Source organism: Callithrix jacchus, chromosome 13, assembly GCF_049354715.1.
Source record: "Callithrix jacchus isolate 240 chromosome 13, calJac240_pri, whole genome shotgun sequence".
Taxonomy (NCBI): domain Eukaryota; kingdom Metazoa; phylum Chordata; class Mammalia; order Primates; family Cebidae; genus Callithrix; species Callithrix jacchus.
In genome coordinates this window covers 106,359,424-106,431,512 of record NC_133514.1, presented here as the reverse complement: position 1 = coordinate 106,431,512, position 72,089 = coordinate 106,359,424, and the positions used below count along the sequence as shown (strand labels likewise).

General features: G+C 41.5%; 1 protein-coding gene, 1 long non-coding RNA gene and 1 pseudogene across 2 annotated transcripts; 2 read left to right on the top strand and 1 right to left on the bottom strand.

Moving 5' to 3' along the window:
* Nucleotides 1-6,900: 6,900 nt before the first annotated feature.
* On the bottom strand, nt 6,901-11,026 carry LOC144578886 (uncharacterized). Its single transcript, XR_013525347.1, has 2 exons — nt 10,882-11,026; nt 6,901-8,539 (listed from the first exon to the last, which is right to left on the bottom strand). It is a non-coding gene; the product is annotated as an uncharacterized LOC144578886 (long non-coding RNA).
* A 29,849-nt stretch (nt 11,027-40,875) lies between these two features.
* VPS4B (vacuolar protein sorting 4 homolog B) lies at nt 40,876-71,321 on the top strand. Its single transcript, XM_035271298.3, has 11 exons — nt 40,876-41,130; nt 51,107-51,218; nt 52,486-52,642; nt 55,359-55,426; nt 59,246-59,365; nt 62,076-62,232; nt 62,573-62,721; nt 63,449-63,530; nt 65,455-65,674; nt 67,421-67,561; nt 69,567-71,321. The coding sequence occupies exons 1-11, from the start codon at nt 41,104-41,106 to the stop codon at nt 69,666-69,668; spliced, it is 1,335 nt and encodes a 444-aa protein (XP_035127189.1). The 5' UTR covers nt 40,876-41,103; the 3' UTR covers nt 69,669-71,321.
* Nucleotides 46,852-47,763, top strand: LOC144579079 (26S proteasome regulatory subunit 8 pseudogene; annotated as a pseudogene).
* Nucleotides 71,322-72,089: the final 768 nt, after the last annotated feature.

Genomic DNA, 72,089 nt, shown 5'->3' with positions numbered 1-72,089 from the left:
GACTTGACTTCACTTATATGGCAATGCAGTTGAATTAAGAACATGAAATCAAATGTTTTTAACCTTAGATCAAATATTCAAATAAGCAGAGCCCAAGAACTGGCCTGGAAAGAATCATGGGGTCCCACTGAGACAAGAAACTGGGTAGCCTACTGGTCAGGGTCTGAAGAACTGCCTGGTCCATTGAGCACATTCAGGGGTCAGTCATTTCCATTCAAAGCCCAGCTCAAGAGGTCAACCTTTCTCCTCCATCCTCCCACCCCCATGCTTGCTTCTCTTACCTCATGGAAGTGGCAAGAGGAGGCTCTGGACCCAGCAGAAGAGTAATCAAAGCAGTGTACTTTTAGAAGAGCTGATATGGTTTGGCTGTGTCCCCACCCAAATCTCATCTTGAATTGTAGTTCCCATAATCCCCACTTATTGTGTACAGGGACCTGGTGGGAGGTAATTAAATCATAGGGGTGGTTACCTATATGCTGCTCTCATGATAGTGAGTGAGTTCTCATGAAATCTGATAATTTTAAAAGGGACTTTTCCCTGCTTCACTTATACTTCTCCTTGCTGCTGCTATGTGAAGAAGGACATGTTTGCTTCACCTTCTGCCATGATTGTAAGTTTCCTGAGGCCTCGCCAGCCCTGCGGAACTGTGATTCAATTAAACCTCTTTCCTTTATAAATTACCTAGTCTCAGGTATGCCTTCATTAGCTTGTGAGAACAGACTAATACAAGAACCAAGAGTATTCATTGCTTATAGAATATTTCTGGTTTTCTCTCTTATATTTCCAAATGTGCTTCAACTAACATATAGAGATTTTGTGATTTTTTTAAAGAAATGCCCACAGCACATGTGACAAGAAGAGAAACCAATACTTTTACCCTTCAAAAGATAGTCTAGATTAAAAACGTGTATTATAATTACTAAGTATGATTTAATATTAATTTTATTTTAACCAAAAACACCTACAGGTGTTAAAAAATGGGAGGTTGGGGGACAATCATGTAAAGCTGGAGATGAACCTGCAAGAATCCTTTGTGCATATGAAAATCAGTTTTCTCAGACTCTTCTGAGACAAATACAAATTACACATTGAGTTGAACACATTAAGGAATGATATTTTTTTTTTTGAGACAGAGTCTCACTCTGTCACTCAGTTTGGAGTGCAGTGGCACAATCTGGGCTCACTGCAACCTCTGCCTCCTGGATTCAAGCAATTCTCCTACCTCAGCCTCCCAAGTAGCTGGGATTACAGGCACGAATCACCATGCCCAGCTAATTTTTGTATTTTTAGTAGAGATGGAGTTTCATCATGTTCACCAAGCTGGTCACAAACTCCTGACCTCCAGTGATCCACCCCGCTCAGCCTCCCAAAGTACTGGGATTACAGATGTGAGCCACTGCACCCAGCCATAATCCTCAGATTTTACAATGTTATAGTTAGAATGATTAAATGATTGCCAGTTATGAAAGGTCTGTGGGTGTGATAAATCAACAGTATTGTAAGCCTAAATAAAGGAGTGGCAGCCACTGTGACTACTTATGGATTCTCAGTATCTCCTCTGATCTAGAGCATGTGTGTTAACATCTAAAATACGTTTTATTTTTGTGTAAGCCGTGATTTTTCACCCAAGACCTGTGGTGCCTTTGGGTAATCTTACCTATAGCCAAAATGTGTAGCAATTCATAATACTAATAAATGTTCAAGTGTGAAAGAAAATTCTGGAATGATGAAAAGTATTTTGAAAATATATTATCAGAATCGTCTGTCACACACAGAACAGCACTTGAGTTAACCAGTGTAATACAAATACAAACATACTAAATTACTGTTGAAGGGACGGCTTAAGGATATGGTAGTTAATACAAAACGTGGAGTAAACGAGATGGATGTATAGCCATAAAAATCTATCAAAAAAGTGTGCACTGTCTCATCTTTCCTATTTAAAATGCAGGGAGCTAATTTATTTCACAGCCAAAACCTAAGAATTGGTAGAATTTTATGATAAACTGCTTTCATATCCATATCCTGATCATCTTTAAACATTTTTTATAAAGAAGAAATATTTTTTCACAACTGTAGGAGCAAGAAAAAATATTCTTGCCTCACACAGTGTCTAATATGTCAAACATTTTTATCTTTAGTACCAATAACTAAATTATAAATACTGTTTTAGGGTAAATTCTGAAGACTTTTCCAGGCAGTTCTATCTTTTCAAATGTGTCATCAGATTTTCTTACATGTTTAATGCTCACCATTATAAGCTTGCCAGTTATTTATAGGTTCAGCTTTATTTAATGCTAATTCACAAAAGTACTGCTCTGTCAAATACAAACAAGGCAGTCATTCAAAACCTCTAGGACTTGAATAGGGTGCAGTGGCTCAGGCCTATGATACCAGCACTTTCAGAAGCCAAGGCAGGAGGATCACTTGAGCTCAGGAGTTTGAGACTAGACTGGGCAACATAGCAAGACTCCATTTCCATTAAAAATTTAAAAAATTAACTGGTCATCATCCCTTTGTCAGATGGGTAAACTGCAAAAAATTTTTCCCATTCTGTTGGTTGCCGATTCACTCTAATGACTGTTTCTTTTGCTGTGCAGAAGCTGTGGAGTTTGATTAGGTCCCATTTGTCCATTTTGGCTTTTGTTGCCAATGCTTTTGGTGTTTTGGTCATGAAGTCCTTGCCTATGCCTATGTCCTGAATGGTGTAGGGACATGGATGAACCTGGAAACCATCATTCTCAGCAAATGGACACAAGAACAGAAAATCAAACACTGCATGTTCTCACTCATAGGCAGGTGTTGAACAATGAGAACACATGGACACAAGGAGTGGAGCACTACACACTGGGGTCTGTTGGGGGAAATAGGGGAAGGACAGCGGGGGATGGGGAGTTGGGGAGAGATAGCATGGGGAGAAATGCCAGATATAGGTGAAGGGGAGGAAGGCAGCAAATCACACTGCCATGTGTGTACCTATGCAACAATCTTGCATGTTCTTCACATGTACCCCAAAACCTAAAATGCAATAAAAAAAATGGTCATGGTAGTACATGCCTTTAGTCCCAGTGACTCAGGAAGCTGAGGTAGGATAATTGCTTGAGCCCAGGAGTTGATGGCTTCCGTGAGCTAGGATCATGCCACTGCACTCTTGCCTGGGAAACAAAGTTAGATTCTGTCTCTAAAAAATACAAAAAATAAAATAGGCTGGACACGGTGGCTCACACCTGTAATCCCAGCACTTTGGGAGGCCCAGGTGGGCAGATCACAAGGTCAGGAGATCAAGAGCAGCCTGACCAACATGGTGAAACCCCATCTCTACTAAAACTACAAAAATTAGCTTGGCGTGGTGGCACACGCCTATAATTCCAGCTACTCGGGAAGTTGAGGCGGGAGAATCACTTGAACCCAAGAGTCAGAGGCTATAGTGAGATGAGATCACACCACTGCACTCCAGCCTGGTGACAGAGCAAGACTGTCTCATAAATAAATAAATAAATATCAGACATGAATTAGCACTAGCATTTAAGAGCCCTCTTTTAACGTGACTTGACACTTCAATTGGTCTTTAAATGTAGACCACACAGACCCATCACTGTCAAACAGCAATATGATATATTTATACCTTTCCAATGTCATATGAAGTAATCCCCTAACAGGAGGTCTTCTCATGGGAAACAGTTATCTAGATCTTTGTTATTCAAAGTGAGGTCCTTAGAGAAACAGGATCCACATCACCTGAGAGCCCACCCCAGGCCTACTGAACAGGAACCTGCATTTTAACAAGACCCCCCCAGTTATCCATTACACAGTCAAGTTTGAGAAACACTGATCTAAGCTTGTCATCTAGATCATGTATGAACAAAAAGCAAAATAAAGGAATTCTTTACATAGAGTTACCATATGACCCAGCCATTTTGCCCATCTATGCCCCCCAAAATGAAGAATATGTCCACAAAAACTTGTACATGAATGCCCATAGCAGCATTATCCATGATAGCTAAAAGATCGGAACAGGCCAAATATACATCAACTGATCAACAAGTGAATAAAATGCAGTACATTCGGCCGGGCGCGGTGGCTCAAGCCTGTAATCCCAGCACTTTGGGAGGCCGAGGCAGGTGGATCACGAGGTCAAGAGATCGAGACCATCCTGGTCAACATGGTGAAACTCCGTCTCTACTAAAAATACAAAAAAAAATTAGCTGGGCATGGTGGTGCATGCCTGTAATCCCAGCTACTCAGGAGGCTGAGGCAGGGGAATTTCCTGAACCCAGGAGGCAGAGGTTACGGTGAGCCGAGATTGCGCCATTGCACTCCAGCCTGGGTAACAAGAGCGAAACTCCGTCTCAAAAAATAAATAAATAAATAAAGGAAGTACTTTCATACAATGGGATATTACTCAGCCACAAAAACAAACGAAGTACCGGCACATACCGCAGCATGGATGAAACCTGAAAACATGACGCTAAATGAAACAAGCCAGACACAAGGCCAAATGGTGAATGATTCCAGTTATACAAGATGCCCAGAATACGCAAATCACAGAAAGTAGATTGGTGATTGCCAAGGACTGGAGGGTGGCAGTGGGGCTGGAGTGAAATGAGCAGTAACTGTTAATGGGTATGGGGTTTCTTTTAGGAGTAATAAGAAATGTCTGAAATTAGGGAGTGTGGTGATGATCGCACCCACTGTGAATAAACTTTAAAAGAAAAACATTAATTATATACTTTAATGGGATGAACTTTATGGTATATAGATTATATCCTAATAAAGCTGATATTGTTTAAATATATGCTTTAGGGAAAGTCTGGGTGATACATAAACACCAGTACTGCGCCAGCTGCAGGTTGGAGGAAAACCGAGCTTTGCCAGACAGTCCTTGATAGAATGAATCGTGAGCGGTTTTAAAGGCTCTGGAAAAGGTAAGAATGAGACAAGGTGATGCTGGAGACTATTAATGGAAGATGGAGTTGGGGGAGCCAGCAGCCACTACAGACCCTGTAAAGGAGGAAAGAAGAAATTACACTGAGCACAGATGCATCAGGGAGTGGCTGGTTTTGCAATTATACATCACACAAACGTACGGCTTCTCAGTAGCATTCTAGCTATCATTCTGGGACACTATTGAAAAATCTAAAATCTAGAATATTAGTCTCTTTTTCAAACTCAAAGTCTACCTTCAAAGTCGAAGTTTTTGCATCGTGAGCTACTGAGAAAACTGTCCCCTATTACACCCTCTGTGAACGCAGGAAGTAGATAAGATTCCTCTATTTGAAAGAGCCCTTCCTTCATCCACGGGTGAATGGAGCCGTGGGTGGGGCCGTTAATGGTGGTGTCCAAACAGCCCCAGGCCCTGGGTGCTCTGTGAGCAAGCCTGAGTCAAGGCCACAGCCTCTCCCTAAGTCATTTGGCAGCTGGTCACGTGGAAGGGGAGAAAAATTTCATTTCTTTTTCGACCCTTCATAAGTTTGTTGCTGGGACAGATTCCTGTTAACAAAACACAAATGAACAGGAGAAAACCAAGCATTTGTATTCATGCATGCCATGCCCATCACACAGGAGAAAGCAGCTGCCCCAAAGCAGTGGTCCAGGGGCTTTGCTTAACCTGTATCTTACCACAGAGCAATAAATCTTAGAGCAGTGATAAGATATAAAATCTCCAGTCTCTCAAGGTGGGAAAACTGTGAGAAGAGAGTAAAGTTTGCTCCCAGATTCCCCTAGCCCTGCTGGCGCCAGTTTCTGAGCTGATAAGAGCCAGAGCCATCTCCAGTGAAGTCAAAATTTGCTTCTGTCTTTAGATGGGAAAAGAGGGGAAACAGGGAGAAAGACTTTTTGTCCTTGTGAATCACCACCGTCTTCCCATCAGGCAAGGATAAGGAGTCTCGATATCCACCATCTGCATTTTAACCTTCAGCTCAACAATCTTTAATATTTTATAGAGAAATATTTTGGTTTTCTTCAATGTCACAAAGTAAAGGAGAGATGACCGGCCATTGTCAATATAGATTGTATGAGATGTGAAACACTGCCAAGGAGGAGCCAAGGAGAAACTCGGGATTAAATATTTTCTTTCAATTTTGGCACATGAATTGATGTTCCACTGAGATTCCAAACAATGACTGAGAATCAACTTGGAGAAACAAGAGGCCAATCATTCTAGCGAGCACCTGTCTAGAAGGAAGTGAATGGTTTTCCTGGAAGGAGGCTCCATCCCTCCAGTGGAAGTCACTGGTATGTGTGGGGAAGAATACAAGACAGTAGGTAGCTAGTCAGACATGAGCCGCCCAGGAGAGGGTCCTACATACACACACACACACACACACACACACACACACACACACGCACACCCCAGGAATGTCAGGAGGACATCACATGATGGTCAGGTGGCTGTTGAACTACCTCTCTAAAATAACAATTGTTGGCAGCCAATTATCTACGTATTGGGAGACTGCCTGGGAAAGGCAGTCACCCAACAGAAAAATAAATAAATAAATAACCAAACTGGTGATCAGCAGCTTCCCAAGAAGATCTCAGAAGTTGGGCCAGTGGGCTCAAGCATGCACTCGAAGAGGCAAAATGGCGGAGTTTAATAGGTACATGACCTTCCTCTCAAACTCTACACTAGTAAGGGAAGAACGCTAGACTGGTGAGGGAAAAACGGCTCAAGTGGCATGTGCAGAACTCCAGTAAACACGCCGCATGTGTGGCCTGTCAACAGCACTGACAGGCACTGCACATGTGGACAGCCCATGCCACAGGAAGAATCACAGCAGAAGGGAGGCAAGACCCCCGAAGTATGCCAACATATAACACTGAAGGAAATAATGTATACTGTCCGACCTACCCTCTGCGGGAAGACTGGGCTCATTGGGAAAGAAACCGGACCGCAGGCTAGAGGAAATTCCTTAAGTTCAGGCTTTATTGAGAGGAAAGAGCCTCCGGGCAGGCCAGCCGGGACGAAAAGGAAAAATGGCTGCGCTGCTCAGAGGGGCAGGGTTGTTTTATAGGGGGCTGAAGGGCTGGGGGGTGGGGAAGCCAAAAGCCGAGGTGGTGGGCAACTGTTGGTCAGTTTGAACTGCTGGGTGGGAAGCTGGGCGGCGGGAAGCTGGGCGGCGGGAGGGCTATGGCCGGTATCGGTATGTAAAGTGAGAGATAAGGGAGCCTCTTTGTGGGGGAGGGAAAGAGAGAGAGAGAGAGAGCGTTTGCGGTAGGGGCAGAGTTTTCCAAACATTCCCGACTCCTTAAAGAAAAGAAAAAGAGGGGGTCAGGGGCGTCGGTTGTCTCTCTGGCTACTTCCTGCTGACAAGGGTCGACGGGGGGTTCTGAAGAGGTTTCTTTTCCTAAGGAGCCTGGAGGTTTGGGGAGAGGTCTGTTTCTTGCACTCGTTCAGGGTGGGGTTGGAGCAGCATCTGGTGGATGGTGACTCCAGTCAGTTCTTGAAAGAGCCGCTGTAGGAACTGGAGAAAGCAAGGAGCAATAAGTAAGATTAGGCAAACAGCTACTAGGGGCCCAAGCAATGGGGACAAGAGGGTATACATAGAGGAAGACCACCACGCTGTGGCTTCAGCCAAGAACTTCTGACTCTGCAGGTTAGTTTTGAGTTTCTGGAGGCTCTCGATTCGGGTTTCTACTAGGCCGGATTCACTGATGTAGTAACAGCACTCTTCTTGTAGGAAGATACAGGTCCCTCCTCGTTCAGCAGTGAGCAGGTCTAGGGCTCTTCAGTTCTGTAAGGCAACTTGGGCAACTGAGGTGATCTGTCGTTGGAGTGATGCTAAAGACTCAGTAGAGTCATTAATAGCCGCTTGGAGTTGTGAGGTCAGTCGGGCTATGGCCAGGTGAGAGTGGACTAGTGCCCCTCCTCCTAATCCTGCTGCAAGTGCTGAACCAGCAAGGGAGACTCCAACGGCAATGGGTAGGAAGGCACCTCGTTGGGTGCGGCGATGGGGAGCTTGCAGCATCTGGAATTCGGCTGGGGAATATATAGTGAGTCGAGGGACTAGGGTTACCGGGAGGACTTTCTGTGTATTTTCAGATGGCTGGGTGGGTTGGGGAAGAGAAGCGTTGGCGTGTTCTCGGAGAAGGCTGCGAAGGAGAGTAAAGTAGGGGAGGTAGCTGTCTAGAGGAGTAGTCTCTGGTGGTGGGGGAGTTGAAAGTAGGAAGGGGCAACCATACAGCAGCTCAAATGGGCTAAGCTGTGATGGGTCCCGGGGGCCTGCTCTTACCCTGGTGAGGGTGATAGGAAGTAAGGTTACCCAGGATTGGCAGAGCTCAAGCATGAGCTTAGTCAGATGCTCCTTTATTAGGCCATTGGCCCGTTCCACCTTACCAGAGGACTGAGGATGGTAGGCAGCATGTAGCTTCTACTGAATTCCTAGAGAGGTAGAAACGGCATTAGTGACTTTGGAGATAAAGGCTGGGCCGTTGTCTGACTGTATGGTAGCCGGGAGTCCAAAGCGTGGGATGATGTCTTGAATGAGATGAGTGGCTACTGTCCCGGCAGACTCAGAGGCTGTGGGGTAAGCTTCAATCCAGCCTGAAAAAGTGTCAACAATGGTTAGCAGATACCGGTACTGTTTGTGCTTTGGCATATGGGTGAAATCAATTTGCCAGTCTTGGCCAGGTAGGAACCCGCGTAGCTGATGAAGCTGGCGCCGGGGATGACAGGAACCCTGGGAATTAGTTTTCATGCAGACAGTACATGAGGACTGGACTTCCTGTATGGTACTGAGGAGGCGGTGGGGGTGAAAAAGTGGGTGGAGGAACTGGTATAAGGCTTTAGGCCCAATGTGGAGTGAATTATGGATGTCTTGGATTATCTGGTACCTTTGCTTTTCAGGGAGGATGAGGAGGTTATGCTTGAAGGCCCAGTCATCCTTGAACTGTACCCCGGGGGTAGACTGGAGGGTCTGGAGTTCTGAGGCAGAGTATTGAGGGCTAGGAGAAAAAGGCTGTGTGGGCTGGCGGTGGGGAAGGTTATGACGGCCTTCAGCTTTGAAAGGATGTCTCACCCCAGAAGGGGAACTGGGCAGGTGGGGATTACTAAAAAGGAGTGGGTGAAGGGAGTGGAGTTATATGAGCACATGAGTGGTGGGGTTTGGTAGGGGATACTTGGGGTCCCATCGATTCCCATGACTAAGACCTGGGAAGGGGTGAGATGGCCAGAATAAGAAGGAAGTGCGGAGTAGGTAGCCCCCATGTCTTGTGACCCTAGGCTCGGCGAGGGTAACCGGAGTCGGAAAGCCAGGGCCCCGCTAGTCATCTAGCAGCCCTAGTAGACTAGGGAACGGAGCTCCCTCGGAGGTCGGCTCCTGGCAAGCAGGCTCCTCCCTACTGAGGGTGACCGCCGGCTGCGTAACGCCAGTGTGTCTGTTTTGAGGAACCGGCACCCTGGGGAAGCTGGGGCAGTCTGACTTCCAGTGTCCCGGGAGCCGACAGATAGGGCAAGGCTTAGTTGGTGGCCATGGTTGTGGACAGGCTCGGGACCAGTGTCCTTCCTTTCCACATTTGAAACATGCCCCTGGAGGGGCATGGGTTTCGGCCTTGGGCTTCTGGTTCCCTGCCGGCCTTAGAGCCGCCACTAGGGCTTGGGTCTGGAGGGCAGCCTTCTGCTTCATGCGAGTTTGGCGGGCAGCCTCAGCCGCATCTTCCCTGGCATTGAATACTTTAAAGGCCATTTTTACCAGGTTTTGGATGGGAGTCTCTGGCCCCTCTTCTGCTTTCTTTAGTTTCTTTCTTATGTCAGGTGCTGATTGGGAGATAAAGTGGGAGGCTAATACAGTGGCCCCGTTTTGGGAGCTGGATCTAGTCGAGTGTACCGGACTAGGGCTTCTTATGCTTGAGTGAGGTATTGGAATTCTTTAATATAGGTGGACGGGTTGGCTGAGAAGGATCCTAAACGTTGCTCAATTTGGGACAGGTCTTGGAGTGAGAAAGGAACATGGACCCTGATTAAACCTTCTGCGCCTGCTACTTCTCGGAGTGGGGCCAGGATAGCTGGCTGGTGGGAGCGGGTGTGGGCCGCCACTGGAGAGGCAAGAGGAAGTGCAGCCTCTGAGGGAGGGGGCTCGGAGGGAGTAGAGGGAGAGCGAGGCATGGCCTCTGAGGTAGGAGGTGCAGAGGGAGTGGGGGAAGGGCGTGCCGTTGATGGCGAGTGGTTGCTGAGATTGGCAGGAGAGGACAGATGTTCAGGCAGATCCTCCGGTGAGGAGTAGGGAGGGGGAGAGGTAGTGGAGGAAGATTTACAGGGGGTTCGAGATAAGAGGATTTGGTAGGTGGAGCAGGAAGAACATAGGTTGGGGTGGGTACGGAGGTCCCAAAAAGCCTGGACGTAAGGAATTTCATTGTCCTTGCCCGCGCGGCGACAAAAATCGTCGAGATCTCGGAGGGTGTTGAAATCAAAAGTGCCAGTCGGGGGCCAATGTGACTGGTTACTGAGTTTGTATTGGGGCCAAGCCACGTGGGACAGGAAAATAAGCTTTTTCTTTCTGAGGGTTTGGGAATATCCCAATTTGGTAAAATTTCGCAGCAAGCACCCGAGGGGGGTGCTCAGAGGTATTTTGGACTCCGAATTTCCCATGGCAGGCGCAGCTACAGACTCTCCGGCGCGGATGGGCAGATGCAACGAAAAGGCGTCCCCGTTCGTTGCAAATTCCCCGGAGTACAATTAAGTACGGAAAGGGAAGCGGTCAGAGGGGCGTCCCCCGTCTGGCGGCTGTCCCTCGGAAGGCTCCTGGAGCGGGAATGGAAGACTACCTTGGCTCGGCCGAGACTAGGCAAGGAGTCCGTGCGGAACGCCGGAGAGGGAGCAACTGCACCATGCCGTAGGAAGAGGAGACGGGAAGCGGGGGAAGGCAAAGCAAGAAAAACTTGGCTTACCTTAATCGGAACGTGGAGGTGGCAGGGCCAGTGTTGGGTAGGTCGGGGAGGGGGGCCGTGGCCGGGCCAACAGCCCCAGCTCCCGTCCCGGGTTTCGGCACCATTTGTCCGACCTACCCTCTGCGGGAAGACTGGGCTCATTGGGAAAGAAACCGGACCGCAGGCTAGAGGAAATTCCTTAAGTTCAGGCTTTATTGAGAGGAAAGAGCCTCCGGGCAGGCCAGCCGGGACGAAAAGGAAAAATGGCCGCGCTGCTCAGAGGGGCAGGGTTGTTTTATAGGGGGCTGAAGGGCTGGGGGGTGGGGAAGCCAAAAGCCGAGGTGGTGGGCAACTGTTGGTCAGTTTGAACTGCTGGGTGGGAAGCTGGGCGGCGGGAAGCTGGGCGGCGGGAGGGCTAGGACCGGTATGTAAAGTGAGAGATAAGGGAGCCTCTTTGTGGGGGAGGGAAAGAGAGAGAGAGAGAGAGCGTTTGCGGTAGGGGCAGAGTTTTCCAAACATATACAGTGGCCCATTTCCAAGACAAAGTGCCTTGAATCGGCTTAGGTCAGCAAACTACAAAAGGAACAGGATATACTAGGCCCCTGCTTGGATAGCTGATGCCTGCTTGTCTGCCTCCCCAACCCTCGCTTCTCTGCCCTTTAGTTACCCTCACTTGAACCAAAGAAGTTTAGTCTAAGATAAAAGTTGACTAGTCTGCAAAATAGCTTGTTTTGTCTATTCTTACCAGCCTGCCCAGCTACTTAGGCCTTAAGTCAAATACTTGAAGAGCCTCAGAGCAGACTAGGATTCCAATGCATTCTGGGTTGCCTCCCAAAGTGCTGGGATTACAGGTGAGAGCTACCTCACCCAGCCGCTACTCTATTTTCCTTTAATATATATGGAAGTACAAATTGAGAACATTGTGAAGCTAAACATTGTTATGATATTTTTACAGATGGGAAAACTGGGATTCAGAGGAGTCCGGTAAACTTCTCCAGGGTAGGCGGTCCCATCACTGGGAAGTGGTCCTCTTTACCTTGTTTGTGCCATGGCTGTTCCTCAAGTGATTCCTTACTGAGTCATGAAAACCATTTCCCACTCCCCTCCTCTTCCCACTACCTCATTAAAGGAATTATTTCTGGCCAGGTGTGGCAGCTCAGACCTGTAATCCCAGCTCTTTGAGAGGCTGAGGTGGGCGGATCATTGGAGGCCAGGAGTTCAAGACCAACTTGGCCAACATGGTGAAACCCCGTCTCTACTAAAAATACAAAAATTGGCCGGGCATGCTTGCAGACACCTGTAATCCCAGCTACTCAGGTGGCTGAGGCATGAGGATTACTTGAACCCAGGAGGCAGAGGTTGCAGTGAGCCAAGATCGCACCACCGCACTTTAGCCTGGGCAACAGAGTGAGAGTCTGTCACAGAGATAGAAAGAGAGAGATATCCTGGCATGTCATTGATCTACTGAACTATTGAAACTCATAGTTGGAATACCATGAAAGAGTGCCTGAGAGAGTTTGGCATGTGACCTCCTGGACTTTGAAAGAAGCGGGTGGGCAGAGTTACAGGCTGCATCTGTCCCAGAGAATTCCTAAGGACAGGCACCAGCTGGAGCAGCCCACTATGGCAGGAAAATAGGCAAATGTCATTCCCACAGGTGGGCAAGGTAGGATGAATGAGTTTCTTATGGCCCACAGGAGGTCACCAGGCCTGAGCTGGGGTGAGGATACGCCAGTGGTAAGAGGTGAACTTCCAAGGTTATGTCGAGGTTAGCAGGACAATGTAGCATTTTAATCAAGATGTCATGCATTGCAGAGATTGCTCTTGGAAGCCTCCGAGGAACCCACTCATGGTTCCCCTGGAAAGCCAACGTTTGGACATCTGACATGGCAGAGGGCGTGGGGGCCAGTTAGCAAGAATGGGAACCAACTAAACAGGTTCCCCTCGCCCTTTTCTCTGGACCTTCTTCCCAAAACGGCTCTAAATGGGAAAGAGGAAAAAAGCAAGAAAATAAAAGAGGAGAGGGCCAGGCACAGTGCCTCGTACCTGTAATCACAGCACTTCGAGAGGGCAGCGTGGGTGGATCACTTGAGGTGAGGAGTTAGAGACCACCTGGCCAACAAGTGAAATGTCATCTGTACTTAAAATACAAAAGGTAGTCAGGCGTGGTGACGCCTATGATCCCAGCTTCTTGGGAGGCTAAGGCAGGAGAATCACTTGAACCCAGAAGGCAGAGGTTGCAGTGAGCCAGGATAGAGCCCCTGTACTCCAGCCTGGGTGACAGAGCAAGACTCTATCTCAAAAAAAAGAAAAGAAAATATTATTTCTGGGCATGTGTTTGGGGGTGTTCCTGGAAGAGATTAGGATTTAAATTGATAGAGTGAAGACAGAATGTAGAAGATCATCCTCATCAGCATGGGTAGGAACCATCCAATCGGTTGAGAGCCAAAATAGAAAAAGGGAGAGGAGGGGTGAGTTTATTCTCTCTCTTCTTGAGCAGAGATCTGTCTTCTCATGCCCTCAGACATCAGAGCTCCTGGCTCTTGGGCCTTCAGGAACCCCAGGACTTATACTAGCAGACAACCCATGTCCTTAGGCTTTTGGATTTGTATTGGACTATAGACTTCCCTGATGCTCTGCTCTTCAGATTTAGACTGAATCACACCACCAGCTTTCCTGATTCCTCAGCTTTTAGAAAGCGGATTATGGGACTTCTCGGCCACCAGTAGGATATTTGTATATCCTATTGGTTGTGTTTCTCTGGAGAATACTGAATAATACAAGTCTCTACTCCGGTAAAGGGGAATGCCCTTCTCCCTGAATAAACCATTTATTTTCCTTTTTTTGTGCCTTTTCCACCACTGCACTCAGAACATTTCACTTCCCTTCCATCATAGATGCTTATTCATTTTTAAAGTCTAACTTAAGTGAGAGGTATTTTTTCCACAACTACTGGGCCAGCAGCCTCCTTCCTTCCCCCGCACCCCACCGGAAACAACGTGTATTGCTCTCTGCGCATCCTCAGCTGGTTAGTACAGGATACTCTTCTATTGCCTCAGATTCCTGAGGATAGTATAAGCCTAGGACAGTATAAGTGGACCTTGTTCTCAGGCTATTGACAGTCTCTATATTATCTTTAGGAAATGCTGTCTAATAAGTTACCTTCTGACATTCACAAGTGTACTTTTAACTGAATATTGTATAAGGTATCTCCCAAAATACTGCGAGTGGACCTAAGAACTTGCTGAAAGCCACAGAGCCGAAAGCCCAGAAAGACCAAAAGATGGTGTGTGGAGCTCACAGATCATTCACCAGTTTGGGCCACCATAAAAATTTGAGTTGGAAGCATTCTTCAGGGCCATTGGAGAGTGTGGGAAGGCAGCCAGACATCTCGCCTTCCTGACATAAAAGCACTTTTTTTAAAAGTCAACTGAAAGAAAAATGTGTTACAAGAAATATAATTACCATTAAATACTGAATAATTATATACAAGTATGTAAATACTCGTATACATATGTAAATACTTGTGTATAATTATATACAACTTGTATATGTACATACTTGTATATATGTATTTATAAGTATTTACATACTTATATATGAGTATGTAAGTAAGTTATTTATATACTTACGTCCACAACTAAGTATGTTACATACTTACAGATGCAATGAGGTGCTCTGCAAAAATCTGACTCAGGAAGTGGGTAAGAAAGAAAACGTATATATATATATATATGTATATATATGTGTGTATATATATATTTACATACTTATATATGTATATATATGTTTACATATTTAGATATGTATATATGTATTTACATATTTATATATACATGTACATATATACATACTCATATATGTATATATATAAATATATATGTGTAAATATACATACATACATATATGTATATGAGTATGTATATATGTGAGTATGTATATGCATATATAAATACATATGTGTAAATATATACATATATATGTATATCTGAGTATGTATATATGTGAGTATGTATGTATATGTATATATATAAATATATATGTGTAAATATATATACATACATAATGTATATGAGTATGTATATATGTGAGTATGTATATGTATATATAAATACATATGTGTAAATATATACATACATATATGTATATATGAGTATGTATATATGTATGTATATGTATATATAAATACATAGTGTAACTATATACATACATATATGTATATATGAGTATGTATATATGTGAGTATGTATGTATATGTATATATATAAATATATATGTGTAAATATATATACATACATATATGTATATATGAGTATGTAAATGTATATATATAAATATCTATATATAAGTATGTATATGTACATATTCATATACATATATTGTATATATGTTTGAGTACATAAATATATACATATATATGTGTATATATACTTTTGTATATTCATATTTGAGTATGTAAATAAATATACATATATGTATATGTAAGTATGTAAATGCTTGTATAATTATATACAAGTATATATTACTTGCTTCAGTAATGGCCAATATTCACATAGGTATAATAATGAAAATATCAAATGTGGGTTTATCCAGGAATTCTGATATAACTAGATTGGGAAGATGCAAGGAGGGAAAGGAAACGAGGACATGAGACATCCAGAAAAATTTTTATTTAGCCCAAAAGCGAAGTTATTAGGTCTTAGGGGTTAAACTGTGTCCCCCTGAAAGCTATGTTGAAGTCCTAACCTCCAGTCACTGTAAATATGACCTTATTTGCAGATGTAAGCAAGAAGAGATCATTAGGGTGGGACCTGCACAGAGGGAGGGGCGGGGAGGACATCCAGAGCAACCAGGTGGCAACAGAAGCAGACGGGAGGCTGCTTCTGGCTAGGAAGCGGTTCCTTTAGGGTGCATGCTCACATGGTGAGTTTTTAAATTATGCATTATATATATATATGTAAATATAACATGCATATGGTAATATATGTACATATTATTTTGATAAAAATAAAAATTATATTTCAAAAGTAAATACTGTGATATGGTTTGACTGTAACCCCACCCAAAACTCACCTAGAATTGTAACTCACATAATTCCCACATGTTGTGGGAGGGACCAGTGGGAGATAATTGAATCATGGCGACAGTTTCCCCCACACTGTTCTTGTGTTAGTGAATCAGTCTCATGAGATCTGATATTTTATAAGGAGAAATCCCTTTTGCTTGGCTCTCATTCTCTCTTGCCTGCCGGCATGTAAGATGTACCTTTCGCCTTCCACCATGATTGTGAGGCCTCCCCAGCCACATAGAACAGTGAGTCCACTAAACCTCTTTTTGTTTATAAGTTAACCAGTTTTGGGTATGTCTTTATCAGTGGCGTGAAAACGGACTAATATATACTGTAATAAAATAAGTGGCTATGTTGTGGCTGGCAGCACTCCAGCATCTGTAAACAAATGACAAAGTCAACTGCCTGAAAGTTATGTGAATGGGGTTCTTGGCTTGGAATCCAGCTACAGCTTTGGAATGTTTTCAGACAGAGCATACATTTCAGACCATTTAGATGGATGCAATGAGGTGCTCTGCAACAGTCTGACTCAGGAAGTGGCTCTGGTGAGAAAGAAAACATTGTTGTAAAGATATATGAGAGAATTTGAATAAAGCTCTTTCATAAATATGAGTTTGGAAAAATGCAATATTTCTAAATTAATATAGTCTTACATAACATGTGATCTTAAATATGTGTTATCCATAATTAAATTAATTAAATATAAATAGGAGGCAAAAAGAAATGGTCTAGATCACTCACTGCCTTCAAGCAGACAAAATCATATTCTCCTTATTCTACAGCTGAGGAAACAGTTCCAAAGAGATGAAACAGCTGCGTCAAACTGTTCAGCTACACAGCGAGGAAGAAAGCCTGGAATCTGACCCTCCTGCCTCCTAATACTTCCAGTTTACCATTTGCATAGCACTTCCGTGTGAGGACAGTAAAGCAGCTATCAGCCCTTTTAAGCTGCAGGATTCAGGCAGGAAGGAAACAAACTTCAGTCTTCATGTTAAACCAATAAAATAATAGAAAACTCAAAGAGATTATTACCACTCATGATAATAAAACCTTTATGTACGTGGAGGCTTTATCATGAGAAGTCCATGCTATTAATCCACAATTCTACCCAGATGGATGTACTGAAGCCAAGAGACACGACCCCACTTAGCCAGTGCAGGCTGCAGGCGGTGGAAGCAAGGCGGTACATGCTCATGTCCCTCGGCTGCTTCCACCTGCACACGCTGCTGTGTCTAGTACTGGTCCTGAGAAGACTATCTATCCAGTACTATCTCCCTGTTACCTACCACAGACACATTCAGTCTCACAACAGACAGAAGTGAAATATCTCTGCCTACGAAACCTTGTGTCTCAGTCTGAAATGAATTAGAATCAAATCCCTGATTTCAGAACTAGAAATGTGATCAATGAGATGTTTTTATCATACCCATTGTCTCAATTGTTTTAATGCCATGTATGATTCCTGGCCTACTTTTTATCATAGAGGAAAGACGGACTTCATTAATTCTTTGATTTTGATCTATAATATCAAAATAAGTACTGATTTCAAATCATCAGAATCCAATACAACCACTGAAGAGATCAGAACAAGAAAAGGACATTCAGAAATCAACACAAGATTTGTGACCTCTGCAAGCTATGCTTACATTTGTGCTCCCAACCCTGGCGATGCCTCAGAAAAGGCACTATCAGACATTTCTTGAATGTGGACTCTGGTACCTGCAAAATTGTGGTGCCACTCACATTCTTTACTTCCAGGCAACTCTGCTACTCCCTCTGTGGGCAACTGAGACTCTAGGAGTAGATCAGGCTACTGCCACCTTGCCATGTCTCTATGTCTCTACTGGCATCAAATGGCATTGCAAAATGGAAGGAGAATGACACAGTATCAGCTTTGTGACTAAAGCCACAATATTCCTGCCAAAGATGCATAACCTGGACTCAATCATGAGGAAACAGAAGAGAACCCCATAAAGAGAAGCTCCCCCAAATAACTGCCTTATAATCTTCAAAAGTGTCGAGGTCATGAAAGTTAAGGAAAGACTGGAGCTTCTGCATATTGAAGGAGCCCAGACACTTGAAATCTAAATTTATCATGTGCCAGATTCATTGAGGAAAGAATAAAATCTCAGGGAAGGGTTACTCTTAGAAACACAGTGTTTTGTTGAAATGCTTACATAATATATTACACATAGGGTCCATATTGCACATTATCTTGTGGATTTTTTCCCCAAACTTGTCAGGTTTTCTCACTACTGAAACTAGAACTTGAAAATAACTTGATTATTTCAGTAGGAAAACGTTTTTGTTGCATTATCAAAAATTTGGTGGAGCTTCACACATAGAACAGCTAAAGGAAAAAGAATGACAACACCATTTGCTGGTGGGATGTGGAAAGAGTTGCTCTCTCATACTGAAATGATTTGGCTCTGGGTCCCCACTGAAATCTCATGTCAAATTATAGTTCCCAGTGAAGGAGAAGGCTGGTGGGAGGTGATTAAATCATATTGAATCATGGAAGCAGACTTTTTGAAACAGTCTCATGCCATTGCCCAGGGTGGAATGCAGTGGCACAATCTTGGCTCGCTACAACCTCTGCCTCCCTGGTTCAAGCAATTCTCCCGCCTCAGCCTCCCGAGTAGCTGGGACTACAGGTACCCGCCACCACGCCTGGCTAATTTTTCTATTTTTAGGAGAGACGGGGTTTCACCATGTTGGCCAGGCTGGTCTTGAACTCCTGACCTCAAGTGATCCACCCACCTCAGCCTCCCAAAATGTTGGGATTACAGGCGTGAGCCACCGTGCCCAGCCTCCTTCTAGCTGTTCTTGTGAGAGAGTTCTCATGAGGTCTGGTTGTTTGAAAGTGTGTCGCATCTCCCCATTCACTCTCTCTCCTATTGTGTCACATGGAGATTGTGCCTGCTTCCCCTTTGCCTTCTTCCATGATTATAAGTTTCCTGAGGCCTCCCCAGCCATGCCTCCTGCACAGCCTGTGGTGCTGTGAGTCAATTAAACCTCTTTTCTTTATAAATTACCCACTCTCAGGTATGTTTTTATAGCAGGGTGAGAACAGACTAATATGCATACATTGCTGATGGGAAGGTCAAATGGTACAGCCACTCTAGAAAATAGTTTGGGCCGGGCGCGGTGGCTCAAGCCTGTAATCCCAGCACTTTGGGAGGCCGAGGCGGGTGGATCACGAGGTCAACAGATCGAGACCATCCTGGTCAACAAGGTGAAACCCCGTCTCTACTAAAAATACAAAAAATTAGCTGGGCACGGTGGTGCGTGCCTGTAATCCCAGCTACTCGGGAGGCTGAGGCAGAAGAATTGCCTGAACCCAGGAGGCGGAGGTTGCGGTGAGCGAGATCGCGCCATCGCACTCCAGCCTGGGTAACAAGAGCGAAACTCCGTCTCAAAAAAAAAAAAAAAAAGAAAATAGTTTGGCAGTTTCTTCAAAAACTAAAAGGGCACATGTCGTAGGGGCTTAGGAACAGAAGCCATGTTCCATACAGCCGTGAGATGGTGGATCCCACCCAGTTAACCCCCAGACCCAGGGCTTATATACCACAGGGCATTTCCCTAAGGGAAGGGTTTATGGTAAGTATGTTTATGATGACATGAAGGTTGTTTTGCCCTAAGGGCAGGATTTACAGTAACTATGTGAGATTAGAAATCATAGAGGTATTCCTAGAACTGGGTTAGTCAGAAGTCAGCTTGGGAGATTAGTGTCCAAGACGCAGTTGCTTTAGCATCTGTTACACTGGCTCTCAAATACAAGTTTCTGAGAGCACACTGGCAAACGCATTGAGCACCTCGCACGGGGTCATGCACTGTGCTAGGTGCAAAGATTATTGAACGTGGACTCTACACCAAAAGCTAATGCAACATTCAGAGAACCGATTCCTGTGCCAAGCATCTCCAGTAGAAAGTAGAATGGGAGAAGTGCCAGGAGTGTGAGAAAGGAACATCTTTACTGGGTGCCTGTTACAGGACAGAGCTCTGCTGAGTCCCTGGGATATGAATATGACAAGCAGCTCACAATCTAATCCAGGAACTGGGCACACACACAAACAACGGGATGTACTTTCCATCTATTTAAAGCAACTTTGTTTAACAGTATGTCAAACAGTATATACCATTCCCATCAGCAGTGACTTAATAATAAATAAACACAGAGAGACGCCTAAAGGAGTACCCACGAAGCTACAGAGGCGACGTACAACATGACCAGGAATTTCACACTGGTGCCTTAGTGTTATGTTAGCTTTAAGTTTCCTTGCAAATTCAAGGAAATAATACTAATGAATAATAGGTCAGCAGATCCTTTTGCTTGCAAGTACAAGCTTGCAAGCGAAAGGGGGCAATAATACGTCCATTTAACCAAGTAAAGCAAGCAAAGACCAGGGATTTAGCCCTGGCAGGACTTTATCTCACTTCCTTTCATCGCTGCTTCTCTCCGCATGTTGGCCTCAATCTACTGCTACAGGTGGGCTTTTCCCAGGCAACAAGAGACCCACAGCTTCATCAGCACCTACCCCATGGCCAGAGAGCTCAAAGCTCTGTCCTGCCAACTCCAGGCAGAGAGAGATGGCAAGGCAGCATTCTGATTGGACAGACTCTGGTCACATGTCTATCTCCAGACCAATTAGCATTGTCCAAGTCTGTTATCAATGAAGTAAATCCCACAGGTTCTTGAATTCAAATTGTTCCATTGCAAAGAGTGTCACCTCTTAGATGCCCTTTCAGAAACCCTGGAGCAGTTATTATTGCAATGATTAAGCAACAATTACTTTAGTAATAACAAGCCAAAGATCTTCCTTGATTTTAACGTCACGAATTTAAAATTTATTCTTATGTATACGTAGCACTGATTTGTATTTGCTTAAAAGTTCAAAATCACGTTTTAATATTTATGATATATTAATATACAATGTAGGACTAAGAAAAGTTATACCTTTTATGGCCAGGTGTGGTGGCTCACTCCTGTAATCCCAGTACTTTGGGAGGCCGAGGTGGGTGGATCACTTGAGGTCAGGAGTTCGAGGCAAGCCTGGCCAATGTGGTGAAACCCTATCTCTACTAAAAATACAAAACTTATCTGGGCGTGGTGATGCATGCTTTTAATTCCAGCTACTCGGGAGGCTGAGGCAGGAGAATCGCTTGAACCCGGGAGAGGAAGGTTGCAGTGAGCTGAGATCACGGCACTGCACTCCAGCCTGGGACACAGAGGGACACTCCATCTCAAAAAAAAAAAAGAAAAAGAAAAATTACCTTTTCATCTAGTTGACTAATAACCATAGGTATTTGTGTTTATTATATATTTTTTCAAATATTAAAATATATTTCTTTTGTGATACTTCATAATTTGGGATTTTCCTTTATCTAAACTCATTTTTCCCAATAATTCTAAGCCAGTGAGGTTTGGCTCCTCTCTCCCGGCCTTCCTTTCTCTCTCACCTCAGTCAAACTCACCTCCTCTTATGCTCCCATAAAACGTCTAGGAGAACTGGTTAATTTCCTCATAAGACAAGATATTTGGCTTTAGGATACAAATGTGACCGGGCAGCCTTTCTGCCCAGGGACTGGGCCCAGCTCCCAGCGGGGTTTGTTCCAACAGAGAATCACCCTAACAGGCCCCGACAAGAGGATGACGGGTTCCAGCTTCTAGGAATGAGGGCTTCTCTGCAGCATGGTGCCCCGTGCCCGGTCTTCTGTGAATGTTAGCTCAAGAGAATGAATTCACACTTTGAGGAAGAATGGGGAAGAATTCTGGGGTGTGGTTTTTGGTTATTCTGTGGGGGGTTTTGGCCATTAGGGAAAAAAAGTTCCCATTTCAGGCACTTACTCACTCCAGGAATGGGGTTGCTGAACTGTGCCTGTGAAGAATGAAGGCTAGTACTCAAATCCATCACCACGACAGGCACCCTACCTTAGGGACGAGTTTTATGTGGTAAGAAGTGATAAAATATATATGTACGCATTTCCAGAGACATATTTACATCTCATGGCACCAGAAGCAGAACAAGCTGTTTCCCTAAAGCCTCTTTTTCTCACTCCCTGTCAGCCTCAGTGCTGGCTCCGCAAGTGTTTCTCGCCAATGAGTGACATAATTGCTGTCTCATTCAGACAGCACACTTTGCGGAGACACTCCATTTGACCCACTCAGACATAGTGTGTGTGTGTGTGTGTGTGTGTGTGTGTGTGTGTGTATGTGTGTGTGTGTGTGTTGCCATATTCCTATAAGCTACCACATGCTTTTAATTTATTGCGTTTTCAAATGTCTAGGCATTTACTCAAGGTTCAAAAGTAAGTACTCAAGAAATAACAATCTATATTTCTAACCACACTTGTTAAATTGAATAATCAGGAAAGAAAGGAATGAAAAATAAGCTTTTTAGAACTGTGATTTTTAGGATTACACTTGTAATCCTAGCACTTTGGGAGGCCGAGGCAGGCAGATCACTTGAAGTCTGGAGTTCGAAACTAGCCTGGCCAACGTGGTGCAACCTCGTCTGTACTGAAAATACAAAAATTAGCTGGGTGTGGTGGAGCGCACCTATAATCCCAGCTACTCAGGAGGCTGAGGCAGGAGAATCACTTGAATCAAGGAGGCAGAGGTTGCCGTGAGCCAAGATTGCATCACTGCACTCCAGCCTGGACAATAGAGTGATACTACATCTCAAAGAACAAAAAAAAAAGAACTATGGATCAAATGTGTCATAGGACATAAGGTGAAGTTCTGCACACTTGGATTCCCCAACCTGTACCATGACACATGTTGACTCAATGTTCATTTTAGGTAACTACCATCACTGCCCTCCAGGTGCAAACCTCTGACCCTGACTTGACTATTTCTTCCCTGCTTGTTTCTCTGTCTTGATTAGCTGTAGCCCTCCCTGAGACACACAACGCCTCTGTCCACCCCCCTACCACTATGGGCCATTTTAGAATCCCTGTTCTCCTGTGAACAGAGTGGGTTGTCTGTGTTTCGGGGTGTGCATTATTGGGTGTGGTTACCACCTCCAGGAAGCCACACCCAATAACCCAATAATGCCTCTTTCCCTTACACTCTCAGGCTCTCCCATGAGCCCAGGCATGGCCAGAATTAGCAAGCAAAGGTGTTGAAAGGAGTAAAGCAGAACATATTTTAAAGAAGGCATAATAGAGAAGACCCAGTTTCCCTAGCCCCACCCACTCCAATGAAACAAAACACCCTCTGATTTGGATGAGAGTGGAGGAAGCCTTGGAAAGGAAGAGGGTAAGAGTCTGTGTGGGAGCCACAAAATTTGCCTGTCACTTGGCAAGTTGAGGTGGAGGTGGAAGGAGAAATGGAAACACGCAATAAAGCTCCCTTTTCACTTTCAAAATCCAAGAACAGGCAGGGCCTGAGCCTCAGAGGCTGGAGGAGGTCCAGGGAGACAGCAAGCTCTACCAAAAAGTACCCCCTGGGGTTACAGGTGGTGACAACCCTGGAGGGTAATGGCAGTACAAGAGTATGTCTAGGCCGGGCACTGTGGTTCATGTCTGTAATCCCAGCACTTTGAAAGGCCAAGGCAGGTGGATCACCTGAGGCCAAGAGTCAAGACCAGCCTGGCCAACATGGTGAAACCCCATCTCTACTAAAAATACAAAAATAAGACAGGCTTAGTAGCATGTGCCTGTAATCCCAGCTACTCAGGAAGCTGAGGCAGGAGAATCACTTGAACCCAGGAGGCAGAGGTTGCAGTGAGTCGCTGCATTCCACCCTGGGTAACAGAGTGAGACTCTATCTCAACAAAAAAAAAAAAAAAAAGAAAAGAAAAGAAAGAAAGAAAAGAAAAAGAGTGTGTCTAGGCTTGGGAGGGCATCTGGAGGTACCATGGCCACCCCCTGCCAGGGGTCTTAAGTGCCAGGGATGCAAAGCTCACATCCTAATTTCTACCCCAGGGAGAGGAATAGTGCCTGAAGTGATCATCCTGAGTGTGGCTGAGTTTGTTCCAAGCGTGACAAAGCTTTAAATCAGTAATGCCCAAATTACTGAATGGAGCTGGATGTACTTAAAAGCAGCCAGACTATTTTTTCCCTGAACTAAATTCAGTTATCAAAAAAGTTGTGTTTTTGTATGTCTGATTCTTTGAAAATGTGTAACATTACATGCGTGATTTAACCTGCATTTTCACACGTTTCTTTATGTGCTTGGCCCATCTGCATACGTTCTAATACTTGGAATTTCACTTTTGCCCATTGGCACCACATCCCTTACAATCCTCTCTGATGAAAGGTGAGTTTCGGCCAGTCCTCCCTCAAGGGAAGCATTCCCTAGCCACGCCTCCTCCGCCTTTAAACACTCCCACAGAAGCTTCTCATCACAGCATTTATCGTACATGATTACCTATTCCATTATTTGCAATCATCTCACCCAGTGAACTACAGGATCCATGTCTTTTTTTATTGCTTCTATCTCCGGAATCAAGAACGGTGCCTGTCCTAAAATCGATATGCAGTAGAATCTAGCAGATTCTCTATTTAAAAACTTCCAACTCACAAACTTCACAGATATATACAAGCTCCTCTGGAAGACAAGAGCGCATCAAATCTAAACAGCAACAATATTGTGGCCTAGTCTCTATTACAAATACAGTTAACTTAGAGCTAACATAAACAGGTGGCTTTCCTTAGAACATAGCCCGCTCCGCTGCCTCAAAGGATTACTACTGGGAACATCCTTCTGCAAAACAAGCTCCATCTTTTTCGGCTGGTGTCTTTCCTGATCTTCAAGGCCCAATCTAAAAGCTTCACCATTCTGTATCTTATTTCAGGAGAAAATTCAGCTCCACTTGCAAAATAGTTCAGTGAGAATATTCCTTTTAAATGTTCTTGATCTTGATTTCCTTTTTGCTTTCACAATTACAGGCAGACTTCGGGAGAATATTGACCAATATAAAGATGGGGAGACAAGAGAAACGTCAACATAAAGGTGAAGCCTTGGGAGGGTGAGGGGATGCTGGGTAAGGCGTCGCAACATGTTTGGACAGATGATGGAGACCAGCAGGACAGCCCCTGCCTAATTGGTTCCTGGTGGGGTGGCTTTACTTGCTGCTAAGGTTCCAGGCCCTTCTTAAAGCAGCAGCCTAGGGGCTGCCATGTGCCTTGTTTGGATTTCTTCAAACACTGAGTGTCTGGAATGCATCAGACACCCAAGACACAGGATGGAAAGGCATAGACTTTATCCTCAAAACAAGATGAGCAGCAAAATGAATGACTACAATCTGGTGTGGGACAAATGTCAGGGCAGTGTGTGGGTAGAAAAAGAGCTGCACACTTGTAACCCCAGCACTTTGGGAGGCTGAGGCAGGTAGATCACTTGAGGCCAGAAGTTCAAGACTAGCCTGGCCAACATGGTAAAACCCCATCTCTACTAAAAATACAAACATTAGCTGGGTAGGGTGGTGCATGCTTGTAATCCCAGCTACTTGGGAGGCTGAGGCGGGAGAATTACTTGAACCCAGAAGACAGAGGCTGCAGTGAGCCAAGATTGCACCACTGCACTCCAGCCTGGGTGACAAAAGGAGACTGTCTCAAAAAAAAAAAAGCAAGAGCAATGCCCAGTATGAGGAGGCTGAAGCTGTAGGAGGGAGAAGGCCGAGGAAATGGGAGAGGTGAGCATTCACAGTGGGAATGGGAAGGGAGTAAGCTCAGTCCCTCCTCCAGAACAAAGAGCCAATACAGAATGACTAAAACTGAAAATCCATGAACAGAAATACATGTAGACGATTTGGAGAACTGTAAGCAAATTCCAAAATGACCAGTTCAGAGCTAGTGAGACATCTCGGGGCGGGGGGGAAAGTGAAAGGGAAGGGGCCGATGCTTTTCATAATAAGCCGTACAAAACTTGGTGTCATGTGGTCATGAATTAAAAAAGAAGAAGGGAAACATTAGTTGAAACCTTATGTGAAAGCTACATAATTTCCTTCATATGGAAATGTCATATTGTTAAGCAGTTTCCTATTGTTGAATATTTGTTTCTATTTGTTCCTAATATAAAGAAAGTTGGTTGAATAGATTTATCCATGGATCTTGGTCTGCGTCTCTGACTACCTCCTCTGAGTAAATTCCCTTTCCAAGGCAGAAGGTCCAGAAAAGCTATGCCCTTCTGCCATATCCCGTGGCTCCCTCTCATTAGAACCAGCAAAACTGCCTGGAGGACAAAGAGCTTCATCATTAACAATACATTTAATTAGTTTTGTTATATACTTAGTAAAATTATACATGTTCATTACTAGTTTAATTGTATGGATGCATCTAATTTGTAACTAGCCCACCCCAACTCAGACCCCAAGGGAAAGGGATAGAAAAGCAAGCCAAAAGTGTGACCAGCAGTCCCAAGGAGTGTCAGTATTCCTGGGCCCAGGACAAAGCAGGCCTGTGGGGGATGACTGGACATCTCACCATCCTGAGAGCCCAGTCTTGCAGGAATTTGGAACAGAAATGCGGTCCAGCCCAGCCAAGAGACACAGCCCAACCCAGCAAACAGGAACTTGGCCCCCAAAGCCAGAGTTGTGCTCATATTTTACTGCCACAATCCTCATAGATACAGCTGCTGATCTGGAAGCTGTGAATGTTTGAAAGCTCTGGATACCTAGTGTCAAAACACCTTGCAGAGTTCTGGTGCTGCGAGTTTGTATCATTGTTGCACCAAAAATGATACAAACAGGACATTGACCTTTAGATTCTTGCAAGCAAATGTATGAATGTGTAATGGTCTTTTTCTAGATGGATTTTAAAAAGGTAAGGTATTGCCCTGAGCTATGAATTGTAAATTGTGAAGCAGGTAAGGTCATATCCTTCCCGTCTTGTCTTTGTTTCTGGAGTTAGTCCTGTGCTGTCCAGCACAACCACCACCGGCCCCACGGGGATGCTAACCACCTGAGCTGACACGTGCTGCAAGTGGAAAGCACACGCCGGATTTCAAAGAATCAGTGCCACAAAAACATTGAAAGTGTCTTATTAATTTTTTATATTGATTACGTGTTGAAATTACAATATTGTGAATATGTTAGGTTAAATAAAAATACATTAGCAAAATTATTTTCGCTTGTTTCTTCACCCTGATGTGACCACTAGAAAATTTGAAATTATATACGCGGCGGACACATGTGGCTTGCGTTATTTTTCTATTGAACAGCATTGCTCTGTAAAGAAGTAAGCATTTTTCAATTCAACCCAGAGGGCTGCGGGCCAACGCATACTTCACAGCGGGTTTCCTAATCGGTGCCTTTCGGTGTTCCTTGCTCTGAGGCCACTACCTCTGGCGATTTTTAAGGGAGGCTACAAGGAAAAGGAAGCTACTTACTGTTAATTCCCGTTCCAGCCGCACGGGTAGAGAACTGTACTTTCGGGGGACTGCCAGTAGAGGGCACTCTTGCCACACTTAAGACCAAAAAACTAGAAAACTGATTGGAATACAGATTGTCTTTGATAATACACTCCGGATTGTTAGTTGATTAAAAAATAGATTGACTGAACTAAGAAAATTAATTCAAGAGTGGGAAAATTTCTTTAAAATTTGCGGATGAAACTGATATTGGGGACTGATCCAATGGCTAAAATAATTAAAAGGGGCAACAGTATTTGAACTCCTAATTTTTTCTAAAACACTTTTAATCATAATCTTAAAAATAATTTGAATTCCTTTGTCAGACCACTAAACACAAAAGAGTGAAATTCTTAAATTTCCTGATGTAATTACTTTATTTATAAAGGAGCTTTATCCTGTCATTTATATAGAATATTTACAACCAAAGGTTGCCTTGGCAGTCAACATTTAGTGTCCTGTCAGAATGCTCTTCATGGCAGTTGCTCTTCTGAGGCTAACTGTCGCTTGGTTCTGCTTCACCTTTGAATTGTTTAGTAATATTTGGATCATAAATTAGCTTCAGTTCATGTTGCCATTGCTCAGGGTTCTTGATTGCTGACTGGTACCCTTGTTAGAAGAGGGAAATTTTGTCTGGCACCGGTGGCTCACGCCTGTAATCCCAGCACTTTGGGAGGCTGAGGTGGGTGTATCACAAGGTCAGGAGATCAAGACCATCCTGGCCAACATGATGAAACCCTGTCTCTACCAAAAATACAAAAAATTAGCCAGGTGGGGTGGTGGGGGTCCTGTAATCCCAGCTACTCAGGAGGCTGAGGCAAGAGAATCACTTGAACCTAGGAGGCAGAAGTTGCAGTGAGCTGAGATCACACCACTGCACTCTATCCTGGGCGACACAGGGAGACTCCATCTCAAAAAAAAAAAAAAACTTAAAAAAAGATTATTAAATTACAGAGATACATATATCCCAATCCCAACTTGCCACATACATATTTATGTGGAGCAGAGGGAGAGGTGGCATCACATCTTCATCAAGAACCTGCTGCCTCCCAGTACCTTCATGTGCTGCATCTTAGCTGTCGCACTCACTGTATGATATTGATCTTAATGGGTGATGAAATGGGACTTAATGTGGATATGTGGTCTAGCCAGGCTCATGAATCAGTACCTGACATCTGCTTTTCTTCTCTGGGTTAGAGTAAAAAGAACATCCACAGCAGAGATGTGCTTATGAATTGATTGGAAAATACTCTTCTTTAAAACTTCTCTGGGGAAGAATCTGCACAGACCACATTGTTGGCACCATCCTGCTACCCACCTTGGCCCCTGCCTTTCTGTTCTTGAAAAGCCCAGCTTCTCTTCTTCCACTATCAAGAGGCAGCTCAGTAGTGAGTTCCTCTTAGTAGCCAGCCCAGCCCAGCCCAGCCCAAAGCAGTCTCTTCTCCTTCCTGAAGCACCTGCTGCTTGTAACACTACTCACCCTTATCACACAGGATTGTGTATTGCTTATTTTTCCATATGTGAATAGATTGCAAACTCTTTGAAAATAGGGATCATGCCTTACACACCTGTGAAACTGTGAAAGCTGGAAACACCACGAATGAATGCTTATTTGTGAGTGCCCGGGTCCAAGAATAGCAAATGACAGGTGCTCAAAATGGAATAAATAAACTTATCTAAAGTTGATTCCAAAAGCAAGCATTGCATGATATGGAAAGGGCTTATAACTTTGCACCTTGTAAGTATCACTGGTGGTGCACAGGAGATGAAGGGTGGTGGCCACGGTTGGCGGAAACCCCTGTGCTGTTCTGTTTTCCTGAAAGAAAGAGGAAGCATCCAGCAGTATCCATGATGTGGTAAAAATGCAGAAACACAGAGCAGTGGTGGCAGGATGTGCCCAGGATGCTGGTGAAAAAGAGGATCCCGAAAAGACGGATGGAGAAAAACACCAAGCTGAGGAACAGTTTCATTAAATCAGTAGGATATCCCTGACTTGGAGCCTATCAGAGCTGACCTGACTACATGCAGAAACCTTGGGCATTAAGTATCAGAATTAACTGTAAGATCTGAGTGAGAGACCTTACAAAGGTAACATTCAATACCTTTGTAAAGTACTGGACTCCATTAGTAAGTTTCCCTACAATTTCATACCTGACAGTCTATATTACCTCAGACAGCATTATGCTGTGTCCGCCGCAGTGATGCCCTAGAAACAGTAGACTGTCATAAGGTCTACTTTATTTTCCCATAGGAATAATGCTATGCATTGGCACCAAGTAATTCACAGAGGTAAAAATAAAAAGCACCACCAGTTACTGAGTGTCTGCTATGAGCCAGACCTTGTAGTTTATCTCTCATCCTTGCAGCAACCTTGTAAAGTAGGAATTATCAGCCCAATTTTGAAGATAAAACCAAGTTTTAGACAAGGTAATTGCCTGTTCTTGGGTCTCACTTCAAAATCTCTCATACTTTCTGTTATACCACGGCATCTCAAGAGTCAGGCATTAAAAGCATAGATGCAACTCTAAGCATCTGCAGTCATTTCAAGTGATATAATTATTTTCTGCTTCAAGGGACTGGTTTAAAGCAACCAGAGAATTTAGAGGTGATGTAGCTCTTTCTCTTCACCAACAAGAAAACTAAGAGAAGCTAAGTCACCTTCCCTAAGTCAAGAAGCAAGGCAGTGGGATGGCTGAGTATGGAACTTAAGTCTTCTGATTCCATCACACCATCTTTCATCCAAACCCCTGTCTGAGAAACCCAAGCCTTTACTGTCTGAGAAAGGCACCAAAGCTGTTGAGTAGAAGAGGCAGGATTAGAACCTAGGACTTCTAGATTCTAAGACCAGAGAAAGCTCTTTGCACGTTACAATGTGTAGACACAGCACCATAAAATTACAATGTTATTATCGGTACTTCTAAAATATATCTGTGTTGTTAATACTCATGAGTTAGACAATCAATGCACAACACTGCCCTTTTTTATTAGGGAAATTTAGAAGGAGCTTGGAGAGTTATGTGCCTTTCACATAATAGTCAACTCAATTTAGATTTGTTGATTGACATATTGGCCTCTTGGATCAATTACATGATACTTTACACTCTGGGGGCTTTGAAGAGAGCCAACTTCTAAATAAGTTAATGTTTCCGTCTCCCTCCAAGGTATACATTTCCCCTGACCTAAATCAACCCCTCAGGGGCTCTTATAATATCCCTTTTCTGGAGTTTCTCACTTGTTCGTGGCACAATAAGACTACTTTGTTCAGGGGTATTCCTTGCCTTGATAGGGATAGTATATTTTCTCTTTTAAGAGGGAACCTGAACCTTTTGCTACTACAAAGTCCCACCGTTGAAAAAAATGAGCCCTAAAACATAAAGAGGGAAAGCAAAACTTCTGTCTTTTCATGTCTTTATCGGTAATGTTCCCAAGCATAACAACTCTTACAGCATTTAATAACCTGAGGATACCTAATCATAAGACCATATGGCAGGCACTTGTGATTAATTCTGGAATCCGCTGCTCCTCATGTGATTTTTGCAGACCCAATTTGTGTCTTTACAAAATCTATGACAAATTTGCTTTTCGGACTGCAACTAGTGGTCATTCACATGTTACTGAGTGTGTTTTGCATGATACTTTGGCCCAGTGCTTTCTTGTGCTAGGTTAGGTAAGCTACAGAATTCTCCAAGAGGACCAGGGGCGGAGGATGGAATTTTCCAGTGAAAAACACAGCCATTCTGCAACTTCAAAATATCACTGGCCCGGGATTGCCCTTGGGAATAGTTTGTCTGGCACAGAATAGGTTATTTTCCCAGGACGACCTTAGGATATAATTTGGTAATGAGATCATTTGGCAACCTTGATCTTTAATACAGTGAAATTAAATAATTGAATTGGCTGTGCTTCTTAACTTACTCCTACTCTTCCAAGGTGGAATTTGGCCAAGATTATGAACAAACATTTGGGCTTCCAAGACTTCCATTTTGTAATTACGATTTGAATAATACGAAAAGACAAGTCTCTTTGGTAGCACCGAGTGTCTTTACATGAATAAGTAAATTTCTTCGTTGTATCTAGTTTCCTTTCCAGGCACAGTTCAGGCCCAGCCCTTTCTATGATCACTGCTGGTTTCTAACCTATATGCTGTAATATGTATTTATCATTCATTTTGACCCATAAAGACTGCCTTTGGTTTGTATCGCTTTATTTTTTCAGTCATATTAGAAATTTTCAAGAAGGGGCCATGTTTGGATTCTGTCTGGGATTCATTTCTTTTGAACATCAGATTTAAGGGCTAAATACCTGATAGAGTCTCAATTTAACACTAGCTAACCAAGTGATTGGAAACGACTATTGGTTCTAGTGCACCTGTGTCACCAGTTCTATCATCTCTTCTTCAAATCCCAGGGTTGACATCTATTTACACATATAAATAAGAATTCTAACCCACATGCTTTGATTTCAAAGCCCAACGTGATTATAGCTAAAATACAAACAGGAGTATTGATTGTCTTATCTACTTAAAAAATTGACATTAACGTGCCCTGAAACAGCAACTTCCAATAAAACATTGTGAAAGTTTGGCAAGTTTTGGTTTTTCATAGGGAAACTGATAAATCACAAAGAAGGTAACGGTAACCAGCTGATTTTCAATCTTAAGGTTTCAATTGGGGTGACCTTTTTCGGGGGTTCGCAGTCCTGTTCCCTTACTTCCCCCCACCCAGAGTGTTACCCTCGGCTGTTACAAATTTACCTAAGGGGCACTAAATCGTGAAGCTTCTCTGTGTGTTCCACATAAAACCACAACAGCTTCTCATTTTTTCTGACAGTTATATTGTTTTTATAGCCAATTTGTTGTTAGATTTTTCTTTTCTTTCTTTCTTTTTTTTTTCCAGGCGGGATCTCACTCTGTCACCCAGGCTGGAGTGCAGTGCCATGATCTTGGCTCACTGCAACCTCCACCTCTGGGGCTCAAGAAATTCTCCAGCCTCACCCTCCTGAATAAGTGGGACCACAGGTATGCACCACCATGCCCAGCTAAGTTTTGTGTTTTTTCTGTAGAGGTGGGGTTTCACCATGTTGCCCAGACTGGTCTTGAACTCCTGATCTTAAAGCAATCTGCCCGCCTCAGCCTCCCAAAGTGCTGAGATTATAGGCATCAGCCACTGCTCCCAGCCATGACAGTTAGATTCTTTTTAAAAATGTCTGCAGTATCAAGAAATGATATAAAGTTATGTGCTGTGAAAAGGAAGAAAAGGGAGATGGAAGCAAAGCTTACTGCCTCAGGAGAAATCTGCTTGAAGTTGATACAAATGAGCTTGTAAAAAGGTGAAGGACCTGAGCATGGTGATGCACACCTCTAATCCCTGCTACTTGAGGCGGGAGGATGGCTTGAGCCCAGGAGTTCCAGGCTGCAGTGAGCTATGGTCTATGATCGTGCCACTGCACTGTAGCCTGAGTGACAGAGTAAGAGAGCATTATACCATTTTCAGAAAAAAAATTACTAAACAAACATCATAGACATCACATTTGAGCCCTCTCTGATACAGTACATAATTCCTAATCTTATGATGTATTCATTTTAATTCTGCTTAATCTTGTTGACTTGATTTAGCAATCAGATGGGACAATGAACAACTAATGTAGATTATAATTCCTGGGAAAATATTCAGGTAGATAATGATATGCAAAATTCCTTTGCTCATCTAGACAATCATTAGCCTGATGATGGCATTGGTGCTGTTTGGGAGATTGTGCTATTTGGTGCTGAGGGAATTCCTGAAAATGAACCTAAATTCTCCTAAAACTAGTCCATGAGAAGTAAATAGAGGTGGATATTTGGAGTAAAAACGTTTCCACTCCAATACTCTCGCCCTAGATCTCCGTGTTGATGTAGAGACAGCAATCTTGGCAATCCAGATTTTGCCTGTCCAAAAGATAACTGGAGTGAGTTACTCTGGAGAAGGGGCACTCGGTGGGCAATAAGACCTTCTAGATCCAGATGAATTTTGCTGCTGGAATATGTATTGGTCAGTATATTTCAAAGGTATGGAAAACTAATCTCTCTCTTCTAAACCAAATGCTTCCCCTCCATACAATGTTCCAAGGCAGTGCTATACCTTTCTTTATAAGCATCTGCCTTTGGTCACTGCACTTTTTTTATTATCTATTGTTGATATCCAAATAAATGCAATAGTTGTCTTAGTCCTATAAAGCATAGATTACGGCCTGGCATGGTGGCTCCCACCTGTAATCCCAGCACTTTGGGAGGCCGAGGCAGGCAGATCATGAGATCAATAGATTGAGAGCATTCTGGCTAACATGGTGAAACCCAATCTCTACTAAAAATACCACACACACACACACACACACAAAGAAACTAGCTGGGTGTGGTGGCGTGCACCTGTAGTCCCAGCAGTTTGGGAGGCTGAGGCAAGAGAATCACTTGAACCCAGGAGACAGAGGTTGCAGTGAGCCAAGATCATGCCACTGCACTCCAGCCTGGTGACAGAGCAAGACTCCATCTCAAAATAAACAAACAAACAGACAAATAAGTAAATAACATAAATTACATATACACATATATATAGCACCAACAAAAATTTTACTGTTGCTTATGAACACAGTATTTAGAATATAAGATCTTACACATTTCTCATACGTTAAGAGAAGAATATTAATTTTTCCTCACTCCTTTATAGAGATGTGTTCTGAATGTTACTGTAGCAGATACACCCTAATAAGTCAGACCTCTGTGTAACTTCCTTCTACTTGAGTGCAGGCAGAACCTGGGACTTGCTTCAAATCAATAGAATATGGCAATGGTGAAAGGATTTTGCAGATGTAATTAAGGTACCTAATTAGTTGATTCTGAGTTCATCAAAAGGAGGATTATCCTCAGTGAGTCCTACCTAGTCAGACAAGCCTTTTAAAGAGGGTATGAGTTTTCCCTAAAGTCAGAGACTTGAAGCAGGAGAAACTGTGTGTGTGTGTGTGTGTGTGTGTGTGTGTGTGTGTGTGTGTGTGTGTCTGTCTGTCTGTCTCTGTGTGTATGTGTCCCTGGCTTTCAAGAAGCAAGTTATCAGCCATTATGAATTCTAGAGCTCCAGGGAAATGAATTCTGACAAGAATCATAGACAGTTGGAAGCATCTCCATCCCTAGTTGAGCCTGCTGATAAAAATGCATCCCAGCTTACATCTTGATCTCAGCCTTGTGAGACCTTGAGCACAGAATATAGCTAAGCCGGGCCTGGCTTCCCGATCCACAGAAACTGTGGGACAATGAAAGTATGTTGTTTTGAGCCACTGAGTTTGGGCTAATTTGTTTTGCAGCAACAGAAAACCAATACAATCATATTTCACATCTTAAATGATTATTTATAAAATACTAGAAGGATTTCCTTTAAACTTTGGGAGAAGATAAGGATGCCTACTCTTGACACTTTTAACTTTGTATGAGAAAGAGGCAAAGGGGTCACTGTTTGAAAAAGTTTTCATCATTTGCCTAGAAAACCCCAGAGAACAGATTGACAATCTATTAGAAACAAGGTGTCTACCAAAATCAACCTGCATATACTCATGGTCTCCTGTATAAAAACCATAATCTGCTCAAAAATATGAGAAGAAAATATATTACTTACAATAGCAAGAATAGCACAAAAAAATTCCTAGAGATAAATCCAAAAGAAATGCTCAGAAACCACATGAAAAAAATATTAAATACTGTTAAGAAGCATACAAGAAGATTTGAAGAAAGACATGTCAAGATTTTTAAACCTGAGGGAAAATTCATTGCTGTAAAGATGTCCATCTTCTCTGAATTAATATCAATTGAATTACAAGATAAATATGTGTTTTAGGTGGAACATGACAAAATGATACTAAAATCCATGTGGAAAAGTAATACAAGAAAAATCTAAACGCTTCTGAAAATTCTTGATAGCAAACATTTAATGAGTGTTAACTATGTTTTAAGCCCAATCCTGTGATGTTCTAGTCTCATTTAATTCTTATGTAGCCCTATTAGACAGATAGAATACCACCCCCATTTTATGGATGCAGAAACAGCAGTTTAGCAAGATTAAGTAATTGCCTACTATTTGAAGTAATTGCCTACTATTTCAAGATTTGAAGCCGGTGCCTACTATTTCAAGATTTGAAGATCCTGTGGCTCGTGCCTGTAATTCCAGCACTCTGGGATGCCAAGGCAGGCAGATTACCTGAGGTGAGGAGTTTGAGACCAGCCTGGCCAACATGGTGAAACCTCATCTCTACTAAAAATACAAACTATTAGCTGGGGGTGGTGGCGGTCACCTGTAATCCCAGCTACTTGGAAGGCTGAGGTAGAAGAATCATGTGAACCCGGGAGATGGAGGTTGCAGTAAGCCGAGATCACACCATTGCACTCCAGCCTGGGCAACAAGAGTAAAACTCCATCTCAAAAAAAAAAAAAAGATTTGAAGCAAGCATTCTAACATCAGAAACTGAGCCCTTAGCTAGTGCTCCATTCTGCTTAGAAGAAATCAGGCAGTCTCACAAGATGCTGAAATGTATTATAAAGCTATTGAATAAGTGTCATTCGAGTAAGAATAGATGGTTAAAGGGAATAGTTAAAACATCATCAAGAATTCAGACAAATTCCTGATAGAAAATGCTATACAGTAAGGGCTGCCCTTTCAAGTGAGTAAAGAAAAGATGAATGTTAACTAAATAATACTGGAACAATTGACTGCTCATTTGGAATAAATAAAACACCAAAATAAATTCCAGACAGGTCAAAGACATAGATGCAATAGCGAAACCCTGAACATACTGGAAGAAGATCAAGGTATGTTGTTTGTACATAATCTTCTAGTGGCTTTCTCAACATAACAAAAAAGGAAAAGAATAATAAATTCTCATGCCAAAAAAGTAATTACCCAACTAATAAAATGGTAAAATATTTGTAACACATATAACACAAGAATATCTTGTTTTATATGCTTTTATAAAGCATATAAAAGGCTTTAACCAATAATTGAGAAAAGGTGAATAGTGAAGTAGAAAACTAGACAACGGATTTGCACAGAGACTTCAACACGATTATGCAAATACAATCTGTTTTAAAATCTCTTATTATGGAAAACTTAAAACATACAGAAAAGTAGAGAGATTGGTTCAGTGAACCCCTAGACCTCATTCCCAACTTCAGCAGCAAGCAAGTCCTGGCCACCCGTGTTTCATCCACTCAACATTCACATTCCCAACCTGCCCACCCACTGAATTTAATGAAGCAAGCCATTTGATCTGTAAATGCATCACAGAGTACAGCTGCCTCTCAGTATTATGAGGGATTGATTTCAGGACCCCTGAGGATATCAAAATCTACTGATGTTCAAGTCCCTTATATAAAATTTGCATTTAATTTATGCATATCCTCTTGTATACTTTCAGTCATCTCTAGATTACTTGTAACTACTAATAATATGCAAAGGCTATGTAAATAATTATTATTCTGTATTGTTTAGGAAATAATGACCCAAAAACAGTCTGTACAGGTTCAGTACAAACATAACTATCTCTTTTTCTTTTCTTTTTTTTTTTAAGGACGAGTCTTCCTCTGTTGCCCAGGCTGGAGTGCAATGGCATGATCTCCGCTCACTGCAACCTCCACCTCCCAGGTTCAAGTGATTCTCTTCCTCTTCCCTCAGACTTCTGAGAAGCTAGGATTACAGGCATGCATCCCCATACCTGGCTTATTCTGTATTTTTAGTAGAGATGGGGTTTTGCCATGTTGGCCAGGCTGGTCTTGAACTCCTGACCTCAGGTGATCTGCCCACCTCAGCCTCCCAAAATGCTGGGATTACAAGCATGAGCCATCATGCTGGGCCCATCTTTCTAATATTTTCACCTGCAGTTGGTTGAGCCTATGGATGTGGAATACACAGACATGGAGAGTCAACTGTATATGTATACGATGATAAAATGATGTTTTCCTTATTGTATTGGCAAAGGTCAATTAATAGGAATGAATTGTGCAGAGGGCTTTGAAAAAGGGAAAAAAACAGAAAGAATATGGCTCATACCTGAATATTCTCTCAAAGGGAAAAAAGGGAGTTTTGAAAAGAAAGCAAATGTTTTCCACCTTCCTTCAACGAACAGCATAAGAACAGCCACAACTGCTTGAATACAGAATCTAGAACAAGAGGAGCAGAGGCATTTTGAGGAGGGCCGGTGGGTGGGGGCGGGGAACGTCCAGAAAAAAGCTGAGCAGGAGTGACAAAGGTATTTCAAACCAACTCTTTCTATGTGCATCATCTGTGTGCTGAGTACACATGGTCTCTAGGAGGATGGTGTCTGCCTGCAAACTTGTTTTTTTCATTCTAGCCTGCAAACTTCTTGAGGGCAGGCCCCTCATCTTTTCTTTTCTTTTCTTTCTTTTTTTTTTTTTTTTTTTGAGACGGAGTTTTGCTCTTGTTGCCGAGGCTGGAGAGCAATGGCACGATCACAGGGCTCACCACAACCTCTGCTTCCTGGGTTCAAGTGATTCTCCTGCTTCAGCCTCCCGAGTAGCTGGGATTACAAGCATGTGCCACCATGCCTGGCTAATTTTGTATTTTTAGTAGAGACAGGGTTTTTCCATGTTGGTCAGGCTGGTCTCGAATTCCCGACTTCAGGTGATCCACCCTCCTTGGCCTCCCAAAGTGCTGGGATTACAGGCATGAGCCACTGCACCCGGCACCTCATCTTTTCTTCTGTGCTAATGCCTTCATGTTCGCCCTAATGTCATCAGCAATGAGGAATCGCTGCTTCATCCCCACACCCTCCATCATGTGGCTGAATGACACTGATGAGTTGATTCCCAAACCTCCTCATCAGTCCACAAACTGACTGTGACTTCATATGAATAAAATAGCAATAAGTGAGAAAGGGCTCAGCCTTCGGCCTTCGGGGTAGCTGAGCGCACTCAGAAAGGTATGTCACCTGATGGGCTCAACAGGCTTCCTGCCTGAGTCACTTTCATTGGATCAGCCCTGTCAGCACTTTGCCTTCCTTCAAGTTATGTTTCAGGTCAGGGAGGAAGCTGAAAACTCAACAAGTAAAGACCTGACTTCTGAGTGCACATGAGGGGAGGACCTTAATATTAATATTATGCATGTCTTTTAAAATGGTCTGACTGAAATGGATTCAGTCCTGGGCGATCTGCAGGTGAGACCCTGTTGAAGGCTGAATCCGCAAACACCACGTGGCATCGCACTGGACTTCCTAATTTCCAAAGTCCTTCATCACAGCAGGGAAACTCCATTTTGTTCAACAAACCTTGGCTATTTAAGCACCCACCATCCACGTACATGTAGGAGGTAAGGCAGGGGCAGGTTGCAAACTGAATAAAATGAAGTCTTAGCCCTCGGGGATTTTCTACCATCTAGAAAAGTAGAACACTGTGCTAGTGAGACCAGTAACTTTTGAGCATCTGCTCTGCACCAGGCACTGTGTTAGGCACTCAGCTTGTGTGATTTCAGGGCAGTTCAAGGTCCAAAGTACGATAAGAGCTCAGAGAGCTTTCAGAAGTTTCCTGAGGAAGTGACACTGGAACTGGCCCTTGAGGAATAAGTATGATTTTAACAGGTTGAACTGGTGAAAGCAGTGGAAGGAGCCAGGATCTTTTTTTTTTTTTTTTTTTTGACAGAGTTTCACTCTTGTTGCCAGGCTGGAGTGCAATGGTGTGATCTCAGGTCACTGCAACCTCCACCTTCCTAATTCAAGCGATTCTCCTGCATCAGCCTCCCGAATAGCTGGGAATACAGGCGCCCGTCACCACCCCCAGCAAATTTTTGTATTTTTAGTAGAAACGGGTTTCACCATGTTGGCCAGATTGGTCTCAAACTCCTGACCTCAAGTCCACCCACCTTGGCCTCCCAAACTGCTGGGATTACAGGCATGAACCACTGCACTCAGTCAGTCTTTGTTTAAACTATAAATTCAGTTTCTCCTAAAATTAGTTCAGCCTCAGCCCAGGAATGAACAAGGACAGCTAGAAGCAAGACAGAGTCGGTTAACGTTAGATCTCTTTCACTGTCTCAGTCATCATTTTGCAAAGATTTCACAAGTGGGAAGAAAGGACTGGTAGATAGATGCGGGGCAGAGAGAGGGCTCTGAGCCTTGAGCCTGGATGATACAGGAGAGACCAGAGAAGGAAGTTTGGTGTTGAAGGTAATTAATCTGAGTATGTTGAATTTGTCTTGCAGAAAAACCCTGTGAAGGAGACCTCTGGCAGGCTGTTTTAAATGCTGGGGAGGGAAAGGGGTGGGCCTAGAGACCCAGATTTGAAGTAATGTCTAGTCTATTCATAGCTGAAGCTCAAGAAGAGAGTAAGATGAGCAGAGATAGAGAAGACAGACAGAAGAGGGCATCCGACTCTTGAGTAAATTCAGTTTGAGCTAAGGGAGGAGTAAGAAAGGGAGACAGCGAAAGAGGCAGAGAAGGAATATTAGGAAGCTGGACAAACAAGAACTGGGTAATTTGGAACGAAGTGTTGCCCAATTTTAGAATCACAGAGCCAATGAAGATCTTTAAACTTAAAAAAAAAAAAGAACTGGGTAATTGACAATACCAATGAAGAGGGAGGAGGAGAGGACTTTAATTCTTTAGGAGACACCAGATTAGAAAAAAATAAGGAATTAGTGAGAAAAAAAATGATGGAGTGATTAAACATCTATGTTGCACTCCTTTGAGAAGGTTAACTATGGAAAGAAGAAAAGGGTGTTGGTGGCTGCAAACCACAGAAATGCTGAGAAAGGGTTTTACCTTAGCTCTGCCTCTAATCGCTGACTCATGACCTCACATAAGGCACTTAACCTCAAGCCATTTGCCTGTAAACATAACTGGCATAAATAATATCAGGCATGCCCATTTTACAGGACAAGTGCTTCCCTCTCAAACCATAAGCTCGAGGACAGCGGCCGTCCACACCTTATTTACATTCATCTTCCCAGGACAACAGTCCTTTGGAGAATGCCGAGTGGCGTGGGAAGTACGAGCAGGGACGAGCGCCAACCGGCCTGCGGCTTCACTGCTTCCGCATCGCTGTGCGGCCGCCTCACCGCGCATCCCTCTTGAATTCTTCACCACCGAGATGAGGACTGTGATCGCCCCCATTCCACAGAGGAGACGCAGTGAAAGAGGAACAGTCACAGACCCAAAGCCCCCAATCGGCGGGTCTTGGAAATGGATGAGTTTTTCACTTGCACGCTACGAGGCGACAAAGCAAGCGGATGAGAAGGGAAGAGAGCCAAGGCCAATAATTTATCTCAAAGTAAAAGACCTCCCGGGAGAAACAAACAAACAAACAAACGAAAAAGCAAAAACAAAACAAAAACCCGGCTCTGGGCTTCTGCGCTTGCGCTCTCCTAGGTCTACCAGGCAGCCGCCAGCCCCCTAGGCCAGCGTCTTAGTGCGCCTGCGCCAAGCCCGACTTCCGCCAAGGCTCCATCGGCTTCCAGGCTACGTGCCCCGCCCAGGGAGGGCCTGCGTTGTGGCGAGAGGAGGGAGTCTGGTGACTGGGCGCGCGTGCTGATGGCGAAAGCGGAAGTACATGAGCAGAGGCGGGACCAGAACCCAGGAGGGGGCTCGGGATTGCGGAAGTTTGGTGGGGAGGGTCGGACCGCTGGTGTAGCGCAGTGTTGTCCAAAACAAGTGCCGGAAGGGAGGCTGCCGTTCGCGGTCGGAGAACCACTGGCCTCCCCAGTTTGGTGGTTGTTACCGCGGACGCGGTTCGACGTTGCTGCTATTGGCTCTCCTCGCCCCTCATTCCCCCGGGGAACCGCCCGAGAACTCCACTATGGCATCCACTTCGCCCAACCTTCAGGTATCATTGCTCATCTCCCGTTCCCTTAGGGAGCTGGGACCCAGGGGAGGCGCGAGAAGCGGGTGGGGGGCGAGGAGAAGGGAGGAAGCGGCTGCGCCTGTGGTCGGAGCGGAGGAGGGCGGGTCCGGGGAGCTGCAGCAGGTGGGAGAGGGACCCGTCTTTCACCGGAAAGGTCGTTTCTGGCCGGCTCCTGGGGTCTCCCGAGCCACTGGCTTTTTGAGACTTCACTTTTGTTGGAGCTTCCCTCTTTCCCATCCGCCCCTCCAAACCGGCTAAGATCTGGGCAGGTCTCTGCAATCAGTGTTATGAAGAAAGAACGTAATGTTTGCAAAAAGCCCTGTTCTGGACCAGTTGAAAAGAGAGTGGTCATAGTTCGGTTCCATCTTAGTTTCTCAAGCTGACAGCAGACCTCTTCTTTCTGAGCTGTCAAGTGGGTAGAAATATGGGAACAGCCCAAGAATCTGAGGTTACAGCCATCCTATGTACAATCTCCGTGAAGCCATTAAATTTATGTGCACTCTCCTGTGACTCCCAGATTGTAGTGTGTATGTCGAGGAGTATTCTTAAACTTCTCTTTGGCTCCACTTTCACTCCCCCACCGCAATGAGCACAGTGTTTTGTACACAAATCATGGAATCCTACGATTTTAGACTTAATCGTTAGTCCTTTGTGGAATGGAATTCGTTCAGAAAAGAAATTCATGTAATATGGTGTCTCCCATCCCCAGAATGGATCTAGGGCTTCAGTGGAGTTTAAAATGTAGTGTGGCTTAATGTAGAGGACTCCCAGTTCAGGAAGTCAATCAGAAACAAAAGAGTAGCCTAAAATGCTTTATTGAATCCTTGTCTTGGACTTCCAGTAGTTTGTTGAACAGGCATTTATTGAAGTGCCTGACAGAGGCATCGAAGGTAATGGAAGGACTCCCTAACCCATGATAATTGATTCTGAAGAAAGACCCCTCAAAGTAGACCCACTTAACAGAGATTAAAATTTCACACACACATACACAAAAAGAGTGGGAAAAGAGGCTTGCTTGGGACTTTTATCTCGAATATCGACCTCGAAGATTATGAAAATAATTGCTTATCTTTCACAAAATATAATTGTGACAACTCTTTGTAGAATAAGTCGTGTCGATTCGTCTGTGTCTCCTTCCTTCCTCCCTCCCTCCCTCCCTCCCTCCCTTCCTTCCTTCCTTCCTTCTCTCTCTCTTTTCTTCTTTCCTTTCCTTTTTTTCTTGAGATAGAGTCTCACTGTTTTCCAGGCTGCAGTGCAGTGGTGCGATCTCAGCTGGCAACAATCTCTGCCTCCTGGGTTCAAGCGAATCTCCTGCCTCAGCCTCCTGAGTAGCTAGGACTACAGGTGCCCACCACCACGCCTGGCTAATTTTTGTATTTTTAGTAGAGATGGGGTTTCACCACCTTGGCCCAGGCTTGCCTCGAACTCCTGACCTCAGGTGATCCACCCACCTCAGCCTCCCAAAGTGCTCGGATTCCAGGCGTGAGCCACAGCGCTTGGCTGTCTATATCTTTTTCACAAAGATTGTATTAAACTAAGATTCAGCAATCTTCACTTGAGTTTTCTGTAGCCCTATTTGGAAAGGTTCTTTTTGGTAAACATATTTGGAAAACGTGCTGGTCATTTGGTAAAAGCATTTTTCCCTTGGGTACTAAAGGTGATTCTTTTGATGCGCCCATCTTGTCATCCTTGTTAGCTTTTTGACTAGTTTTATTCCACCACCTTCTCATTTGTCAGAGACTTCTCATGTGATTTGGATACTCTGCAACATAATCTTTATCCGTTCACTGAAACCTTTCCTTCTGCAAAATTTGCAGGGTATTATTGTTGTTTTGAGACAGTCTTGTTCTGATGCCCAGGCTGGAGTGTAGTGGCATGATCTTGGCTCACTGCAACCTCCATATCTCAGGTGCAAGTGATTCTTGTGCCTCAGCCTCCCGTGTAGGTGGGATTACAGGCACCAGCCACCACGCCCGGGTAATTTTTTCTATTTTTAGTAGAGATGGGGTTTCACCATGTTGGCCAGGCTGGTCTGGAACTCCTGACCTCAAGTGATCTGCCCGCCTCAGCCTTCCAAAGTGCTGGGATAACAGGTGTGAGCCACAGTGCCTGGCCCCAGAATGCATCATATTTGAATTGGACTGTTAGATGTTCTTCAGTGAATCAGCTAAAGACCGACCAACGTTAAAGGAATAATTGCTACTGTTAAACAGGAGGGATCTTGAATTGTGATTTTATTAGTGGTAGGTTCACATGTGTGCTTTCTCTTTCAACCTTTTCAACCTTCTAACCTAAGAAATTTGGATTAATATTCACTTAATGACTCACTTCCCCCTGAACAAGGCAAAAATCCCTGTGGCCAGATGCTTATAATCTAATAAGGGAATGCAGATAACTTAAAATCAAAATTATGTAATAATATAATAAAGCCACACGGTAGTCTCCACTTCTCTGTGGTTTTACTTTCCATCATTTCAATAACCCACCATTCAATAACCTGGGTCCAAAAATTTTTAAATGAAAAATTCCGGAATAAACAGTTGATAATTTTTAAACGCTGTGTCACAGTGCCTGGGTCATTCGCTTCACTTCATGTTATCAGGTAGGCGTTTTATTCACATCCTCACAAGAAGGTTGAGAACAGTGCAATAAGATGTTGAGAGAGGGAAACCACATTCACATAACTTTTATTACAGTATATTGTAATAAAATGTACTGCGCAAGGAGGCAAAGTCTATGTGATGGGAGATGGCGAGGGGCCAAATTAGTGTAGTATCCATTCAAATAAAGTGGAAAGGATTGATCAGAGGAGAAAAATTGAAGATGGTGAAGAGTCAGGCTTGTATCTGCCTCTTTTTTTTTTTTTTTTTTTTTTTCGAGAGGGAGTCTCACTCTGTTGCCCAGGCTGGAGTGCAGTGGCATGATCTCCACTTTTTGTAACCTCCGCCTCCTAGGTTTAAGCAATTTTCCTGCCTCAGCCCCCCAAGTAGCAGGTAGGATTACAGGCATGCACCAGCAGATCCAGCTAATTTTTGTATTTTTAGTAGAGAAGGGCGCCATATTGGCCAGGCTGGTCTCAAAATCCTGACCTCAGGTGATCCACCAGCCTCGGCCTCCCAGAATGCTGGGCTTATAGACATGAGCCACTGCATCCGTCTGTATCTGTATTGTAAAAGTGAGGGAGGAGGAAGAGTCTGGGTTTTCTCCCAGATTTCTGGGTTGGGCGTCTCAGTATGTAGGGATTGTTTTTGGGAATACAAAAGGAGAGATATTTGGGGCCAGGGCAAGGGAGCAAAATAATTTGGTTTTGAACTTGTTGAATTTGAGATGCTTGTGGAGGCAATCAAATGGAAATGTCCAGTGAGTATTTACATACATATGTGTAGAACTCGGGGGAAGGGACTAGGCTGCAAATAAGCATTTGGGAGTTACTAGCATACAGATGGTAGCAGAGGTTGTAGGCATACAGAGTCACATCCTGGAGAGATTGCAGAATAAGGCAAAACAAAGACCAAGGTAGAAATTCTGTGGATTAGTGACATCTAAGGAGAGAGAAACCAGAGCCTGGAAAAAAATTATTGATCAAAAGTAAAACCAGGCCAGGCGTGGTGGCTCATGTTTGTAATGCCAGCATTTTGGGAGGCCAAGGCAGGCAGATCGCTTGAGCTCAGGACTTTGAGAACAGCCTGGGCTACATGACGAAATCCCCTCTCTACAAAAATTAGCTGGGTTTGGTGGTGCATGCCTACAGCCCCAGCTACTCCAGAGGCTAAGGTGGAGGATAGCTTGCGCCTGGGAGGTGGAGGTTGCAGTGGTCATGCCACCGTACTCCAGCCTGGGTAACACACAGAGACCCTGTCTAAAAAACTTTAAAACAAAAAAGGCTGAACCTGGAAGAAGATGGTGTCATGACAGCCAAGAGAGGAGAAACTGCCAGCGTATTTGTTGTTAGTGTTAAATGCTGCAGAGAGGAGTGAGAGAAGCATAAGATTTCGCTGTCAGGAGGCAGAAAGCATTGCTGTGGGAGAAACAGGAGATGAGGAAACTGAGATGAACGTGGATATTCTTTGGGATTTTGCTGTGGAGACAAAGAGATGAGTAAGATGTAGGGAGAGGAGAACCGAGGAGCTGAAAGGAGTTGGTGTATAGTTTGTGTTCTGCAGATATGAGTCCAAGATAGGACAACACATTTTTCTGCTAAGGGAAAATGGAAAGGTTGGAGAGAACAGTTGAGGGTCATATCATTGATGGAATAACTGTCAGCCAAGGAAGGTGGGGATCAGCTCCACACAAAGGAGAAAGAATTGGTCTCAACAGACAGGGCGTGGAACACCTTTTCTCTTGAGGTAGGTGATTGTAGAATTTACCCCATTTCTCAGGGTTTTCTAAGGTGGATGTGTCTGGGTCTCCTAAGTGGAAAAGGACAATTCTACACGTTCCCAACCTTTATATTTCCATATTGATGACTGGACCCTGACTGATGCTGGGGTGATACAGTCACTCAGTCTGTCTCAATTACTGTGCTAGACTCTGGGAATATAAAGAAATGAAGACCACAGATAGAACTGCTGTTGTCCTGGAGCTTACATACTAATGGGAGAGAGGTGCCAATACATTAAAACAATAAAAAAAACCCATGTGCATGCTCGCACACGCACACACAAAGATCATCAGCCTTAAGTCACTGAAAACCATGTAGGGTGGGAGTAAACAGAAGTGAGTCCAGCCCAAACCTGGTGAATATACTTCATTGTCAAATACGAGAGGAAGACTCAATGAAGGAGACTGAGAAGGAGCTGCCGGAGAGGTGGGAGGAAAACCCGCAAAGTGGTGGTTGGGGGCTCAGCAGAGGACAGCGTCCCAGAGGACAGCGTCCAAGGAGGAAGATATAGTCAGCTTTGCAAAGTATTGTCAAAAGATCAAGACGACAGGGCTGGTGTTTGGATCGAGCATCCTAGAGAGCCTTGATAGGAGCTGTTTTATTATGTGATAAGGGAAAGAGAATAGAGGCCACTGGTGAGATTTTTGGCTCCGAAAGGTAGCAGAGAAACAGAACTAACACTGACTAGTGTTTTGTTGTCAAATAAGACTTTTTAAAGGAGGGCTGTTTGTATGTTGATGGAAGTACCCAGTGGAGAGAAATTGCTCTTAAGAATGACAGAAGTGAGGTAACCAAAAGGAAGAAGATATTGAAAAAGCAATAGGGAATTTTTGTTTTCATTCATTAAACAATTTTGAGTACCTGTCATATGCCAGCACCATTCTAAGCTTGGGAAGCTCAAGGTGAAGTCCTGTCCTCATGGAGCCTGCCTCCCTAAAGCAGATAGCAGTGAGTGAGTGTACAGGTAAATGTAATGACAGTGCTGGGATGAGAGAGTGCAGTGGGGGACAGAGAACAGGCATGAGGGCAGCCTTTGCTATAGCAAATTAGGGAGGGCCGCTTTGAGGACTTGCCATTTGAACTAGGACCGAAAAGGGGACATCATGCATCATTCTGGGGAAAGGAAGGAAGAACATTCTAGGTGGGAGGGGTCCAACTGCTCAGGGTGCCTGAGTGCAAGAGGATTCTAGGGTTCAGAGGAAAACCAAACAGAGCTAAGGCCCACGTTATTTCAGACCTTGTAGGTCAGCTTGTAGCATCAGGATTTTATTATTTTCAGTGAGAAGCCGTCAGAGGTTGTCCTGTATGTTTTCAGATAGCAAGGGAGGGAGCAGGCTTATCACTCATGAGGCCGGGGAGTAGTTTTGACATATACGATAGCAGACTGAACTAGGATGTTAGCAAGGGAGATGGTGAGGATTATATTCGGAAAGAAAACTAGCTCTGGCTGAAGTGGAAAGATGTTGTCACTTGATGGACCAGAGCAGATGGAGCTGGAAGAGGGGAAGACAGGCAGCAGACTGTCAGTATTACCTGTCTGAGATTGAAGAATTCCAGTCAATTGTGAATGATAAGAGCCAAGACCTCCAGAGTCTGCAGACACAAAGGAATGAACTAAATGCAGAAGTTCACCTGTTGCAGGAGGAGCTACAGCTGCTGCAGGAACAGGGCTCTTGTATGGGGGAAGTGGTCTGGGCCATGGATAAGGAGACAGTGTTAGTCAAAGTGTATCCCAAGGGCAAGTTTGAATTAGATGTGGACAGAAACAGCAACATCAATGACATGAGACCCAGTTGCCAGGTGGTGCTAAGAAATGATTGCTACACACTGCACAGTATCATACCCAACAAAGGAGACCTACTGGTGTCACTGATGATGGGGGAGAAGGAGAAGATGCGAGCCTCGATTTAGGAGATGATCGATGGACTGGACAAGCAGATTAAGGACATCAGAGAAATGATCGAGCCACCTGTTAAGCATCCCAAGCTCTTTGAAGCACTGGGTATCACACAGCCGAAGGCGGTGCCGCTGGAAGTGGGTTCTGGAGGGGACAGTGAAGTGCTGCACATTGTGCTGGAGGTGCTCAAGCAACTAGACAGCTGAGAGGGAGGCCGCCAGGAAATCAGAGTTATCGCTGCTTCACTCAGGGCACATCAGCAGAAAAACTGAATTCCAGCTGGACATTTTGAAGATCCATTCTCAGAAAATGAATCTGACCAGGGCATTAACCAGAGAAAAATTGCTAAGCTTAGGCGAGGAGCATCGGGGACTGAAGTGAAAGTCCTATACAGAGAAGCCAGCATGTATGCCCTGAAGGAACAGCAAGGCCGTGTCACCTGGGAGGACTTGAGATAGCTGTAGGCAGCGTCATGCAGAAGGATAGTGAGCAAAAGATGTCCATCAAGAAACTGTGGAAGGGCGTGGATGTCCTTTGTGTGGATCCCTCCAGTAAAGCTTTGTGGAATGAAAAAATAAAATAATTAGCTCCCCAAAGTTAACCATAGAAAACGTGGTTAATTTTATTTCAGATGAAAAATGTTGAGAGAAATAAGGTTGAAGTGGAGCATTCGTCAGCAGAAAAAAAATAGATGCATGTCCTCTTAATTCATCATCTTTGGTTAAAGATTTAACATGTGCCACCTAGTACAGTGGCTGCATGTAGCTCTTTTAATTTTAATTACATAAACCCACTCCTCAGTCACTAGCCACATTGCAAGTGCTCAGAAGCCATATACGGAAATTCTCATCATCAGGGAAGGGCTGGCTTAATTAGTACCATGTTTGGAGCTAGATGCTTAAATAATACCAACTGCAGTATAAGAGATTAACAAAAAATCAGTGTGGTACTGAATGAGAGGAACAAATGGCCAAAGAGGTGAGTGCCACAGCATTTCAAAATTACCTGAGAAGAAAATTATAGTTAGAATAACGAAGAACTTATTTCTAGGCCAGGCACGGGGCTCATGCAAATGATTGCAGCACTTTGGGAGGGCGAGGTGGGTGGATCACCTGGGGTCAGGAGTTTGAGACCAGCCTGGCCACATGGTGAAACCCCATTTCTACTAAAAATTCAAAAATTAGCCAGGTGTGGTGGTAGGCGCCTATAATCCCAGCTACTCGAGAGGATGAGGCAGGAGAATCACTTGAACCCGGAAGGCGGAGGTTGCAGTAAACCAAGATGGCGCCATTGCACTCCAGCCTGGGTGACAAGAGCAAGACTCTGTCTCAAAAAAAAAAAAAAAAAAAATTAAAGAGAAGAAAAGAAAAAATTTATTTCTGCTACGTGGCTTAACCACTAAGCCTTTGAGATGTATTTTTTTTCTTTTTTGAGACCGGATCCTCCCATTTACAGATCTCAGCTCAGCTATATCCAGTCTATGCTCACCTGCTCCAAAATGTAATATTTTTATACATAATTGGTTTTTGAGTTGTTTGAATGGTTTTCTGCTTATGTATTTATTTTTCAATATCTCTAACCATGATCACTTTAATTTTTTTTTTCCTGGGCACCTATTTCTGTTGAATAGTTTTACTACCTAAAGTTGGAATGTTTTAATAAATCATGCTCACTCTTTATTTGTATGTGTCTATGCATATTTTAAAAAATTAAAAATGATTTACTTTATTTTTTGTGATGGATTCTCACTCTGTCACCCAGCCTGGAGTACAGTGGCTCAGTCTCAGCTCACAAGCAATTCTCCTGCCTCAGCCTCCCGAGTAGCTGGGACTACAGGCACATGCCACTATGCCCAGCTACATTTTTGTATTTTAGTTGAGATGGGGTTTCACCGTGTTGCCCAGGCTGGTCACGAACTCCTGAGCTCAGGAAAATTTTAGTTTGAGAAAACTGTAGATTCACATACAGTTGTAAAAAATACAGAGAATCCAGCATTCTCTTTACCCATTTGCCTCCAGTGGTAGCATCTTGTAAAACTGGAACAATATCACAGCCAGGATATTGACATTGATATATTCCACAACTCTTACACTTTGCCAGTCTTGTCCTCATGTGTTTTTCTGTGTGTGGGTGCGGGTGTGTTTGTACAGTTTTATCGTGTAGTTTTGTGTTATCATGTGTGATTTGTTTTTTATCATGTGTAGATTTTGAGGGTTCTTTACGTATTCTAGATACTAGTTCTTTGTTACATATGTTTTGCTAGTATTTCTCCCAGTCTATAGATTGTCTTTTCATCCTTTAAAAGGATCTTTGAGAGAGCAAAAGTTTTGCCATAAGGTCCAGTTACCATTTTTTTTTCTTTTATATACTGTGCTTTTGATGTCAAATCTAAGAACTCTTTGCCAAGCCCCAGATCCTACGTTTTCCATGTTTTCTCTAGAAGTTTTAGCTGGGTGCAGTGGTTTGCACTTGTGGTCTTGCTGCTTGGGGAGGCTGATGCAAGATGATCACTTGAGCCCAGGAGTTTGAGGCTAGCTCAAGCAAGATAGTGAGATCGAATCCCTTCTCAACAAAATAAATAAGAATATAAATTTTATAGTTTAATATTTAATTCTGTGATTCATTTTTGAGTGAATTTCTGAAGTATTAAGTTTAAGTCAGGATTCTTTTAGGTGTATGCTTATGGATGTCTAGTTGCTCTAGCACCACTTCTTACTAAGACTGACTTGCTGCCATTGACTGGCTTTTTTCATCATTTTCAAAAATCTCTTGGCTTTATTAGTATGGATTTATTTCTGGGAGGTTTTAAAAAAATACTACAAAAGTAGTCCATGTTCCTTATGGATATTTTTTAGAAGATGTGAAAAAGTAGAAAATGAAAAATCAATGAAGTTTTATCAGAGATAAGCTCTGTTAAATTTCCTTCCATCTTTTTCCTGTGCTGCTTTTTTGCTGTTGTTTTAAATAAATTCATGCTACATATAAGAAGTTGTGTCCTGCTTTTTTTAAATGCCCATGTTAAACATTTTCCATGTTTTTACAAATATTTTTCAATGTTATTTTAGTGATCCTCTGATACTCTGTTTTGTGGCATCCTTTATGATTTAAGTTTGCAGGTTTTGTTTCTATTGCTTAAAAGACCTCTCTGTTTAATGTCTTTGCTCAGTGAACCTTCTAGTTAATTACTAAATTGAAATATATGAGTATTTTTTAGATTCTTGATATTTCATTGACCCATGGCTTCTGAAGGGATTTCACCCCCTTTACATTTCCACTATTGTTATATTTTTTAGATTAAAGCAGCATTTAATTTTTGAAAATTTCCCTAAATGCTTTAGTTTGAATTTTCAGATTATTCTGTTTCTTATTATTCCTAAATTTAACTTAGCTAGGTGAAAATTATGTGTGTGTAAATGTTAGTGATTGGTACTAAACTAATATTCAGTGGCATTTATTAATATAACAAATGTAATTTGCATCTTTTCAACATAATATAAAATACAATTGTGAATTAGAAAAATATGGTTTTTTTACAGTAGCTATTTTTGCTTATTTTTGTTTGTTTTCTTACAGCAAGCTTCTTAGGTTTTTTTAAAAAAAAAACTTCCAGTATGATTATTTACTTCAAATTTGTGTTTATGCTTTGATTTAAATGTAATTATTTTGCCTCCCTCAAACAGAAAGCGATTGATCTGGCTAGCAAAGCAGCGCAGGAAGACAAGGCTGGGAACTACGAAGAAGCCCTGCAGCTCTACCAACATGCTGTGCAGTATTTTCTCCATGTCGTTAAATGTGAGGCCATAGGTTATATTTTATTTAAAAACACAAGAAGAAAAAATTACTCTATTTCATATCTAACAATTTGAAAATTCCAACCTATCCATTTGTTTAAAAAAATTCCACTTTCTTTCTAGTGATGTTTAAATACTGAGACTTAGCTAGCAGATGTGGCAGCCATCATAGTTATTACTTCGTATACCTAAACGTCTTAAAATGTAGTGTAGCCAGTGGAAAATAGGTTGGGAGACATTTTATTTGTGTCTTTACAGATACATACTGCATGTTTATTATGTAGCAGGCACTGTTGTAGGCACTGGGGATACAATAAAAAAAAATGGATAAAAACCCCTGCCCTCATGGCTCTTAAATCTAATGCAGTTGGATAATTGAAGGTTTTCTTTCGAGCTTCTCCCGTTTGGTTTTGAAGTTTTACGTTAAAGTGAAACTAAGAATGACTCATAACCTGGAAGCTACGGGGCTCATCCCATCTATTGCATGTGTTGCCAAAGGTCGCTTTGAAACAGCTCTGACAGAGCCCTTTACATAGTAAAATTGTGATGTTGGTATTACAGACAATATATGGGATTTCCATCGATTAATACTGCTTTCCTTCTATTCATTTTTCTTATAATTGGGTTTGTATAAGACAAGCAACTTGGAACTATCTGCAAAAATGTAAGGGAAGTGTATGAAACCTTTGGAATATTAAAAATTTCCTATTATTTAACATTAACTTAAAATACTACCCTACTTTCTTGCTCAGATTGTGTTGTTTTGGTTTTTTGAGACAGTTTTGCTCTGTCACCAGGCTGGAGTACAGTGGCATGATACTGGCTCACTGCAACCTCTGCATCCTGGGTTCAAGCAATTCTCCTGCCTCAGCCTCCCAAGTAGCTGGGACTACAGGCATGCACTACTACACCCTGCTAACTTTTTTTTTTTAAGTAGAGACATGGTTTTACCATCTTGGCCAGGATGGTCTCAATCTCTTGACCTCATGATCCTCCCACCTCGGCCTCCCAGAGTGCTGGGATTACAGGTGTGAGTCACTGTGCCTGGCCTGAGATTGTTTTCTGACTCAGACTCACTGTAGGTGTCCAACCCTGCTGAGGGAGGGAGTAGAAAAGAGGTGTGATAATCATTGGCTACGATGAGTTAGAGGTGATCTTTTCTCCTTCTCCCAACATAGAATTTCCTTGTTTAAAAAATAATATGAGAGTTCCACTCTTTCTACATAGAATACTAATGGAGAAAAATCTCTCTCATTTCCCTTTAATAGATGAAGCACAGGGTGATAAAGCCAAGCAAAGTATCAGGGCAAAGTGTACAGAATATCTTGATAGAGCAGAAAAACTAAAGGAGTACCTGAAAAATAAAGAGAAGAAAGCGCAGAAGCCAGTGAAAGAGGGACAGCCTAGCCCAGCGGATGAGAAGGGGTATGTGTTTAAAATCGTTTCATTTTACTATACGTTTTAGCTTTCAATTTGTGAAATAAATTTCTTTTGGTTAAACCGGGTGTCAGTTTAATCTGGCTCATGGGCCAAAGCTGCCCAGCTGCCTGTTTTGGGGGTAAGTTTTATGAGGACACAGCCTTGTCCATTCTTTTGCATATCGTTGTCTACGGCTGATTTCATGCAATAACAACAAAGTTGCATGGTTGTGTGGAGACTGTATGGCCCTCGAAACCAAAAATATTTACTTGGTTGGTCCTTTACCAAAAAAAGTTTGCTGACCCCTAGTTTGCCAGGCTTAACGGATGATATTCCTCAAACAACCCTTCTTAACTGCTTGCTAGTAGTAGGGGAGAATGCTTGTAGGAATAGCACTCAGTGCTCTGGCCGTTAGCTAATATCGAAGTTTAAGATTATAGGAATGACCTGAGAGTTAAATCTGACCACATGGGAAAAATGGAAAGCAACTGCAACAATGTAAATTTCTTGCAGAAATCTTATGCAACATTTTTTGATGTGAATTTGCACTAGATATGCTTTATGTTGTCATTGTAAAGAAAACAACACAGCATAACTTATAAACATTAAAACCAATTTTTGGCATGTCTTCCTAGATGAGGGAATGTATCACTTCTAGATGCAGAATTTGTTTATTCAGTGCCTGACATATGCATGCCAAGTTTGTGCTCAGTACTGGGAATATATTCTAACCACATCCTCTGGCTTTTCTATTAATTGGTGCCAGTAGTTCCAGGTAACACACCCTTAAGAACATGAGACTTTGGGATGGAGTTACCTGGCCTGGTTGGGTTTGAAAGTGGCAAGATTCTGCTCAGCTTTAGAGGATGTGTTATTCATTGTTCATGGTACCCAGTGGTACAGGTTACTTAGATAATACCCTGTGGTCACAAGGAATGAAGTGCCTTTTAGGCAGTGCTTTGGGGCCCTTGTGACTGCTACCATGGACCATTTAGAAGGACATAAGGAATGTAAGAGCTAGCATTGATTTGCTGCTTCAAACTATGTGGCAGAGTTTGAAGGAAATTATAAGCTCAAGCTCAAGGTTTATATATCTGTTGAAGATGAAATCGGAGAACCAGGGAGTTCCTGTGACACCCTAAGAACATTTTATCTTCTTCACCTATAGCACTGACATAACAAAAATCAGATGATAGTCTGATCTTATGGATGGTTGAATTTCAACTTAGGGTTTCTTATATGAAAGTGAGGACATTAACTTTAAGACAGGGACTCTAAACATGAAATGAAAATATTGGGAAGAATTTAGTTGACCTTGACTGCCCGGGACCTCCAGTTCTCACTGAAACTCCCTGGCCAGCAGAAGCTTCTCTCTTCCCTTGTCCACAGAAGCTCTTCTGGTCTTGCTTGAAAACCCTGTAAGGATCTCTCCTGAGATGATTCCTGTACTGAATAGCAGTCTTCGTTACAAACAGTAGGACCCTCTTTGGCTAATGTAAGTGAAAAGGGATATATTACAGGGCATTACCTTATAGAAGAGTGGGGCCAGGGAATCAGACTTGGATCACTAGGAGAAATGCCCAGCAGTAGCAGGGCTATACCTACTTGTTACTGTCCTAAAAATGATATAAAGCCTTATTTTTGGCTTTATCACTTTTCTACTTAACATTGCATCAGGAACATCTTAAGTAAACTCTTTCTTTCTTTTTTTTTTTTTTTTTGAGACACTGTCGCCCAGGCTAGAGTGCAGTGGCACAATCTCTGCTCACTGCAACCTCTGCCTCCCAGGTTCAGGCAATTCTCCTGCCTCAGCCTCCCGAGCAGCTGGAACTTGAGGTGTGCCCCATCATGCCCAGCTAATTTTTGTATTTTTACTGGAGATGGGGTTTCACCATATTGGCCAGGCTGGTCTCAAACTCCTGACCTCATGATCCACCTGCCTCGGCCTCCCAAAGTGCTGGGATTACAGGCGTGAGCCACCACACCTGGCCCCAATAAACTATTTCTACATCACTTTTAAATGTTGCAGTGTATCCTGTCATATGCTAGTCCCTATAATTAAATATAAGTTACTTCTCTTTTTCTTCTTTTGCAAACAGTGTGAGTGTGATTATCCTTATGGTCAAATCTTTGAACTTGTTTAAAATTATCTCCTCAAGATAAATTCCTAGATATGAAATGCCTTGATTGACCTATACTTGTTCTTTGGGTTGAGTTCATTGTCAGTTTCCTCTATCCTTAAGGATAGAGGTTCTTAAGAACCCCCAGACTAAGGGTTGTGGACCTTTGTACCTTAGACAATTAGTGGTTCAGATTTTTTTCCTCCTAATATGACTTCTTGTTCTAATTTATATCTTGCCCAGTCCTGATGTTTTTACTGTTTGTCGTTTGCAACTCTCCTGTAATTCATCTTGAATCCTTCATGGCGTGATGTGTGGGGCATGCATTTATGAATTAGTGCATACCTAAATATGTCACGGGAATTTGGAGCTAGTTCCTGACTTCATTTTGGTCTTTTTGTCCCTTTCCTATACATGATTCTCTATTGATGATAATGTGCCTGCTTCCTTTTTATTTACTACATTCTTTAAGTAAGCATAATTTTTCATGTAAATGTCTAATTTTGCCACTTAAATTACAAATATTTCAGGTTAATTTTTCCTTCATTTTTGCCTTGATAGCAATGAGTGATCATTTGAATATATTAAATTCTTTTTATTAGGAATGACAGTGATGGGGAAGGAGAATCTGATGATCCTGAAAAAAAGAAACTACAGAATCAACTTCAAGGTTGCTTTGGATTTCATTTTTAAATCTACTATCCTATTTAAAATACTCAAAGTAAATTGTCTATATGAATGGTTTTGTTCTCCCTCTATATTGAAATGAGGTTCAAGAACTGGCTTTGGTTCCCAGTAGTCCTGTGCTGCTTTTGTTCAGTGTTTTCCTAGGGTTTGCCCTCTAGCATCATGGTTTGGTCATTTTTCTATAGTAAACGCTTTGTTGGCTTTATATCTGCCTTTAAAAGGCTCTCAGTCAACTTGCTGTTTCATGTTGTTTATTTGCCCCCGTTTAGAGAAGGTAATGTTTATACTATTAGCACACTACAAAATTTGATGGTATTAAAATTTACTACTGTGAGGGGAGCGGAAGAAGTTAGGACTTCCACGTGGCTTTTATTGCCATTGCTGTAGCTCATTAATTGATGGTTTATTTTCTTACCTGCTCTTCTTCATCTGCTTTTCAGTGCTCTGTTTACATTTAAGTCTTTAAGCTTTCTGTGTTTACTTTCCACACCTGTAAAGCCCTTTCATTCTGTTCTCTATAGCATAGTGGCATAATGGAGAGGACATAGGTTTTTGACTCCATTTAGATCTTGATTCTGTTCAAGGGTCTGCCACTAGATACTTTCTAATTGTGGGCAAATGACTGAACCTCTCCGAGTCAGAGTCCCCCATCTCTAAAACAAAAATGAGCAATAGCTTCCTTTCAGGGTTTTAAGATGAACGACAGTGTAAAAACTACCTGATGAAGTCTAGGGACTCAATAAATGGTAGCTCTGTTTATCTAAAAAGGCATCTGTTTGTTGGCTGGCTTCATCAATTGCTGAGATTTAATTATTTTTAAAAATAAATTAGTAATTTTTCGGATTGAAGTTTTTGCTTACCCATTGGTAGTATGTGTTCTGTTCATTTGAATCTTACCAAATAGAATGCATAACTGGGAAGAATTTCCATTATGTAGGTTCAGCCTTGGTTACTGAATAGTGAAAATACCTACCTTAGCCAAACTTTTAGCCTTGCTGTACTAGTGTCTTCCTTTTGGTAGTATTTTTGTCTTGCTTACCCTACTGGGATGTATAGGAAAACACTGTAAAGATAATATGTTGACTGCAGACTAGGTAAGGAGGTTAGAGAACGTCTTTAGATGCCAAGAACTTCAGGGGTAGAGTCCAACGGCAAAAACTTGAGTTTACATTGTTGTGTCCCCACCACCTGAAACTGCTGGCACACACTGCACACTCAATTGGCATTTATTGGGTAACATAGTGGTCTGTGCCAAGCAGCCTTATTCCAGTTGTAAAGCAAGACACTTTGCTCTATTTTGGTTTTGCTTCCTTTCCCCTACCTGCCCCAGGTAAAAATCAGTTGTATATCTTTAATTTTGAAAAAGATAAAAATATTTTTTCTTTTTCTCCTGACACAGGGTCTTGCCCTGTTGCCCAGCTGGAGTGCAGTGGTGCAGTCACGGCTCACTGCAGTCTCAACCTCCTGGGCACAAGGGATTCTCCCACCTCAGCCCATTGAGTGGCTGGGCACACAGGTGCACACCACTATGCTGACTAATTTTTTTTTTTTTTTTTAAGAGATGGGGTTTTACCATGTTGCCCGGGCTGCTCTCGAACTCCTGAGCTTAAGTGATTCACCTGCTTCAGCCTCCCAAAGTGCTGGGATTACAATTGTGAGCCACCGCACTTGGCCAATGCAACCAATTTTTAGTAGGGATTTCTCTAAATTCCCTCTCAGTTATGATAAGAGCCAAAAATGCAAATAAATAAATAAAAATACTTAAAACATTTTAATGAGGAAATGTATTTAGAATTTTGGGATGAAATAGAATATGAAAGGAGTCCTAGCCTTTATTTTATTTTATTTTATTTTATTTATTTATTTATTTGTTTATTTTTATTTTTTTATTTTTTTGAGGTGATGTTTCACTCTTGTAGCCCAGGCTGAAGTGCAGTGGTGCAATCTCAGCTCACTGCAACCTCTGCCTTGTGGGCTCAAGTGATTCTCCTGCCTCAGCCTCCCAAGTAGCTGGATTACAGGCATGTGTAACCACAGTGGGCTAATTTTTGTACTTTTAGTAGGGACAGGGTTTTACCATGTTGGCCAGGCTGGTCTCCAGTTCCTGACCTCAGGTGATCCACCTGCCTTGGCCTCCCAAAGTGCTGGGATTACACAGGTATGAGCCACCGTGTACTGCCAGCCTTTTATATTTAAATACCCTTTTTTTACCCCTATTTTTTAATTTAATGATTTGCTGCTGGATTTCATACTATTATATCTTTTTTGAATTTTTCCTCTTTTTTTGAACAGCATTTTTAATCTTTTACTTTCATTTTAGATTATGATATTGTGTATATTTGTTAAAATTAAAAATCAGTTTGTGATTTGAGTTTTCTGTTAGCTAATTTTATTCAGTGGATTTTTTGTGATTAAATAATATACTAGTATAATAATTAGTATAGTCAAAGTCTGGATACATTTATATCATTGGAAGGACATTCCATTTGTTTTGTTTGCATTTTTCAGTAATCCCATCCCCGATTTATGAAAACCATGTCTAGTATGAGATTGTTTATCAGTAAACATTCCAAAGTCAACTTTTAACTTAAAAATATTAGTTACGTATGACAACAATTCATGACACATTTTAAATTTGTGGCGGAAATCTTGAGTTAGCCAGATGGTGTGCATATGTGAAGTAAGTTTACTTTTGTTTAACTGACACAAAATCCTAGGATTACTAATCTTAATGAAGCCTAAAAAAGACAAAGTGAATTTACTTTTTTCTTATTTTTTAGTAGTCTGAACTTTTGGAATACAAAATGTTTGTGGTTTTATTTGATTTTAATCTAGTAGGTAAAGATTTTCATAATTTAGGGAAGGAAGTTGCTGAGTCTTAGAACAACAGATTATCTTTCCTAACAAGAAGAAACAATCAGTAGAACTGATTTCATATAGCAATAGATTGTATAAGCGGTGATGTTTTGTTATACTTAAGACAACTAGATGTCACCTTAGAACAGGCTGCTTCATAGTTTATAGTGGAATCATTTCCATATTCTAGAAAATTATCCTTCTTGGACTTTTCCTGCAACAATTGCTGTGGCTTTTGAATATACTACATTCAGAAGCTAAATCTTCCCTGTAAGGTAACTTTGTTAAATAACAAAAATTGTAAATAAATCTTTTTAGAAGCCAAATAGAAACTCTGACAAATTGTAGGCAAGTATTGCAAATCTAAAGGGTTATACTTTCTCTCTTTCCCATCATCTGCTTCCATTCTTCCCTTAACCTCTCTCCGTTTTCTTCTCCCTTCTGTCTGTCTGCCTATCTTGAGTTAAATTTCTTAAGCATATTTTTTTTCAGTGGTTGAGAGGATTAGATGACCTTTTCTTTTGGTTAACAGGAGAAATGGTAGAACAAGTACTTTTGATACTCCAAATTCAGCGTATTCAAATATAACCACCTTATGGAACGTTTGGTGCTTTTCACAACCCTCTAATATTCATTATGTTATTTGATTTTTGCACCAACCTATCTAAGTAGTTTGCACAAATGGTATTATTTTCATTTCATAAATAAGGAAGCTGCAACAGAAGGGTAAAACATGCCCCAGGTTATCTAGCCCTCCACCTGATTGCCAGTCCTACTGACTGCTCCTAACACCTGCTTCCTCCTCACACTATTTCCAAAAGGTGGTTAGTCCATAAACCTTTCCCAGACAATTTTATAATGCATTTCTTTAACATCATTATTTCATGTTGTCTTCTAACCTTGGTGAAATATTCTTTCTTAATTTAAAGATAACAATTTTTTGTAGGTGCCATTGTTATAGAACGACCAAATGTGAAATGGAGTGACGTTGCTGGACTTGAAGGAGCCAAAGAAGCACTTAAAGAAGCTGTGATACTGCCTATTAAATTTCCTCATCTTTTTACAGGTGAGATAACTTTCAAATAATTTTATTTCATGATTTTTTAAAAGTTCATTGATGACTGAGTTGAAACATTGTCATTCTTGTCACTAATGAATTATCTTAAATAAATTGTGACTGTTAAAAGGTGGTGATACATCTTTACACAAAGATGTTTTATTTCTTATGCATATCCATATTTGCAGCGTATATATATTGTAAAACAACCTAGATGTCAACCAGTAGGTTAATTCACCAACATGCAGTGGAAAACTGTGTACTCAGTAAAACAGAATGTATACATTAATAAATTGAAATCTGCATTGTATTTTATTGAAGAATGTCCACATCCATTAGAAAGATCAAAAAGCAAGTTATAACCTGTATAGTATGATTCCATTTTTGTTAAATGTGTATGCCGAGAGGTAAGTATAGATGGGTGGACATAGAAATACTAATGTATGCCTAGGAACAAGATTATAGAAAATTTTTACTTTTGACTTTCATCTGAATTTTTTGCAATGGTTACATATTAATTTTTAAAGAGTATTTCCATTTCTTGAAAAGAGGAATAAGAATCACTTAACAGTTTCAGAAGAAGTGCATATCCTCTAGTAGCAAGAGGACATTTCATTATCACTATGAAGAGAATATTGCTGACCTACCATCTGGAGAAACTTACAAGTTCTCGTTCCAGCAGTAATTGATATGCCTGTGCTGAACCATTCCTTTATATTATCCTTTGTCTGACTGATAGCCTGTGTCTGTAATAAGGCCATATCCACAATCTGACAGTCAGACAGAGGTTTTTCTTTTTGTAAACGTGTTGGTTATGTCAGCAGCAAATCTGTAATGTTGGCCTCAGACTGAACAGTCCAGACAGTCATATTGTATAGAGCAGTGATGAAGAGCGACAAGCTTATAGGCCATGCACTGTCTACCTAGCTTCAAGGTGCAGTTTACAACCTAACTTCAGGAATATGAAACTAACAGCGTAAAAGTTGACATCGTAATCCTATAAAAACACAAAAATATGGTTGAACCCACGGTGTATTACTTGTACCAGTTTTTCTCAAATGAGTCATTTATGTATCATCTTCATGAGTTTTTCCATGTATGTGTACCATTACTAATTTTTAATGTTTTTCTTTGCTTAATTTTTAGGACAGCATTTTTATTAGAGTATAGCATAAATACACAGAGACATGCAGGAGCCCCTGGAAGTTGGGGTTCCCTAATTATCACAAAGCAAGCATGCCAGTGTCATCAAGCAGATCCAGAAATAACAGCACTGCCAGGGACCCAGCAGGTGCCTTCTGCCTCATTCCTCCCCAGAGGTCATCTCTCTCCCGACTTCTAACACCAGAGATTATTTTGCCTGTATTGGAACTTGAAATCATCTCACATATTTTTACTTAGTGACGTTACTGAACAGACTGCTTTGTGCCTATTATAAGTGGGAAAAAAAGTTTTTCTAATATACTCTTTATAATTATTTAAATAAAAAGTATATACCACCTAAAAGTGTTTCATGTTATACCAGTGGTATATGTACCACACTCAGAACACTGGTAAATATAAATGTTTAAAATAGGAAAATGAAATTCAAGTAATAGTTGCTTTCATAACAGTAAGTGAACAGTATTAGTCATCTGCATATCATTCTTTTGCAGATACTGTGTACACATCCATAGTTCGTACCTAGCAGGATTTGTTTGTCTTTTGTTTGTTTGAGATGGAGTTTTGCTCTTGTTGCCCAGGCTAGAGTGCAGTGGCACAGTCTTGGCTCACTGCAACTTCTGCCTCCCAGGTTCAAGCGGTTCTCCTGCCTCAGCCTCCCAGGTAGCTGGGATTACAGGCATCCGCCACCACACCGGCTAATTTTTTTATTTTCAGTAGAGACAGGGTTTCACCACATTGGCCAGGCTGGTTCCAAGCTCCTGACCTTGTGATCTCCCCACCTCAGCCTCCCAAAGTGCTGGGATTACAGATGTGAGTCACTGCGCCTGGCTGCAGTTTTTTAAATGTGTGTTTGATAGTTTACTGCCAGCTGTAACCCAGACTGTTTTATTTTAGGTAGGATTATCATTGCTCATTAGCAAAATTGAGGCACAAAGAGTTGATGTATTTGCTGGTTATATTTTGGCAAAACTAGGATTTAAGATAGTATTACCTTACTGTTACCCAACCATGAAACTGCTACCTATAACGTTAACCTGTGCTTTCCTTTGGAATCAATTTAGCAGAAACTTACAAGTTATCCATACTTTGTTAGGTTCACTCTTCCCAAGGGCATAAATATTGAAAGAAAATCTCTTCTGGCTGCCCATTTTTTATGGATATAGTTTTTGTACAGTATTTCTGGTATCAAGCCGTGCACACAGTAGGTGATCAGAAAGTACCTTTTAACTGAACTCTTTTCCCCCACTAGACTCCATGCAGGGCAGAAGTCCTTTTGCCTGTGCACATGCCATGCTTTTGATACATATTGGTTGAATAAATAAGTGAGCAAACAAATGTACTTCCTGTTAGAAGGCTTATGTTATGTAAGTATAGTTTTGATAAAGTAGTCACTGGAAGAAACAAAATATACGATTTATTTTTTAAGTATTGTTTTAATTCTTATAGCTTTAGAGTGAAAATCTTTTCAGAGTATTCTTCAGTATTCATGATGTCAGAGGTAACTGCAATTAAGTGTTGAAATTCTCATGCTGTTTTTTCCAAATGTAAATTTTAGGCAAGAGAACACCTTGGAGGGGAATCCTATTATTTGGGCCACCTGGAACAGGAAAGTCCTACTTAGCCAAAGCTGTAGCAACAGAAGCCAACAACTCAACATTTTTTTCGATATCTTCCTCTGATCTTGTTTCTAAGTGGCTAGGAGAAAGTGAAAAGTAAGTCGTAAATCAGTTTTTCAAAGGTTTTTCTTTGCCTGTAATCGCTGTGTCAGTCCTTAATAGATTTCTTACATTATTCATGAATATTCAGAGAAGTGACGTAATATAGGTACTCCTCTGTCAAATCAGTCTCTAATCTGGACTTCATTTTGTGGGAAAAGATAGCATATATGTACAACCTACTAAATCATAAAGTAAATTATCCAGTTGTAGCACTCTTATTTTCTGTACCTGAAACATGATTAGCCTTTTTAATCTATGGAGTTCTTGTAATATTAGTATATTGTTTTGATCTTTTACTATTTTTTAGAGACTTAAACTTTGTATTTATTTTTAGACTGGTTAAGAATTTATTCCAACTTGCCAGAGAGAACAAGCCCTCTATTATCTTCATTGATGAAATTGATTCTCTGTGTGGATCAAGAAGTGAAAATGAAAGTGAAGCTGCACGTAGAATTAAGACGGAGTTCCTAGTGCAAATGCAAGGTAGTGTTTCTGATTTTGTTTGTTTGTTTGTTTTTCCTCGAGACAGAGTCTCACTCTGTCTGCTATCCAGGCTGGAGTGCAGTGGTGCAATCTCTGCTCACTGCCACCTCTGCCTCCTGGGTTCAAGTTGTTCTCCTGCCTCAGTCCCCGTAATAGCTGGGATTATGGGGGCACGCACCATCATGCCCTGCTAATTTAATGTTACTGATTTTTTAAAGTCATTTTGTAAATTTTATAACAATGAAAACTTCATGGAGAATTTCTCCATTCTAACAAACTGTTTCATTTTGCCATGTTTCATTCTGATTGCCTTCCATATGCATATGTAATTTTTACCCAGTTGTAATTATCTTGTAGGACTCACTGACATAAATAATAAAGAGATTTAATATATTCATTAATAATGTACAAGGAACAACATCAGTAAAATCTATATGTAGACTTCAAATGAAATCTTTCAAGAAATATTTTGAAATGAATGTTAATAGTATTTGTCCACAATCTAGGAGATTTGATTCTTACATTTGCATCATATTGCATCACAATATATTTGGATTATATTGCTGTAAGGTGATATTTGATCAAATAGTTTTTTTTTTCCAAAGACAAACTCTCAAGATGAGGTACTTTAATGGCAAAGCACCACATTTTTTAACAGAATATATGTAAGAGGTTTAAAGAACACCAAAATAACAAATTAACTAAAGCATAACCTATTTTAATGCAGGGGTTGGTGTAGACAATGATGGAATTTTGGTTCTGGGAGCTACAAATATACCCTGGGTTCTGGATTCTGCCATTAGGCGAAGGTAGGATAATATAGTAAATATCTTATTTCTCACTGCAGATGTAACAAGTAGATAATTATCTTTGTCTTGTGATGGGGCATTCTAACAGCCTTTCAAAATATTTGTAATGTGCTCTAACCCTGTTGCTCCCCTACTTTGAGGGGGAAAAGGGTGGTCATTTGCTTGTTTCCCTACTTTATCAAAGATAGCAAGATTTCAACATACTTCAGTCTTTCATATTAGAAAATATATTACCTAATACTTGCCTTTTGTTCTGATTAAGCTTGGTGGGTACTGGTACTTTAGAAATTTACAAACATAGTTTGATAATTCAGTAAAAACCATTCATATAAAATTTAAGCAAAATGGCAATTCTCTAAGTCAAAATAAGATAACCAGGTAAGATGTTTTTGTTTTTGTTTTTACGGGGTCTCGCTCTGTTGCCAGGCTGGTGTGCAGTGGCACGATCTTGGCTCAGTGCAACCTCTGCCTCCTGGGTTCAAGTGCTTCTCCTGCTTCAGCCTCCCGGGTAGGGACTACAAGCACACACCACCACACCCAACTAATTTTTGTATTTTTAGTAGAAGATGGGGTTTCACCATGTTGGCCATGATGGTCTTTATCTCTTGACCTTGTGATCTACCCACCTTGGCCTCCCAAAATCCTGGGATTACAGGTGTGAGCCACTGTACCTACCAAGATTTTTTTTTTTAGTAAAAAATTTAGGTCAGGCCAGGCACTGTGGCTCACACCTGTAATCCCAGCACTTTGGGAGGCTGAGGCAGGCGGATTGCCCGAGCTCAGGAATTTGAAACCACCCTGGGCAACATGGTGAAACTCCGTGTCTATTAAAATACAAAAAAATGACCTGGGCATAGTGGCGCATACCTGTAGTCCCAGCTACTTGGGAAGCTGAGGCGGGAGAATTGCTTGAGCGCAGGAGGCGGAGGTTACAGTGAGCCAAGATTGTGCCACTGCACTCCAGCTTGGGCAACAGAGTGAGAGTCTCAAAAAAAAAGAAAGAATATATATATATACACGTACACACACACACACACACACACACATATATATACACATATATATATGATTTCAGCTCTAGGAAAGGTATATGGACTCTTTTTCACGCTTCACAATTCCTTATTACATTCATTTATTTTTTGTGGTAAAAATTAGCACTTCAGTTTTTGCCACTTTTATCCCATTCAGTTGATGATTTGCCAGCTGCTAGCTTACCATTCAGTACCAAGAAAGGAAAGTCTGTGTTTAAAAAATGGCCTTATTCTGCACCCATCTCTAGAGACAATGGAAACTAAATTCTTTTATTGCCACAGAGAGTAACCTGGAGGAAAAACAACCTGTTGGGACCACTTAAATGATCCCTCATCCCTGCTTCTCTATCTCCAAATACTGAAATTCTAAGAAGGCAAGCAAAATTACTGTTAATGAAACGTAGTGTTTATTCTTTATAATATAGGATTGTTTGTTCTGGATGTGTTCATTCAAATCGACATTTTGTGTAATAAATATATATCCTATGAGATTGTGAGTTAATTATATTTTGAATGTAGAGAATTGCTGTGTTATCTCTACTCCTATTTTATATTGTTAATCATTAGTCCCTCGATCAAGAATTCAGAGTACAATTTTGCGGGAAACTGTAATCCTGTAGGACATGTCTTTTTATTTCCTGAATTCCAGATATATGAACACTGTGGGCAGAATAACCCAAAAATCATGTAAAAAAGACTCAACCACTCCAAACTGACTTCCAGGCTATTTTGATTTTCTTTGTTTTTAATGTGTTCTGGATTCTCTCCCCTTACCCAACCTCAACATATATATTTAACTTTGGCACATAATAGGCCCACTTAATATCTGTTTCTTCTTGCAAATATCCTGATTTTCAATTAAAATATGTTCTTAATGTAATTTCTCTTTCAAGATTTGAGAAACGAATTTATATTCCTTTGCCTGAACCCCACGCCCGAGCAGCAATGTTTAAACTGCACCTGGGGACCACTCAGAACAGTCTGACAGAAGCAGACTTTCGGGAACTCGGGAAGAAAACAGATGGATATTCAGGGGCAGATATAAGTATCATTGTACGTGATGCACTTATGCAGCCTGTTAGAAAAGTACAGTCAGCTACTCATTTTAAAAAGGTAAGTCGCTTTTAATAATATGACTAAGTCACATATATGTGTTTATCATCTACTACAATAAGATTTTTTAAGTTACAAGCTTGAATTAAAATCTGAATATGAAGTCTGGCACCATTTACTTGTTGTACCTCCTTGAGCAAATTCTGTTACTTCTTTAAGGCTCCTTTTTATCATCTCTAAGATGGGGGTGATAATGCTACTTTGAAGTCCTTTCTGATAATGAAGTGATACAATACTCATCCACCCTTCTTCAGCCATTTAATTACCGAAATACGGTTAAGTTTATGCCACAGCCATTATGTTTTCTCTTAAATTCTCTTTGCCATTTAGAAACTATACATGTATGGGAACTCAGTCCTTTCCTACTCAGACTTTATCACTTAGTTCTGCATATTACTGCCAGGAGGAGCTCACATGACGCTGAAGCCAGGTCCTTGTTAGTGGGATGATGGTGACACAGCCAGATGAGTTTCATCTCTGTGGCTGGGGATCACCAGCTGCAGCAGATCTTTCTGCAGCTCCATCCTTTACTCCTTTTAAAGCTGATTATTTCAATTAACAAGAACAAGGTTCCCTGTTTATTTTTTACATTTACTAGTATTTTATGTCTAAAATATTAATCTGGGCTCGGAGGTAGATCAGAAAGTAGAGCAGTCAAAAAAGACAAAAATCCCTAACCTCATGCAGCTAAAATTTAGCAAGTAAAGACAGTAAAATACACCTACTAAGGTGAGAGCCTGTATTTCTTCATACCTACACCAATTCTGAGATAATATTTAAAGTCAATCATTGTGAAACAGATACAAGTTGATGCAGACTTATTGCCATCTAAATGTTTGCATGTGACTATGTCACAAAGATTCTTTTTCTAGATATTGTTAAAACTTATAAATAAGTTCTGCATGATAAAATGGCATTGATTCTGCATTAGCATATTATTTTGTACTTAGATTTGAGAGCATTTTTGTTGAAAGAGACAGATTTAGTAGTTTCATACTAAAGTTCCAAATATTACAGAAGTTTCTCAGTTATAGAAAAACTTCTGAGAATTTTTTATATATCTATTTTTGGTCTCTAACATTACCACCACTTACTAAGCACTAGAGGGGAAAAAGAGAAAGCTTAGCCACAGTTAATGATTTCTTTTTTTTTTTTTAACTCATCTTCTGTGATCAAGTAAGTAGTTTATTGTAGGAAATTTCAAAACATAGAAAAGCATCGGGAAAAGAACTAAAAGTGGCCTGGTGTGGTGGCTCACGCATGTAGTCCGAGCACTTTGGGAGGCCAAGGCAGGCAGATCATGAGGTCAGGAGATCAAGACCATCCTGGCCAACACGGTGAAACCTTGTCTTTCCTAAAAATACAAAAAAATTAGCTGGGTGTGGTGGCACGTGCCTGTAATCCCAGCTACTCGGGAGGCTGAGGCATGAGAATCACTTAAACCCAGGAAGTGGAAGTTGTAGTGGGCAGAGGTTGCAGTGAGCCGAGATTGTGCCACTGCACTCCAGCCTAGGTGACAGAGTGAGACTCCCTCTCAAAATAAAAACAAAAAACTAAAAGCAACCAAAATCTATCCCTTTACCCAGGGATAACTACTTTTTGTTGTATATTCTTAACGTTTTTTCAGAAAGTAAACATTCTAATAAAACATACAAGACTATTATACATTTTAACTTTCCTGCTAATGGATTAAATCTTAATGTTCAATTTGTTTAAATAAATATTTCAGATTACTGTTTATTTCAGGTTCGCGGACCTTCCCGAGCTGATCCTAACTATATGGTGGATGATCTGCTAACACCTTGCTCTCCAGGTGACCCTGGTGCCATTGAAATGACATGGATGGATGTTCCTGGAGATAAACTTTTGGAGCCAGTTGTTTCTATGGTTTGAAATTTTGTTTGTTTTTAAGAAAATTTTTAAAACATTATACTTTATAATTTTCAGTTATTTAAGATTTGCTGGAAAATCTTAGTATAAACAGGTGTATTTTACTTTATACTGCCGACTCACATTAAAAATGATAAAGTTAATTGAAATCAAAATATAAAAAATAATTATTTTTAGGCGATTTTCTTGGGCTTTGAGGAAACTTGAAGTGAAAAAGCTATTTTTTAAAGCACAAGTTTCTGACTTTACAGGTCTTATGGCTAGAATATCTCCACAATGCTCATACATAGTAAAATTATTGTCAACACCTAACTAAAAAGTAGGATTTGTGAATTTTTTTCCCTGCATCTCAGATTTTTAAAAATAACCAGAAATTGTCTGTAATCCCAGCACATTGGGAAGCCAAGGCAGGAGGATCACTTGAGGCCAGGAGTTTGAAACCAGCCTGGCCAATATAGTGAAATGCTATCTCTACTAAAAATACAAAAATTAGCTGAGCAGGGTGGTGCACACCTGCAACCTCAGCTACTCGGCTGAGGCAGGAGAATCACATGAACCAGGCAGGCAGAGCTTGCAGTGAGCCGAGATCGTGTGTCTGCACTCCAGCCTGGGCAACAAAGACTTTGTCTTAAAAAAAACAAAACAAATACTAATGCTTGTATCATCATATTTATAGTGTTTTCTGTTTTACTTCTCAAAGTTCCATAGAAAGTTTAAACAATGTAGTTTTTTAAAATTTTAACTGAATTTAAATAGAATTTTTATTTTTTAAAATTAGTTATATAATTTATATTGGAGGAATTAAAATAATTTACAAGACTTATTTTGTAAGGCATATTATTTTTAGGGAACTTGGGGTGATTGAAAAGTACTTTTCTTATGAAGAACATCTTAGTTCAAAATTTTCTGTCAGTTTCAGACCTTCAAAGACTTTTAATGGCGAGTTTAAGAGTAACTTCGAGAGGAGAAACTTTTACATGCTATATAGACATACATGTAAATGTCCACACGCCCATATTTTGCGTGTGAACTAACCATAATGCTTATCTGAGAAGTTACTCAGAAACCCCTTTTGTTTTAGTCCTTGGTGTATTATTTTTTATTTTTTGTACTTTGTTCAGCTTTGAGTAGTTTTTAGTAACTTATGGTCCTTTTTATTATTTTTCATATCCTTTTACAGGAGTCTTGGCTTAGATGTTAATTTTTTAATGAATCTCTGATATTAGCTTATTTCCCTAACCATTTTGATCTTAATTGTAACTATTTTAAAATTCTAGTTAGTTGATTTTTCATAAAATGGCACTCTGCTTCACTTAAGTATAAGTGAATGATATTTTCCTTTTGAATTATACTTACTTGGAAAACTGATCTCTTCTTTAAGAAAAAGAGATAAGGCCAGAAATTAGATCATGAACATAGTTTGGAGGTTTTATCCTCAGACTAAGAAGACTGTCCTTCTGATAGGTAATGTTTGGATCAGTTCAAGGGAAGAAAGTGTTAAGTTTCTACACAAAGGAATACCATGGTCAAAGATCATGGAAGATCTTTGAAAGAATGGGTAAAGGTGCAGTGGCTCACGCCTGTAATCCCAGCACTTTGTGAGGCCAAGGTGGGTGGATCACCTGAGGTCAGGAGTTCAAGACCAGCCTGACCAACATAGCAAAACCCCATCTCTACTAAAAATATAAAAATTAGCTGGGTGTGGTGGCAGGTGCCTGTAGTCCCAGCTACTTGGGAGGCTGAAGCAGGAGAATCACTTGAACCTGGGAAGCAGAGATTGCAGTGATCTGAGATAATGCCGCTGCACTCCAGCCTGGGCAACAGAGTGAGACTCCGACTCAGAAAGAACAAGAAGTTTATTGTCAGGATCTTATGGCACACTGCAAATATTCATATTTAAACTTATGTTAAAGTTTGTAACAATGACAATATGATGGTTTTTTATTTTGTTAAATCTATTATTAATATCTTCCCCCGCCCCACCCTTCTTTTTCCCTGACAGTCGGATATGTTGCGGTCACTATCTAACACAAAACCTACAGTCAATGAACACGACTTGTTGAAATTAAAGAAGTTTACAGAAGATTTTGGTCAAGAAGGCTAAACCAAAGACAAGGAAGATACTTAACATATGTATTCTTTCTTTCATAGATATTTTTGTCTATTTGAATCACATTCAGATTGTTTCCAGTAAAACTCTTTTACCACAGGGAAATACACATCTCACTTCAGAGTTCCATTAGGTTTTATATTGTATTTTTCCTCCATTACTTATTAAATACTCCTATTAACAAAAGGTACAAAGTAACAGGTTATGAGGCAATGAGCGATATATGAATGGCAAAAAATAGAAATTACCCAGTAAAAAGAATGTCAGAAATTGATTGACATACAAATACTTAGAATTTTTATGTATGGTGGTCTTTGCAAAGAGCATTTATCTTTTTTTAATTAAAATTATATAGGGTTTATTTTATATTTTCAAAACAATTCTTAAACTTCTTATCAATGTAAAATTTGTTTACTTTATTAAAAAATTACAAATGGTAGAATCTTCATTCTCAGGGATGGGCAATAAACAGCAAGGAGCACTGTGATTGGGTTTGGAAGATTTTGAATTATAGACAGTGCTCTTACTGGTTTTTAATAAGTTGTTATTTTTTTCTGTGTAGATTTAAATCATTTCTTTAAAAGCAGTAAGCTTTGGCTGGGTGTGATGGCTCACACCTATAATCCCAGAGCTTTGGGAGGCCGAGGCGGGTGAATCACCTGAGGTCAGGAGTTCAAGACCAGTCTGGCCAACATGGTGAAATCCCGTCTCTACTAAAAATACAAAAATTAGTCAGGCATGATGGCGGGCGCCTGTAATCCCAGCTACTCGGGAGGCTGAGGCAAGAGAATCACTTGAACCGGGCGGTGAGGGTTGCAGTGAGCCGAGATCTTGCCATTGCACTCCAGCCTGGGTGACTGAGTGAAACTCCATCTCAAAAAAAAAAAAAAAAATAGTAAGCTTTTATATTTAATTAAATGATACCTTTCACTGTGCAATCTCAAGAGGAGGATTTTCTAAATTAGACATTGTCTTTACCTTACTGAAGAAAATTGTCTACTTCAGTGTCTTTTTGTAGCAAGATTGACCAAAACAGGTGGTAAGTTTGTAATTTTTAACTGTCATGAAATACTGTATTGCACACCTTTGCTAATAAGGAAATGGCCTCCCTTTGGATTATGGGAAGTTTCTTGTCTGTGATATGGGGTGTCTGTGTATATATATGTATATTTCTTTTTTAATACAGAATAACAATCTAGAGTCTTGTCCTTCACCTTTTAAGTTCAGGAAACAGCTTGTCCTGACTACACATAGTTATCATTGTAATGCTTTATGAAGCTTTAGAAATGAGCTCATGACTCATTAAAAAATAATAAACATGATATTATTTTAATATCTTCAAATAAATAATCTGAGGATGTGTGTTTCACACTGTAGCATCAGCGCTAAGTTGTGCCTTGTAGATTTGCATTGGCTATACAAGCAAAAGACTATTAAGTTAGAATGAAGTAGATTCCTTAATTACTATGAAATTCTATCTTGCAGATGCTATAGAATAACTTGCATTTTAAAGTGTATTTGCACATTTTACATATGCTATGTGGTTGCCTTTGGGTTTTCTGTACAGATTGTTTTTGTTATTAAATGGAAAAGGCCTGAATTATGCTCTTCTTATGTGAAGTAAATTGATATAACCTATTGGCTATATTCTGTGTATTATTCTTTATTTTGGGACTGTCTGTGTAAAAGAAAATAATACCTAAATTGGTTAGATACAAAGAAATCATTAAAATTAATGTATACATGAAAATTCTGTTTTTCAACAATTTTATGTGAGGGTTGAGAACTAACTTGACAGACTAACACTGAATTCTTTGTGGATAAGAGACTTTATACATCTTACCTGTTTATCAGCCTCAGAATTACACAGTATTGCTGTGTGTTCTTTATGGACAGATACTCAAAGGAACCCAAATGGGCATGTTCTATTTCTCTGGCCCTTGACCAGTAATTATAAAGCTTGGGTAGACATTTTCTGAGCCAGCAAGTAGAAGTAGATCATAGTTGTTAAGCACCCTGGATATTTGAAAGCATTTTGTTTCAGCCTGAGAAATCTATAAGGAGGCTATAATTATAAACCATGTCAATAGAGAATTGACTTCTGAGTTCACTGTCAGCTACATGCAGAAAAACAGAATGGATGTACTTGATTACTGCCAGAGAAGCACCATTTAGCCACTTTCATAGTTGAAAAAGAGGCATACCTACCTGAATTTGTATCTTGCAAATGAAGCAACATAGTGCCCATTGTTGCCACTCATGTTATCTTAAGTTTGTGAGCTTTCACAGGTACCCTTTGCTTTCCTACTTTCTTCCCTTCATTTGTATCCTTCTCTTACTCTAATATGGTATTTTTTCTTTTTTTGTTATTCCAAGTCATGTATTTCCACTAAAGTCTAGTGATGAACCATGTTA

Bases quoted from the DNA above. Each gene is read 5' to 3' on its own strand.
- VPS4B (XM_035271298.3), top strand. From the start codon at position 41,104: ATGGCATCCACTTCGCCCAACCTTCAG. The intron at 41,131-51,106 runs GTATCATTGCTC...TCCCTCAAACAG, and splicing joins CCACTTCGCCCAACCTTCAG to AAAGCGATTGATCTGGCTAG. The intron at 51,219-52,485 runs GTGAGGCCATAG...TCCCTTTAATAG, and splicing joins TTTTCTCCATGTCGTTAAAT to ATGAAGCACAGGGTGATAAA.